Raw genomic sequence first — 70,672 nt, 5'->3', positions numbered from 1 at the left:
CGTCCTCACAACGCTGTCTTCTCCTTTAGTATCTGCTGCTGCAGCTCAGAAAAGACCCCAGACCCCAGGTGCGGGGGGACACCTTTCCCCACATGGGGAGAAGGGGTGTTCTGACGTGGGTGTCTGCAGAGCAGAGGGGGCATGGATGCTTCATGCCCTGAAAAGGCTCCAGGTGCCATGCTGGGGAGGTCACGCAGATCAGGGGTCAGGGTCAGGGCTCAGAGTCTCAGGGCGGGACCAGGGTCAGGGCTCAGAGTGGGACCAGGGTCAGGATTCAGTGTGTGACCAGCGTCAGGGCTCAGAGTCTAAGAGCAGGACCAGGGTCAGAGCTCAGAGTCTCAGAGCAGGACCAGGGTCAGGGCTCAGAGCGGGTCCGGGGTCAGGGCTCAGAGCGGGTCCGGGGTCAGGGCTCAGTGTGGGACCAGGGTCAGGGCTCAGAGTGGGACCAGGGTCAGGGGTCTGAATGTGATCAGGGTCAGGGCTCAGAGTGGGACCAGGGTCAGGGCTCAGTGTGTGACTGGGGTCAGGGCTCAATGTGGGACCAGGGTCAGGGCTCAGAGTGGGACCAGCAACAGGTTTCAGATGGGACCGGCGTCAGGGCTCAGAGTGGGACTGGGGTCAGAGCTCCGCTAGAATCAGTTCAGGGCCCACCTCCATACCCCTGTTGCTTCGTTTCCTGTGGAGCCTTTAAAGGTCAGGGTGGCTGGAGGCAGGGCCACTCTGTGCAGCTGAGCCTGGACCAGCCCCCTTGCTCCCAGGCTGTTGCTGTGTGGATGGTCATCTGTTCCGGAGACCAGCTCCCTCTAAGCCTCAGCAAACTCCCTAAGCCTGGTCTGAGCCTCTGGGGCTTGCAGGAGCTTTTGCTGGCCAGGAAGGAGCCTCCAGGAATAGCACAGACCAGTCCCCCACCCCCCGTAACTGTCCCTGGCTGGTATGGGGCAGCCAGAGGGGCTTGTCCACTGAGAGCGGCCCCCAGCCCAGATGGGATGAAGGCATTGCCACTCAGCCAGACAAGCCTCCTCGCACCGAAGATAAATATAGACTTGTCCTCCCTCCCACATCCATGCAGGTGGGGCCTGCGCTCAGGGTGAAGCCCCCAGGCACCAGGGCTCAGGGAGGAGGCCCCAAGGCCAAGAGCAGGGAGTGAAGAGCAAGGGTGGCCGCCGTGACCCGCGCAGCCAGCAGGTGGGCAGGGAGACCAGGGCAGGGTCCCCGCCTTCGCTGCTGAGCAGTGGTGCACCCAGCCCCTGCGGGCCTCACCTTCTTTATCCCCAGAGCCCACCAAGAGGCCCCCGCATGGGAGGGAGGAATGGGCCCCTGACATCACCCCACATGTCGTCTGCGTTGGAGTCTTCCTTCTTGGCTGTTTTTTATTCTGGTGGTTGGGGCAGAAATATGGCAGGAGGGGACTGTGGCTGTCTCTACCGGCCCTGAGGTCCCCCGAGGAGGGCACAGGCCTGGGGATGTGGTCAGGCCAGGTCATGGCTTCCAGTCCAATCTTGGAGTGGCTCCAGCTGACATCCCTTCCTAGGGTCCACCATGCTGGCATAGTCCCCCCACCATTCACACTAGGAGCCATCTTTTTCCCAGAACCGTCACCTGTTCTCAAGGCCCTGCATCTGGTGAAAACACCCAGCAAGTGCCCCAGGGCTGTGGGGCATGCGGAGACCAGGGGGAACAGGAAGCCCTCCTGCCAGGGCACCAGGAAGACTTCCTGGAGGACGTGGGCTTCCTGCTAGGCCTTAGGGACGGGGCAGGGAGGAATGTGGTGGACGGTCTAGAGAGAGGCACATAGGGCTGGCCAGGTAAGGTCTCAGGGTCAGGCCTCCTGGTCTACACTTGCCCCTGAGGCTGCTGAGAGGGTTCAGGGTAGCAGTGGCATGGTCAGACATGGTGCTCCAGAGTGCAGGAGAGAAGACCCCAGGTCCGGAGTTGGGTGAGAGCAGGTGCGGGGTCTAAGAGAGAGGGGTAGGGAGGCTGCCACACCACTTGGAAAGGCAGGACCCTTGTGCCCAGAGACCCAGCAAGTGAGAGGGGCAAACACCACAGTGTGTCAATTCCTGCAGTGTAACATCAGACGTCAGTCATCTGACAGCCAGTCTGGAGATTCCTGAGGTTCAGGTAGGAGCTGGTGCCACCCACGTGGGCTCATTTTCCATCACCTGCCAGAGAAGCTGAGGCTTTGGGCGACAGGGCAGGGAGTCTGCAGTCCTGTCCAGACTGACTTCTCCCCATGGTGTGGGGTCCCCAGGGTCCCCTCCCTGGAAGAACGCCTTGTTCCAGTACATCCTGGGTCTGGGTCAGCTCGGGAGGAGGCGGGTTGGGGGTGCTGTTGGGGGAGAAGCATGCCAGGACCTTCTGCGCCAACCAGGCTGGGGCCGAGCGTCCACCTCCAGGAGGACATTGCAAGGCCAGCTGGGGCTCTGCCAGGAGCCTTGGAGCAGGTGACAGCCCCTCCCCTGCATCCCGGTGGATATCAGTGATGGGCAGCTTTTGGAACTGCCAGGAGCTAATAGCCAAGGCTCCTGTTCTAATGTCAGCTCAGGATCGATGGACATGAGAGCTATCTCCAGTGAGATAGGATCACAGCCAGGGATTAGCGTCACAGATGAGCGACCTTCTTATGGGATCCCTGGGCCTCCCAGCCTGGGGAGGTGGCAGGGCCCCTCCTGCGGTGTCACTGACCTACAGCGGAGGGAAATTGCTAGGAGTTGGGAGGGGAGAAGGGGCAGCAATTCCTCCCTGGCTCCCCGCCCCCTCCCACCCCCTCCCGCCCCGTTTAATCACAGCCCTGTCATTGCCTCCACAAGCCCAGCAGCCCCTCTTCCATCATCAGCCGCCCGTTCGCTGGCGCTGGAGTGACTGTACTGCTTAGCTGTCTCCCGGGGGGTCAGCTAAAAGGTGACGCACAGTTCCCTTCCCTTCCCTCATCATCTGCATCCGTGCCCGCCCAGACTCCACGTCATCTGACGCCCAGCGGCTCACCGACAAGCTCGCAGCCAGCCCACAGCCAGGCCTCCCTGCTTCCGGCCTTGGCTAGGCTGTCCCCTCCGTCTCAGCGCCCTGGGCCTTCCTGGAGCTCCTGAACTCAGGCAGCGCCCGAGCCCAGACATCCTCAGGGTGTGTCTCCTGCCCAGCGCTGCTCCGGCCCCGGCCTCTCATCTACCCTTGGGTTCCTGGCAATGACGTCGCGAAACAGATGTTTCCTGAGGGTGGGCTCCGGGCCAGGGTGACAGTGATAAGTGGCCAGTCTGGCCCCAGGGAGCCGAGTCTGGTCAGGAAGACAGAGAGGAGGCGCCAGGGGCAGAGAGTGGTCGGGCTGAGCAGGGGAGACCCCAGACCCGGGTCGGAGTCCGGGATGACCCTTGGAGACAGGGACGCCCAGACTGAAGGGGCTCAGATGAAAGAGCAAGAGAGGCCTCAGGGGGTGGGTGCAAGGGCCAAGGTCGGCGACGGACTCACCCTCACCAGGTCTGAGCCCTGCAGTCCCGGGCACCCCCCCCGTGCGGCCCATGACATTGGATTGGATGGAAACAGAGCTGGGCTGGGACAGGGAGCCCCCTGGGTGTGGCGGGCAGCCTATGACCAGCAGGGAGCCGGGAATTTTTCCTCGACCAGGAACCATCCATCACCTAACCGCCAGGGTTTGGATATCTAAAAACAACCAATGCTTTTCCTCTATCCCCCCTAGAAGAAAAAATCAGGAGTCCACCTTTTCCAGCCACACTGAGAACAAAGTGTCGTCAGGACCGAGAAAGGAGCCGGACAGGCTCAACGGGGTCACCCGGCAGACGGGGAGAAGGGTGGCCCCTGGGTCAGGCAGGAAACAGAAAGGGGGTTTCCTCTGAACCCACATGGGGGAGGGGAGACCCCAGACCCGGGGGAGGGGAGACCCCAGACCCAGGGCTGAGCAGGCAAAAGGGAGACTGCAGCAGCATAGGGCTGAGCCCCTGGAGGAGAGACCCATGGGGCTGGGGTGGAGAGGAACAAGCACCTGTGCTATGAGCCTGGGGGTCAGCGCTGGGAGCAGAGGATTGGGGGTCTTTCATCGGACACGGCTGAGCAACTTTCACTTTCACAGGGCCCAAAACAGCGCTGCCCCTGTGGTGGGCGTGTGGCTCCTCCCATGTGGGAGGAGAAGGTGGATTCCAAGCCTGCATCACCATGCTCCAGCCTTGCAGCCGGAGGCAGGGCCCTTGCTGTGAGTGACATTGTGTCCTCCTGAGAGATACATTGAAACCCATGTATGTGTGTTTGTGCATGTTCATGTGTACGTGTGTGCACATCTGTGCATGCTTCTGTGGACCATGTCACACACACGCCTCTGCAAAGCCTCCACAGTTGAGGGGCAGAGCTGCCAGGTCCCCAGGAAGCTCCCCGCTACCCCGTCAGTGCTGACCCACCCCACCCCATCCCCCCCACCCCGGAGCCACTTCTCAGTCCTCATTCTATCATCGTGGCCCTTGGAGAAAGTTATATAAAAGGAGTCACACAGTTTGTGACCTTTGAGGTTGGCTCTCTGTTTTCACTCAGCCTAATGCCCTTGAGATCCATCCACGGTTCTCCGTGAACCCAGAGTTCCTTCCCTTTTATTCTGAGTAGTATTCTGTGGTCTGACCCTAGCATAGCGTTTTCTTAATCTCATTTTTTAAAAGAATCCCGTGGACGTGGCTTTGAAGGCAGACCAGAAGTTCAGGGTTCTGGAGGGAAGGCTGTGGACACAAGGGAGGGCCACTTGGATGGTGTGGGTGGAGGGGGGCTGGGTGGCCCATGCACAGTCAGGCCCCGGGGTTCAACCACAGCAGGGATTGGCAGTGTGACCTCACAAGCTCTGACTTAAGGATGCCGGGGATAGGGAGTAGGGGGCATGGGGGAATAGGTGGTCGGTCCACGGACCTGGCCTCACCTATTTCCAGAGAACCAAAGGCCTTCTCTGACATGGTCCACACTCCCTCCCTGGACTCTGACAGTTAACAGGAGGCCCCTGTGAGCCAGGAGAAGGTCCTGCTGTCGGGTACCTGGGGGCTCGCAGGGTAGCTAGGGAGGTGGGGACAGAGACTTGGAGGCAGGAGTCATGGGTGGACCACGGAGGGCAGGGTGAGCCTGGGCTCCACTGGGCTGAGGGGCGCTGGCCCAGAAAATAAACACCCTCGGCAGGGGGATTGGAGAAGAGCAGCTGAGGGTCCTGGGTTCGCGGACAGGTCTCTCGGTGGTGGGGAGGGCACGGCTCCTTGTCTTCTGTTGTGTTGCTGTTTGAGAACTGACATTACACAGCAGCTGGCAGAGGGAGCAGACAATGCGAATTAATTGCAGACGGGGCAGGGCAGGGGGCAGGGGCTTACAGACTTTGCAGTCGGAGCCAGTGACCCCGGCCCCTCCCCCTGCCCTGCGGGCCCCACACCCGCCTTACTGACCCTGTGCAGGAAGGGAGGGAGACTTTGCCCTCTGGTCCCCTGCTCCAGCCACAGCGGCCCCCCCAACCCTGCCCACCCAGCCAGGCTCCTGGACCTCAGTTTCCCCAACAGTAGAATGGAGAAGACAGCATCAGAAGGGTCTCTCAAAGATGCTGAGGGAGACCGATGCTGAGCCCACCCCTCCGCCAGCCCCGGAGATGCTCAGCGCTGCAGCCAGCATGCGACCTGGAGGTTCCAGGAAGGAGGAAGCAGGTTCCTGGGGTGTCCAGGCCACCGCCCCTCCCAGGAGCCCAGCCCATGTGTGCAGCCCCACCCACTGCCCCCGGCTCTGCAGACAGCCTGGCTGGGGCTACAGAGGCCCCAGCAGCCCAGAGTCCCGAGGACCAAGCTCCAGACACACACTGGCATCCGGGTCTGTTTGCTCAGCAGAGAGTCTGTCAGACACACGTTCCCCGGTTCCAGCCCTTTTCGAACCAGATTTATCTGATTTCTCATCTTTATTTTGGCAGAGGTAAAAATGTAATTTCTAATTTAAAATTTTAAAAAACCATCACCCTCATCAAAATGCACTCAGCTCAGATGGTGTTTGGGAAATTAACTCTGTCACTCTCACACACACCGGCACATGGCCCAGCAACGGAGACAGCTCTCCCCCCTCGGACGCTCCAATGCTCCCCCCTCCCAGCTTTCCACGTGAGGTGGCACTGAACCTCCCTGTGGGTTAGGGGCCTGCGGGCTGGGGGCCTGCGGGCTGGGGGCCTGCAGACTGGGGGCATGCAGACTCAGGGCCTGCAGATTGGGGCCTGTGGGCTGGGGGCCTGTGGGCTGGGGGCTGTGGACTGGGGAAGGGTCTAGACACCAGACAGTTAGGTAAAGACAGGCTGGGCTGGCAATGGGAGCAGGACTGGAGGCAGCGCCTCATCGCCCCTTACGCAGCCTGTTGTGTGACAACCAGCTGATAGACTCCCCTTTCTGGTCTGGATCTAGCTCTCGCTGAGATCCAGATGGCCTCACGGGGGAACTACTGTGACATCTGAGGTTCATGAGAGGAGTAGGGGAGGCCAGAGAAGGGCCCAAGCACAAGCTAAAGAATTAGACCAACTAACATTTACCCCTAGATAAACCACACACATGCTACGCAATGTGGGAACCACCAAGGGACCTCCCCGACCTTCAGTTTCCTCTTCTGGGAAGGGTTTGGCCTCGGTCTTATTCCAGGCATGGGATGGTGTGTGCCTGGTGCAGCGTACGGCAGGGGGCTGGTTTTCAGAGAGATCAGTTTGCTTGATGCACCCACTGTGTAATTCGAGCAGGATGAGTATCAGTTTACATAACTAGAGAAACTCCACTGAGGGGGTCAGAGGTCGACCTCATCGCACCCTGCATTTGCCGGACAGAGAGGCAGGAGCTAAGAGAGGTTCACAAGTCTCCTAATGGGCCATCCCTGCATGTGCTTTGCGGGATCCCAGACCTGTGCCTGCCCCCCACCACGTCCCACAAGAGAGCTTAACCTGGGTGGCGCTCCCCACAGCACTGTCAGTGGCTGGCATGCATCACCCTCTCTATTAGGGATCGTCCTCATCTCCCTGTTTTGCAGATAGAAAACCTGAGGCTCCGAGAGCTGGGACAGAGCCTCATTGGGAGGGCCCAGAGGCTGCAGGCACAGCAAACTTGTACCTGTGAGCAAAGGCCAGGCCACAAGTCTGGTATCCTCACTGAAGGGCCGACAGACATGCTGGCCCAACAGAGGGGAGCCTGGAGTGTGTTCCCAGCTGACCTCTCTTAGGAACAACCTGTTCTGAAATGACCTGCAATCTGAACTTCCCTAGAGGAAAAGCCATCCTCCCTCGGGGTCTAGAGAGCAGCTCTCTGGGAATGGGCCTCCCGGAAAGAACTCACCTCATGCAATTTTCTGGTGAGTCACACATCATGCAGGCTGTGGCAGTTACAGCCTGATGTGCTATCAGGCTACCCAGTACCTTGAGAACCTAGCACAGGGGGCAGCCACATTGCAGAGGAGGAAAAAGCAGTGAACAAGATAGAATGCCCCCATTGCAGGGGCTGGGGCAGGAATGAGATGGAATTTTGAGTCTAATACGATATCCCCAGATATCCCCAGGACCATCACCCAAAAGCAGCCTTGGGGTGAGAGCATCCTGACAAGTTCCAGGCAGACCCTTTTTTCTCTCCTCCTGTGGTTTTGTCCTAGCCTCTCATGAGGTGTGTGTGTTGGCGGGAGGGTGGGGGGGACGTTTACTGTCAAAAGGGCCAGCCCAGTCAGGGATGGGCAGGCAGCCACAGAACAAGGTGATGACAGAGGCAAGTTGCCATCCAACGTCCCCAGTATCATGCACGTGGCTGGAATCTTACCTTCCATTCTCCATCGCTTGAGTCAAGTGTTGCCCTTGCAGAGCCCACCGTTAGCTGTCACATCCCTTCACTCCAAGAAAAGACCTGGGAGATGTCAAAACATAGCTGCTTCTCATCCCCACACCAAGGTGCGCCTCAGCATGGTGCTTGCTAAAGACAACCTCCCCTACCAGCTTGCCAAGATGTCTGCTCCTCAGCCATCTGGCTCAGGCATTAGGAATCCCTTGGAAAGTTGATACATGCGACTTAGGGGGAAGAAGCAAACAGCTGTTGAAGCCTTGCTCTCCATCAAGCACCTGACACATACTGCCCCATTAACTCCTCATAGTCACTCAGCGTGACAGGTGGGGAAATGGGAGTCAAAGCCGTGACAAGGCAAAGACGAGGCCTTGAATCCAGTTCTGTCTGTCTCCGAAGAATCACACCCTCCCTGAGGGGACAGGTTGTTGGTCCTTCTGCAGCGCCTTTGGTCGAACTCACTGTCTGATAAATGCATCAAGCGGAGGATGAGGTAAGGGCAGGTGATGTGGACAGAGAAGGTAGAAAGGACACCTGGGTGGCTGGGTGCTGTCCACAGAGGCGAGGTGCTGAAATGCCCATTCCTCTACGTTGCTGGGAGAGGGTCAGAGAAGATGTCAATTCAGTCCCTCAGTCATGTCTGACTCTTTGCAACCCCATGGACTGCAGCAGGCCAGGCCTCCCTGTCCATCACCAACTCCCGGAGTCCACCCAAACTCATGTCCATTGAGTTGGTGATGCCATCCATCCTCTGTCATGCCCTTCTCCTCCTGCCTTCAATCTTTCCCAGCATCAGGGTCTTTTCCAATGAGTCAGTTCGTTGTATTGGGTGGCCAAGTATTGGAGCTTCAAATTCAGCATCAGTTCTTCCAATAAATATTCAGAACTGATCTCCTTTACGATGGACTGGTTGGATCTCCTTGCAGTCCAAGGGACTCTCAAGGGTCTTCTCCAACACCACAGTTCAAAAGCATCAATTCTTCAGTGCTCAGCTTTCTTTATGGTCCAGATCTCTTGACCTTTGTTGGCCAAGTAGTGTCTTTGCTTTTTAATATGCTGTCTAGGTTTGTCATAGCTTTTCTTCCAAGGAGCAAGTCTTTTAATTTCATGGGGGAGAATATTGTGGCAGTCCCTGAAAATCCCACTAATTCTACCCTGAATGTGTGCCTTCCACAGGAAAAGTCAATGTCTTCCAACTTGCTCCAACTCCTTCAATCCCTTTCTTTCTATTGCACTCATTGCATTTCTATTTAGACCTTCTTGACCTCCATCCATTGCATCCACCTCTGAGAGTACCCACTGTGCACATATGCCTCATTATAAAAGTCTTACGGCTTTCAGAGAAGCAAAGGTCACCCAGGAAGGCAAAACCACGAGAAACCACCAGAGTGGGCATCCAGAGCAGCTGAAGTCAGTGAGCCTGGAGGGATTGAAGAGTCAGTCTATGGGGGCTGAAGCTGTGGTGGCCAGGCAGACGGTCAGTTCAGTTCAGTCGCTCAGTCATGTCTGACTCTTTGCGACCCCATGGACTGCAGCACGCCAGGCCTCCCTGTCCATCACCAACTCCTGGAGCTTGCTCAAACTCATGTCCATTGAGTCAGTGATGCCATCCAACCTTCTCATCCTCTGTCGTCCCCTTCTCCTCCCACCTTCAATCTTTCCCAGCATCAGAAGAAAAGCTGAGATGCAGGTACAACAAGAAGCACGTGAAGAAACTGTGGTGTCAGCTGAAGCAAGGAAGCTACTCGGCACAAAGTCTGTGACCAAATGGTGATGGCTCTGGCCACTCTGTTGACCTGTGGGCAGGAGGGTAGTGCTCCAGGCTCAAACAAGGACGGGACCAGGTGAGGGTCATCCCTGAGAGCCAAGGAAGGCCGTGACTCAGTTATTCCCTCTTTCAGCTGTACCTATCCAGTGCTTACTATGTGCAGTCATGATGCCACCAACCCCTGGAATCTTCTCCTGACCTTCCCCACTCCCACCAAAGCTGGGGACACCCATGTGTTGCTCGCGTGACCTTCCATCTCCCCCCACACTGGGCCACAGGTGCACGGGGCTGGGAAGTGCTACCACCTCCACTTCTGCATCCCCACTGCCTAAAACAACGATCAGTTCCTGGGAATCACTCAACATTGTTGAACAAGTTCATTGACTGAATTGCTATTATTTTCTTGTGGAAACGTCAAGCTAGAGAGCTTTGCTGTCAAGTAGCCCAGGTTCAAGATCTGAGCACTTATGCTGTAAGGCCGTGGACACAGAGTTACGACTTCAGTTGTGTGCCTCTGCTTCCCCAGTCCTCCAACAGGGACTGTGACTGTGAAACACTGACGCCTTCTCTTGGGGGTGTCACAGGGAGAACAGGAAGTGACAAACTGGAGACAGCTTCACCCAAAGCAAGCAGTCATGCACATTTTTTCTCCTTCCAGTTTGTTCTCCAGAAAGGAGCCTCTTTGTCATCCCACATCAGAAGGGCAGCGCCCTGCAGGGCTCAGGTGCTAAAAAGACACGTGGAGGAAGAAATCGCAATGATTCATATGCAGGAGGACACCTAGGGACCAGCTGGGGCCCTGAGGTGAGCTGAGTCACCTTGGATCTGATTGGAAAATTGCTTGTAGTTGAATTATTGGCCAGGATTGGGTTAAAGTCCCCAAACTGGTCTGAGGCCAACTGAAATGAATTGAAAGAACTGAATTTCACCAAATCAAAGAAAGGAAATCGAATTCTAGAGAAAGAATTCAATAGAATGGAATTGAAAGGAAACTGACCCAATTTGATTTGAATCGAGTCAAGGTGAAAATTGAAGACAGTTGGATCTGAGGTCTGGGGCTGAACTGAGAGGAGGGACGGGGAAGACTTGGGGGCAGATAACATCACATGAATTGAGTTGAAGTGACATTTTCAGAACATGTGACCACAGCTTGCGTTCATTTTATCTGGAGTCGGGGGAGACCACCCCAGAGTTGCCCCAGCTGCACTTAGTATCTGGATTTGGTTGTTTGCAGGGCATTTATGGAGCACCTACTGCACACACATGCTGGGCTGAGGCCTCAGACATCAAGGGAGTCAGACGTGGCCCAGCGGATGAGGGGCTCAGGCTCAATAGCCCGTTGTGTGCTGAGGACCAGCAGTCTTCTCGAGAGAGCAGCAAACAGGACTGGCCAGGAGGAGCCCTAAGGAGGCCGGCCTCTCGAGGGTGCCTTCCTTTGGCACCAGACCTGGAGGGCTCAGTGCACCGCGGCAGGGAGCCACTGCTCGGGCCAGAGGGACAAGCACTGGGAAGGCTGCGGGGCTGTGGCTCTGACCCTCAGTTTTCTCTTCTGTAACACGTGGACAATAGCTTCCTTGGAGGAGAGTTCCAGAAGATGGGGAAGTCAGAGTTTCTCTTCCCCACTAACAGCCGCCTCACTAGCCCCAGATGACGGCTGAATCTCTCCTTCTAGTTCCCCAAAGACGCTGCGATTCTGAAGCCTGTGACAACCTTCCCATCTCCGAGAGGCCACAGGCTCAGGCAGAGGGACCACTTCCAGCCCTTGGGGTTCATTACCTCCTGCGGCTTCCCCACGGAGATCCCGAGTGCCACCAAAAGCCACTTGCCAAGTCTCTTCAGCCTGCCCTGTGTCTCATCTTGCAGGACCTGCAGCCTTCCTGCAGGCTTAGTAACATAAACACCTCCTCCAGGAAGGCCCCCAGTGCATCCAGGGCTCACACCACCCCAGGGCCAAGCTGTTTTCATCTCTGAGTCCAGGGCTGTGCATAGGGTGGGTGACGCGACCCATCTATGTGGGGTTTTACCCCCCAGTTTGTTCCCATTTTGAAGGCTTCAAGGACCGTCTTGGACGATGAGTCTCAGGGCACATTCCCCTTCTCTGCACAAGCATAACAGGAATCACCAGTGCACGTGCTGACCCAGTAAGAGGAGCTGAGCTGCTTCTGAGCTTTTTTGCTTCGTTTCTCTGTTATTTTTCCCCAAGTTGTGTCAAGTTCAAGGATTCTTAGTCAATTAGTCTAAGAATACATCGGCCTTGTTGTCAGATTTCTAATAAGCATTTTGTGCACGTGTGGAACTGCAAACGCATGCCTCCTGCCAGGGCCTCCAGAGTCCTCCCAACTCCTGGCGTTGCCTGGATTGGTTTCTATTTTACTGGGAAGGGAGTGAGACAGGCGGGTCTGGGACACACTGCCCTTCCTGGAGGACAAGAGCTCCTTCAGCCCTTCTGCACACAAGGTGGGTTTCGATCTTAGCACGGCCCTGGGGGCCAGTGGGGCCACGGAAGGGCCTCTCCACTCCCATCCCATCACTTAGCCACCCCGGGGCAACCTGGGGTCCAAGCCCCGTGTTCAGATCCACATCTCTCATTTAGCCGTCCTACCCCTGCCGGAGGCCTTAACCCCTCTGAGCCTCAGTTTTCACATCTTTAAAGTGGGGATAATAATAACTGCTTCCCAGGGGTGTTGTGTGGATTAAATGAGATGATGAGTGAAAAATGCTTCACACACACAGCAATGTACACGTCTCATACTAGCAGCTGCTTAACAAACAGTGAGTATTGCTGCTACTTCCAATAATAATAAAGAGGTTGATGATGATACTGGGATTTGGGGGTTAACACATGCAAACTCATATATATAGGATAAATGAACAAGGTCCTACTGTATAGCACAGAGAATTGTATTCAATATCCTGTAATAAGCCATAATGGAAAAGGACATATATATATATATATATATTAATATACATAACTGAGCCACTTTGCTGTATAGCAGAAATTAAGACAACATTGCAATTCAACTATACGTAAGTAAAATTTTTTAAAATAAATATTGTTAATAGTAATAATACAGCAAAGATATTCATGAATCCATCACACTTTTTGTGGGGTAAAGCATACTGTTTAAAATTTTTTTTGTAAATTCTAGGAAAATAGAAAAAATAAACATAAAAAAAGCATACCAGTGCCTAAAATTCACTCTCAACATCATGGTGCTTGCACACAGTTTTTCCTCCCCATGTAAGATTTTCGTTTGTTTTTCCCTATCATTTAAACACCTCCTTCTCTTTTAAAAAAAAGTCTGAACTTTACATCATATGCATTTCTGTGTTTTTGCAGATATTCTTATAAGCTCTTTATTTAATAAAGAAATTAAGCCTCTGTCTGTCATATTTGCTGCAAATATATTTCCCAGGCCATATTTTTTGGCCTTTTTATTTGGTGGTTTAATTTTGACATGCAGAAGATTTTCCTTTTTATGCAGTCAAATCTGTCCATATTTTCTCTCCTGATTCCTTGTATTAGTTCTAAACTTAGGAAATCTTTCCTCTCCCAAGATGTGATGAATATTAAATTCTACTTAATTCTCACTTTTCTGGGCCCTGATTTTTTTTTTAAATATACTTAACGCTAATCCAAAGGGAATTCATCTCCTGAGCGGGTCTAGATGGGGCTGAGCCTGCCTGCCACCAACCTTCACAGAGGAGGGGTCTCCTCTTGGCTCCCATGGCCCCCCAGCGCCCTCCCAGGGTCCCCTGCCTCGCCAGGTCCCCCACGCCTGGCCTCCACCGACGCTGCGCCCTCCCAGCCCACATCCCCCTGACCAATGGCTGGAATGAGCCCATGGCTGGAAATTTACTTCTAGAGGAGAAATGAGCTTGAAATGATCAAAAGTGAGTCCAAGAGAAAAATGACCTCAAAAATGGGACAAATTGCTGCTAGTGCGACACATTTGGTGAACAACATCTCCGAGCTACTCTGTCCTGCGCACCCGCCTCTGGGCTGGCTCCTGCCCACCCAAGCCTCTGCCGTCCCCCAAGGACTCCCATCCCTTCAGGGCTGCCCCCCCAGGGCCTTCAGAACTGGCTTCCCTTTAAGGCTCACAACCCTCTCGCGAGAGGAGGCAGCATTGCCCACACTGCAGATGACAAACCAAGGCCCCAGGGTACCACAGGCTCCGAGGTCACCCAGGGAGGGAGTGGAGGATGGGACCGTAGCCCAGGCCGTGTGGTCTGGAGCTCTGCTGACCTGTGATGCCCCCGACACTGTCCTTCCCTCTGTGGGCCTGAGGAGTGACAAAGGAGGAGGCGGCCGTGCCGGGCGCACCCCGGGCCAGGGCGCTGCATCACAGCCATCGCCATCTTGGGGCACAGGGAACCCGGAGCCTGAGCGGGCCCCAGGCCGCCCTGTCTGCGGCCCCCTCCCGTGAGCCCAGGACCAGTGGCTGACCCTCCACAGCCCCCCGCCCAGCCCCGCGGGGCTTCTGCTCAGAGTGCCATGGCTCACGGCTCGGCCACCTGAGACCTGCCCTCACACTGCTCAGCTCCATTCCTCCCATAGAAGCCCACGTGGGAATCACAGCCAAAGGGAACAGAAACTGCTCTTCAATGGGAGCAAGAAAGACCCGCCCAGGCTGGAGCGAGAGCTGGACTGAAAGAGAGATTCAGGTCAGTCCAGAGGGTCCCCCACCCCAAGTGTGAGGTGGCTGAGCCTGGGACAAAGCCAGTGCCATACTACCTGCTCACTCCTGGGATGGGGAGCAGGAAAGGAGGAGGAGTAAAGACCCACTAATGCCTGGAGCCCCCCAAGGGGGACACGCAGGACCAAGAGATGTGGCAGAAGCCTCCCGATCCACACCCCACCCAGAAGGACAAAGGACAGACCTCAGACTCAGGTCACCAGATCAGCGACTCCTCCAGCGGGCAGGGCGGAGGGAGGAAGCAGCAGCACCCGTCAGGACATTGTCCAGTCTGACCTTGAGGACAGGCTCACACTGGGCAGTGCCACCTCCATTGTGCAAATGGCAAAGCAGGGGCAGAGGTGACAGACTCAGAGTGGAGGGTGGGGGGCTGAGCCTGATCCTTTCCAGCCCGCAGGTGGGCAGTGACAGCAGCAGCAGGGTGGGCACTGAGACCCAGTTCCAGTTTCTGAAATGAGGCCCTGGCATGGAGAAGACGCTCTGGAAAGGACCATAAATTGCCAGGGGCTGATGGATGCCGGTGGGGTGGGGGGACGCCTCACAGCGGCATTCAGATGCCGGCATGTTTATGGGCTTCCGAGATGCTCACCAGGTGGAGAGGGAATGCTTGGCTTATCAATTTCCTAGTTAATCATGCAGGACATTTGGTAATTAGAGCACTCTCGTCCCTGATCATGCTGGCCAGCCCTGGACTGGGCCGTAAGTCACTCCCGGTGGTGGGAACAGGTGCCAGGAGCCACAGCCCCCGGACCTGACTACAAGAGGCACTGCTGAGGGGACATCTCCAACCACCAGCCTCTAGAGCCTCAGGTGTATTGTGCGGGACCCCTGGCTCATCTGAACCTGGAATCAAAACCAAGAGTCTCCACCCCCGTGAGTGAACACGTGCACCCTTTGTCTTAGCACGTGGGTCGTCTTGTGCAGCCAGCAGACCTGGACCGTTCCCGCCAGCATCAAGTTGCCCCGTCCCCAGTCACCATTCAGGGTTCCATGGGGGGCAGCATCAGGGAACACGGGCATGAGACCACTTCTAGGACTGCGTCTAGTGCTGAGGTCAGGAGAGCAGGAGGCTGGCTTGAGAGGGGAACTCAAGCGCTTGAGCCGTGATCAAGGGAAGGTAGCAGTGTGTGCAGGGACCAGGGGCAGAGGCCAGCGTGTGAAAAGGCCTGGGGGCAGAGAGGAGCTTGGGGAGGACTTTCTGATCGGGTCTGGGTGGCATGAAGTCCTACAGGGGACACCACCACTAGGACGTCACCCGAAATTGTCAGTTCTCTCTGCTGGCTGCTGCAGCCTCATCTCAGCCCCCTGGACCGCGTCCCCCTGGCCTCTCCAGCACTTCTTACAGGACAGCCAGGAGTCCATCAAATCATGACACCCCCCCTCAAATCCCCGCCAGGGCTCCCGTGTACTCCGTGGGCTGCCCACACTCTCCAGGCCTGTGGCCACAGCCAATCTCCGCAGATTCCTCCCCAGCCCCCACTCGGCCATGCTGGACACCCGCAGACGTGTCCTGCAGCCCTGGCCCCAGGGCCTCTGCCAGGTGGCATCCTCTCCCCTCCTCTTTGCCAGTCACCGTCGTCCTTCAGACCATCCCCGAGACCCTTCCTCAGGGCAGCTCCCCCAACCCTGCTGACCAGGCCGGAGGACACAGAGCACCGTGCGCCGGTTCTTCTCATGACGTGTCGCGGTCACAGTCTCCTTTTGTGCCTGTGACTGTTTGAAGCACGTTCGTCTCCACACCCCCAAGGCTGGGGGCCTCTCGAGGGAAGAGTCGCCTCTCCTCGTGATGTCCGTGGAATTTCTAGAGCCTTGCACAGCACCGGCTGTATGGTAAGCACGCTCCTGTTCACAAACTTGGGAAAGCAGGTCCTCTGTGAACGAATGATATTATTAAGCAAGCTAGGGAAGACTGATCCGGGGTACAATTTGGGGTAGAAAAGGATGGATGGATGAACACCCAGACATGCACAGAGGCTCACCTGGAAGGAGATGCTGGGGTCTTTCCAATCTCTTCTTGTGCTTTCCTGTATTTCTGACATCTGAAAAGAAAAGATCTATGATCAGAAACCCACAGCGAGGAGTGAGAGAAGAAAGGAGCTGCCCGAAGTAACATGGGGACAAGGGGTGTGTGCAGACTAAAGGCAGAAGATCCTGAGCTCTGCGCTCTGAGGGTAAACTGTCCCCATGGGGCGTGTACAGACTAAAGGCAGAGGGGCCTGGGTTCTGCGCTCCAGGGGGTAAACTATCCCCACGGGGCACCGGCCTGGAGTTCCGATCCCACTGCACATGCAGACCCGGCTGGACAATCACGTGAGTGAGTGGCGGGCAGTGGGAGCGGGGTTCTCCCTGTTGGAGGGGAGGCTGTGGGTAAGCAAGGGGAGGGGGCTGGGATGTTCCCCATGGGGATGGATTAGCACTGGAGACATCAGGATGAGCACCCATCTAGTAAATAGTGATACAGGTGGGCACACCTAGAAATGTCTACACATACATGTGCACCGGATTGGTGACACACACACATGTGTCCTGTTCTATCAGCTGAGAGCCTGGAGCGGTGACACCTGGTAGCAGCAGGCACCCCCAGCACCCAGACATTGGCTTCCAACCCCGTTCTCCAGTCGGGACTCCTTGGAGGAACAGCTGACTCTAGGAAGGAGCAGCCACACACACGATGAGCCCCGGGCACCTGTTGTGTCAGGAAGTGAGGATCTGTTCAACCAAGAGCATCACCAGGGGGCATGTCAAGGTCGACAGGAAGAGCTCCCGGTGGCTACGGCCGGAACAACTCCAGCAACAGAAATACAGTGGCCACGGATTATACCCCAAAGGATAAACTAGTTACCCTTGAGCTCATACTGACATAAATACATGATTGGATAAATAAATAAACAAATAATGGACAAATCTCCCACGCCAAAAAGTCCTAAATGTGTGTCGGTGCTCTGCCCTCGTGGAGGGAGAGCAGGACCTCCCCCTCCCTCTCTGCAGGCACGGGCTCTGCACAGTGACTTCCTTCCAAGCCAAACAGGGTGGAAAGGAGGGTGGGGGTGACTTTCACTGGAGAACCTGACAAACCCTGCCTTCGCCTGTGACCAAGGTCAACATCCACAGTCAAGAATAGTGTTGACAGCCTGTGCTCACGATATAACGTAGTGAGAATGACATTTTTCTATGTTCTTCCTTCTCAAAACACATCACCCCTGTCTAATCATGAGAAAAACATCAGAGAAATTCTACAAAATATCTGACTCTCTCGAAATTGTCAAGGTCATCAAAAACAAAGAAAGTCTGAGAATGTGCCATGGCCAAGAAGGGCCTCAGCGTGGAGCAGGAAACTGAGATTTGAATAAAGACAGAGTTCATTTAATAATAATCTATCAATACTGATTCGTTAGTTGTAGCAAACACACCACAGTCATGTAAGATGTTATTATTAGCAGGAAACGGATGTGGGTATATGGGAACTCTCTGTACCACCTCTGAATTTTTTCTGTAAATCTAAAACTATTCCACAATGTAAAGTTTATTTTTAAAATCACAGTGAGTTGTATCAACAAAAACAAATCAGAAAAGAACTGGCATCGTTCTAAGAGAAAGAAGAGCAAGATTTGGGGACAGACAGAGACACACAGAGGAGAGGCCATGTGATGATGGAGGCAGAGATCAGTGATGCAGCAGTGAACATTGTGGGGCCCCAGAAGCTGAAGGATGTGGGAAGGACCCTTCCTTGGAGGCCTTAGAGGCAGTGCAGCCCTGCCCAAAACTTTTGGACTTTTAGCCTCCAGGACTGGAAGAGAATCCACTCCTGTTGCTTTAAGTCACCCATCTGTGGTGATTTGTTGCAGCAGCCCTTCGAGATTCATGCCATGTTTTACCATTTCATTCCTCATTTCATACTCAGAGGAATAAGAAACGGGGACGCAACTATATTCCTCGTTCATGGCTGAAGTGCCTGCAGCCAGAGAGGTTAAGACGTGTGCCCAAGAGTGCTCAGCTCACTTCCTCATCCCACCAGCCTGGGGCAGCTGTGACTGATCTAAGTTCACTAGCAGGGAGGTCATGGCACTGTGGCCAGACAAGGTAAGGCTAAGAGCCAGCATGCAGGGTGCAAACCCAGGTCAACCGATGGCTCGACCTGCCCGGGCCACTGTTGGGCTTATTCCACACAGTTGTGCAGGTTGGGGGCTGAGAGGGAGATGCCAGCAGGGTCAGGTCTGGTGAGGATTCACTCACTGGCTTGCAGACTTCTTGCCATAGTCTCTGATCATGTGTCTCTTCCTCTTTTCATAAGGACACTAATCTCATACTGGGGACCCCACCCTCATGACCCCATCTAACCTTAAATGTTTCCCAAAGGAAATGCCTGCCTCCAAACGCCATCACACTGGGGAGGAGGGCTGCTTGACTGGGGGACACAAACATTCAACTTCCTACGGGCTGTGAGGCTTCAGGCCAGTCTCTCTGCCTCTCTGGACCTCGAGTCTCCCCATCTATGAATCAGTTCCAGCAGCATTGCCTGCTTTGTGGAGATGTTAAACTGTCGATACACACTAATTACTTGGCAGAGCACCCGTGAAGATCTGTGCTCACCCTCCACTGGCCACCCTGACCACAGCTCCAGGCTCGGTGCCACAAACACCATGTGGGCGAGACACCTCCAGCCCTTCTCACAGCCTCTCCCTGGAGTGTCCCCCTTGCTCCTTTCTGAAGCCCAGGCATAGGGTCTGCAGGGCTGTTGACACACCTTCCTGCTGGAGAAACTGCCCCCAAGAATGTGGGTGACTCGTTTTCGGGGCACAGTTCACTCCCGCACCCCACTCCGCCAGGGCCAGGTCTCCACCTCCATCCCCCCCCGCCCAGGCCCAGCACTCACCCGCTTCTTCCTGCTGACACTCCTCACAGCCAGCCAGGACTCCTCTGTGGCCACATCCATTCAGCCAATCGAGAAGCTCCCCCTTAGTGGTGATGCGTCACTCATGGACTAGACCATTTCACACCCCGAGAAAGGCAACACTCCTTCTCCATGCACCTCCTCCCCATGTGGCTGGAGTCCCAGCTGTGTGACCTTGGCAGACTGCTTACCCTCTCTGAACCACCATCTTCTTTACTATGAAATGTGGGTGATGGCCATGATATCACAGAGCTGCTGCCTGGGGTCCATGAAATTATCCACGTGAATGCATCCAACTCAGCATCTTGCCTAAGAGGTGCTCAAGAAATGTCATAAATGATCTTTCCCTCCTTTATGGTGAGTCAAGGGGACCTTCTGGAGACAGGCCCTTGCCTTCACCACGCGGCACAGAAGAATCACTTAAAAACATAAAAATCACATTTTTACTGTTATTAAAGTAATAAGCATTGACTGCAAAAATCATAAAATTTAAAAAAAAAAGCTAAGACAATACCTAAAGGAATGATGAAGTGAAAGAAAATTACTGGCAATCTCATCTTGTGGAGCCATTAAAATGTTGGTAAATAGGTTTTTAAGCTTCATGTTCTACATTATTCTTAGAGCCGGAGAGCAGGAGTGATGGGGAGAGAGAGAGGATTGTGTGAAGTGGCCCCATTTGGGACACGCTGCCTGTGCTCTGCCATCACGTGCAGTGCCTCCCACTGTGGACAACTTTCCACATCAATGAACTCAAGTCCGCATCATCTCAGAGCCGCCCAGAGCCCACACTACAGACGGACCATCGTCTCTCTCACCTCCCTCGCCCCTGCCCCTTCACTTCATCTCCAGTCCTGCCCTGCATGCTGGCTGGTCATTCACAAAGCCCACTGCAAGAGCATCATCGCACTCACACCCGCAGGCTCACATCCAGTTATTTTGTTATAATCCACCCCTGGGAGGGAATCGCTGGGTTAAACAGTGTGAGCACTTCAAATCTTCCATGACACGGCCCCAAAAGGCCTTTGGCACCCTGCCCTCAGAGTGTGGGGTGCCTGGTCCCCGTACCAGCCCTGGCACCAGCTTCAAGTAGGAGAGGGCGGGGCTGCCATCTGACATGAGGTTCCTGGACCTCAAGGAGCTGCTCACCCTCTCCAAATACTCAGGGACCTATTTGTGGGTGCACTTATGCCTGTATGCACATGTGTGTGCACACATGTCCCATGTGCCCGTGTATGTGTATGCGTGTGTGCACATGCATACGTGTGCATTGTCTGCTTTCCCTCTGAGAGTGTGAACTTCAGGACAGTTACAATTCAGCATTGCTTTTCTTGGTCTCCACCCCTTTGTTCCCTCAAAAATGAGCTCCAAATATCTATTAAATAAATAAAACCCAAAAGAAAAATGGACAAAGATGCAATTCGGTAATTCCCCAGGAACAAACTAAAAACAGCCAAAAGACACTCAGACTCTGCTCCAATTCTATGTTTAATCAGCCACAGGATGTCTTTCAGGTCTCCTCTTTCCGAGTTAGAGAAAGGATTTGGAGTGAGGTGAAGGCAGGTGTCTGACCCACCAGGTGCAATGGGGGCTGTCCCCCGGTCCCCCACCTGTAGACCACGGCCGCCATCACCCCTGAGTGTCTGTCTCACAGGAGGCTCAGCTGGGTTAATGACTGATAAAGGATTCCACGAGGGGACATGCGGGACACATGTCAGCCGCTTTGTTTTCTCTTTCTGCCACCACGGATACTTAACTGTGAAGGCCTCCTTAGAACGTCCGCTGTTGACAAGAGGGGCGAGTGAGGACACGCGTCACCAAGACGAAGGATCCAGTGCAAAGCTACCTGTGGAGCCGCGCTCCTCAGGAATCTTGTGATGAAACATTCATGGGCCCCTCCGCCCGGCCTCTCCCGAGCGTTCTGCTCCCAGGAGCTGCAGGTGTGGTGGGCTGTGTAACAGTGGCCCTCACCGCAGGCACTAGAGTCTGATGCTACAAACATGGACCAGGGGTACTCGCACCTGCCCTTTGTAAGAGGCCCCAAGATGGGCAGCCTCGTGCAGTCCGGGCGTCGGAGAACATACAGCGGGACCCAGAAGGGGTGACTGTGGGTGGCAGTGCCCACTTCGGGCCAGATGCTGCTCCAAGCACCTCACGTGTGCTGGTCACCTGGCCCTCGTGATGGCCCCCGGCGTGGTCACTATTATTCTTACTTTCGAAGTGGAGAAAGTGAGGCTCCAGTGTTAAGTTCATCACTGTGTTATCATAAACCATCAGCCGGGACTTGAGTCCATGTCCGTCTGCACTGGGGGGCACGCATTCTTTCTCCATCTAGTCCAGTGGGGCTGCTGGTCATGCGACCCCTCTCCTCATTACAAGGGACCCAGGAAGGACAGCTAGTGGCCCCGTCTCTGGCACGGCAGGCAAGTCACACGGCCCAACCCGAGGCCATGAGACGTCTTCACTGGGATGTCTCCCGTGCACGTGCAGGAGAGGGCCTCACTTCCTTCCAGCATGGACGTGAGCTGAGAACCTGTCTCCTGACCGGGCAGCTCCAGTGCTCCTCAGACAGCTGTGTCTGTGCCATGGATGTGTTAGTCACTCAGTCATGTCCAACTCTTTGTGACCCCATGGAATGTAGCCTGCCAGGCTCCTCTGTCCATGGGATTCTCCAGCAAGAACACTGGAGTGGGTTGCCATTTCCTTCTCCACAGAATCTTCCCAACTCAGGGATCGAACCCAGGTGTCATGCATTGTAGGTAGATTCCCTACCATCTGAGCCACCTGGCCAATATCATAGCATGTATGGGGAGAGGGAATTCTGATGTTCATGACATCCTGAAAATGTGAGGCGTTTAATGTGGTGAAATAAATGGAAGAAAAGGAGCTGGAGGAAGGAGAACCAGCTCCCAGTGTGTGTGGCTACACGGTGTCCAGGGAAGTAAAGGAGCAATCGTGTGCACGGGCAGCCATGGGGGCAGGAATGCAGGACAGCCAGGCTGGTGGGGGATCTGACTAGTCTTCCTTGGAACAGCTGGCTCCTCACCTTCTCACTGTGCATGAGTGTGTGCGGTCAGGGGCCAGGACCACAACAGAGGCCACAGAGTGTGGCCCAACTGTGGGGAGCTTACAAAGGGGATAAAGCCATTACTCTCCAGCCCACTCAGGGCCTCCTTTACCAGCTCTGGGTGGGCCAAGCCTTTGGCATCTGACAGATCAGAAGTTGAATCCTGGCTCTATCACTCGCTAGCTGTGTGAGGACAGGAAAGTTACTTAACCTCTCTGAGCTTGACTTTTCTTATCTGAAAAATGTAAGATAATATCTCCTCCCTCATAAGGTTGTGGCAATGAGGAAAAGAAGTGATGATACAAGTGCTCAAAAAATGCTTGCTATTATCAATGCTATTTTACTGTTGTGATGGGGGTGGTGATGACAGTAATGACTGTGGTGATGACAATGATGATGATGATGATGATAATGGTGATGGTGATGATGTGATGGTGCTGCTGATGATGATAATGATAGTGATGGTGGTGATGAAGGTAGTTTGAATGGTGGTGATGGTGATGATAGCGGTGATGGTGATGATGATAGTGGTGGTGGTGGTGATGATGGTGGTGGTGATGATGGTGGTGGTGGTGGTGATGGTGATGATGGTGGTGGTGGTGGTGATGGTGGTGGTGGTGGTGATGGTGGTGGTGGTGATGGTGGTGATGGTGGTGATGGTGTTGGTGATGATGGTAGTGGTAGTGACGGTGATGATGGTGGTGGTGACAGTGGTGATGGTGATGATGGTAGCGGTGGTGATGGTGATGATGATGATGGTGATGACAGTTATGATGGTGATGGTGGTGAGGACAACATTGATGGATGATGCTGTTAGTGTTGATGTTGGTGATGGTGTTGATAATGATGAAAATCTTCTACAATCCCTGAGGCATGGAACCCAGTTTTGAAGTTAGGAAGCAGTGAGTCTCTCTCATCATTCTACTCTTGGGTACCATCCCTCAGATCATACCGTTCCCTCAACTCATGACTCACTTCTATGTATGAGAGAGACAGCTATCCAGGAGGCTCCTAAAGATCAGTTATTTGAGTTGGGGTGGGAAGCATTCAATCAAATTCCATATCACTGCAGTAAGCTTAAGTTGCACCAGGAAAATGGTAGCCAGGACCTGTGCTCCCTTTAAAGGCCTCTGAGCCTAGAATGGGGGAAGGCCCGCAGGAGCCACCTGGCCCTACAGCTCCCCATCCTGGGCTAACCTCCCCTACTTGAGGAGACTGAGCCTGCTACTGACACCATGACTGCCAGAGGCAGGCACAGAAGAGAGATCCAGCTAAGGTCATAGATGAAAAAGCTGATGAGTAGGTGGAGGAGCGGTGATGAAGCAGGAAGGACTTGGAGAAGGACTCCAGGTTAGCTCTGAACTTGCCCTCACCAGTCAAGGCACCCTGGTAATAAGAAAGCAGTATCCCCTTTTCTTATCATAGCGTAAGAAGTCAGCTGCAACATGTTTAAGTAAGATCCAGAGTCTATAACGCAATACCCAAAGTGTCCAAAGTTTCCATTGAAAAGTACTCACCACACCAAGAGCGGGATGATCTCAAACTGAGTGATAAAAGATGATCAATAGATGCCAACAATGAACTGACAGAGAAGTTAGAATTATCTGACACAGAGTTTAAAGTAGCCTTCATGAAATGTTCTAAGAACAATTACAACTTGTAACCAAGAAATAAGAAATGACAGCAAAGAAATGGAAGATATAAAAAAACTGATTGAAAGTTTAGAACTGGAAAATACAATAGCTGAAATTTTAAAACTCAGTAGATTAACTCAACAGAAGAATGGAGGGCACAGAAGGAAGAATACGTGAACTTCAAGATAGAATAACAGAAATTAGGCTTCCCTGGCGACTCAGACGATAGAGAATCCACTTGCAATGTGGGAGACCTGGGTTCATTCCCTGGGTCAGTAAGATGCCCTGGAGAAGGAAATGGCAACCCACTCTAGTATTCTTGCCTGGAGAATTCCATGTACAGAGGAGCCTGGAGGGCCACAGTCCATGAGGTTGAAGAGTCGGACATGACTGAGCAACTAACAGACACACACACACACACACACACACCAAATCTGAGCAATATAGAGAAAATCCACCCCCTCCAAAAAAAAAGCACTAACAGAACCCCAGGTATGTGTGGGACTATAACAAAGATTCCTGTCATCAGTGTCCCAGGGAAAGAGAGAGGAGCTAGATAATGTTCCTTAAGAAAGAATGGCTGAAAATCTCCTAAATTAAATGAAACACAAGCATACAGATTCAAGAAGGCAAGAGAGCCCCATATTGGAAAACCAAGGAAATCCACACAAAGATTCATCTTTGTCAGATTTCTGAAAACCACAAAAACAGAAAATCTGGAAAGCAACCAAAGAAAAACAACACTTTACCCTGAGGAGGAAAGCAATTGAAACGACAGTGAATTTCTCATCAGGAATTATGGAGGCTGGAAGGAAGTGAGAAAACATGTTTCAAGTACTGAGATAAAAGAGCTGTCAACCCAGAATCATATATCCAATGAAAACATCCTTCAAGAGTGAGGGGGAAATCAAGACATTCTCAGGTAAAGGAAAACGGAGAATTTGTCTTGTGAGCAGAACTACCCTTAGAGATGGCTAAAGGTGGTTCTCTAGACAGAAAGGAAACAATAAGGCAAAGAACTGTGGAACATCTAAACCCCCACAACCGGAAAGGAAGGATGAACAACAGAAAGAATAAAAATACAGCTAAATGCAATACCTTTTATGGTTATGTTTGACAGTTGATGCAAATATTGTAGCATTGTCTGAGGTTCTAAGTTTGTGTACAGAAAATACTTTATTATATTACAAAGAAAGGATGGTAATGAGACATAAAGGGAGGTAAGTTTTCTGCTCTTTACTTGAATTGGTGATGTGACAACACCAGTGGGCTCTGATGAACTGCATATGTGTAGTGTAACAACTAGAGCAGCCCCTAAAATAGCTGCAAAAAGAGATGCACTCAACAACACTGCAGACAGATCAAAACAGAGGCCTCCAAAAAACTTTTCAAGTGACCCACAGGAAGGCAAGAAAAAGAAAAATGGTCAACAAAAATCAGAGAAAACGAATGGAAAACAAAAAATAAAACGGCATCCCATTATTAAGACTTAACATTATCAATAATTACATTATATATGAATGACCTAAATATGCCAATTAAAATACAGAGATTGTCAGAGTAGATTAACCAACATAACTGAACTATATGAAGCCTACAAGAGACTTACTTCAGATGTCAAGATATAGGTGGATTGAAAGAAAAAGACGGGAAAAGTTATATCACGCAAACATCAATCAAAATCAAGAGCGCTTGTGTTAGTGCCAATACATCAACAATACCTAACAGTCCTAAATGAATGGGAACAACATCTGAGCTGCGAAGTATATGAAGAAAAAGACTGAGAGAACCTAAGGGAGAAAAAGACACGTCCACAAGTACGGTTGGAGACCTCAACACTGCTCTCCCAACAACAGCACAACAACTCAACAGAAAATGAGTGAGGACAGAGAAGAATGTAACAACATCCTCAGTAATGGGGTCAAACCAACATCCACTGAACCCTTCACCCAACCACAACAGACACGCTTTCTTCTCAAGTGCTGACAGAACATCATACAAGATAGACCATCTCTTGGCCCATAAAACAAACCTCAAAAACTTAAAAATAATTGGAAGTGTAGTGTAGTCTCCAGCACAACGGAATCCAATGAGAAATAAATAGCAGAAAGACAACAGGAAAATCTCCAAACACTTAATCCACGCGTGAGAGTGGAAGTCTCAAGGGAACTAAAAATACATTGAACCAGATAAAAATGAAAGTGCAACATACTAAACTCTGTGGGACACAGCTAAAGCAGCGCTGAGAGGGAATTTTATAGCACTAAGTGTTTACATTAGAAAAGATGAAAAGTTTTGAGTCAATAATCAAGCTTCCACCTTGAGAACCTAGAAAAAAGAGAGTGAATAAAGTGAAAGCAAGCAGAAGGAAGGACATAATAAAAATAAAAGCAGGAGTCAATAAAACCAAACACAGAAAAACAACAGAGAAAATCAATGAAACGAAAAGCTAGTTCCTTGAATCGGTCAATAAAATTGACAAACCTCTAAAGTGCTCATTGAAGACTCACCTCCTCCTCTTGCCCTCTCAGAGGTAAGCTGGTCCCTGGGCAGCTTCTCACAGTCTTCAGGACACCTCTGTGTCTATCATCTCTTTGAAACATCGGGACAGCTCTGGACCATGGACAAGGCACCGATGTCCATCTTAGCAGTGAGGAAATCAAGGAGTGTGCTTCGCTCAAGGTCTCCCAGGGGCAAGGAGCAGGGCAGGCTCAGGACAGGGCTGGCTGGTCCTATCCCCACCCTTGCTCAGTAGACATGACTGAGGCTGGAGTAGGGCTCCAGGAGGCTGTGTTTCCTCCATAGAGGAGCCCTTCCTCTGTTCAGGTTGCTGCAGGATTAGCTGAGTGCTTAAGTTTCTTCATCTGTAAAGTGAAAATAATGGTCCTTGGATATTGTGAGAGTCAATTGAGTTAAGCATTTTTTGTTGCTGTTCAGTCGCTAAGTCGGATCCGACTCTTTGTGACCCCATGGATTGCAACACACCAGGCTTCCTTGTCCTTCACTATCTACTGGAGTTTGCTCAAACTCACGTCCATTGATTCAGTGATGCCACCCAACCATCTCGTCCTCTGTCATCCCCTTCTCCTCCTGCCCTCAGTCTTTCCCAGCATCAGGGTCTTTTCCAATGAGTCAGTTCTTCTCATCAGGTGGCCAAAGTATTGGAGTTTCAGCTTCAGTCCTTTCAATGAATATTCAAGGTTAATTTCCTTTAGGAGTGATATACATAAAGCACTAAAGTATGCCTGAGTTATGGTGAGCTCTGTACACACATTCAGTTACCATTACAGTCATTTCCCCATTTATCCAAGGGGGACACATCCTAAGACCCCTTGAAATGAATGCCTGAAAGCCTGGACAGTACATAACCCTATATATGTGTACTTTCTTTCTTCCTGTATGAATGGGCGGGTCATGTATACGGTGTGGATACGCTGGCAAAGGGATGACTCACGACCCAGGCTAGATGGAGAGAGACAGCATGAGATTTCATCACACTACTCAGAACAGCACACAATGTAAAATTTACAAATTGTTTGTTTCTCGAACTTTCCTTTTAATATTTTAGCCTGCAGTTGACCACAGGTAATTGAAATAGAAAGTGAAACACAGATAAGGGGAGACTACTGTTCTCAGGAACGTCTGGTCCTGGGCCTTCTGGAGACTAAGCACCCTGGGGAAACTGAGACAGAAAGCTGCCTGTACACAAGGAGGTCCTTCCGATTCTGCCCAGGTTTAGCCAGAAGGAGGCGTTCTGACCCAACTCCAGGACGGTCCCACCCACCACAAGCTTCACTTCTGTTCCTTCCAGCTTTTGCATTTTCCTTTGATTAACAGTTTTAATAAAGAGGCATAATGTGAGCTTCACAGCAAATATCTGAAGAAGTGAGGGGAGAACATGCAAATAGAAGCTCCTGAAGGAACTTGCTAAGGCATCTTGCTAAGCTCCCAGCTGCCCCCGAGGCAGATCTAGAGCCCAGAACCAAGGCCCAAGTGCAGAAGCTGAGACCTGTGAGCTTCCTAGATTCTAGGAGGGGATCATTGCTCTGGATCCCACTTACGGGCAGCCCTCCTCCCACCCGCCCAGCTCCACCCCAAGACCGTGAGCTGAGCAGCCGGAGGGGCAGTAAGTGGCCGAGAGGAAGTCACTCTGCAGACACACTTGTTCGCTCAGCTGATGCTGAGGAACCTCGCAGGCCTCTTCTCTCCCAGAGCCGCCTGTGCTGCGGGGAGCTGAGGACGAGTCAGCTTCAGGGACAGACTCAGCCCAGAGGCTAGAGGGACCCCAAGGTGGATGCACACTCTGTTCCCCAGCCTCACATGACGCCTGGCCCAGCCCTCCCACCCCTGCAAGTCCTACTGAGCCCTGATGGCGGTCAGAGGATAAGCCCTGGCTCTGATCACCGGCTGAGCCCTGGCCACAGCCATGAATATACATTCTAAGGCCCGGCCATCTGAGGAATGTGAAGAACCTGCCCAGGGCAGTGAAAGGGGCCGTGGATGGCCAGACACAGTCCCCTACCTGTCAGCTACAGTGTGGGGCGCTGCAACTGTGTGACAGGGCCTTGGAGCCCTCCGGAGGCCGTCGTGTCCGCCATGGAGGTTCAGGGCTCATCTGGCGGTAGCCCTCCTGGGACCTGGGGAGGGGGGCTGCTCTCTCTGCCCTGCTCCCTACAGCCCAGCCGGTGTAAAAAGTTCAGGAAAAGCTCTTAAAGGAAAATGCCTTTCTAATGTTGGGCCTGAAGTAGCACTCCCTTCCCCCCAGTTAATAAGCAGTTGTCCAGATAGTTCTATTTTAGAAATAAACGTCTGTCGGCACTCTTCACCTTGCAGCCCGACTCAAGGTCAGCCCTTTGCCTCTGCTCCCCCGTGAGGCGGTGTCTGGATTTTGGGGTTGGGGATGGTAAAGCCCCAGGAGTCCCGGGCAGGTCGGTAGGCTCTGGCTCCGCCTGGGGCTCAAGAGGGAAGCAAGCAGCCAGTGGACAGACCTGGGGGTCAAGTTCAGCCCCTTCTCTGGGCCCAGGACACATGCATCCACAGTTGCAGCTCAGGATGCCATGCATAGTGATAGTGATGACCACACAGGAGACAGCCTGGTGCAGGGCTGTTCACAAAGCGTGTCGCCAACAGGCCCTCTCAGTGCTGCTAGGAGGGAGGTCATGGCCAGAGGGACACAGCCACCAAAAACCGAGCACACACAGTCAGCAGGCCCCTGGAGCTGGTGCACCCTGGAGACAGGGGTGTAATTAGTCCTGAGCAACAAGCTCGGGCTCACAGGGCCAGGGGCAGGTCTGAACCCAGAGCCTGGGTCTAACCATCATCCTGCTACAAGCCTCCAGAGAAACCTGATTAATGGGACCAGCTTTATAACTTGCAGGGCCCAGTGGAAAATGAAAATACGCTTAAAAATGAAAATGTCAACACGGCCAAAGCAGAGCACTAAACCAAGTGCCTATAGAGGACTGATGGTCTAGTGGGGGTGATAAAAAATGATGCTTTATTTTGTCAAGTTGAGGATACCATGGATTCTAAGACACCATGGTTTTTGTGCGACATTAAGAAAAAACACTGCCAGTTACAACACAGTGCCCCTCCACAGTCCTGCATGGCCATGGCCCAGCCGTGCCAATCTAGCCCAGTAATCACCATCATCTCTTCGGAGGGGTTTGGCGGTCTCTCCTGCCTTCAACCCCACTGCTCAGCCTGTGTGAGACATACATCTTAGTACAAAACAGAGCTGTTTCCTCTCTCCAGGCCATAAAGCACCCATGTGTTGCTCTGTATGAAAGTGTGGAACTGAGGTCATTTCTTCAAGAATGGACGTTGGCTTTGCTAACGTAGAGGGAACCCTGCCACTCTGCTGCTGGTGTAAGTGACGACTCCCATTGCTTGCAGAATCAGAGTGTAAATGTTTCGAAGTGATTTGAAATAACAATTAGACTCAACACAAGCAATATATCAACAGTACACACACCTCAACTAGAGGGAAAGCAATATGAACAGCTGTGTATCAGCCAGCTGCTGCTTTGTAACAGACCTCTCCAAAAACAAAGAATTGCTTAAACAATACCATTAAATCAAGGCAGTTGCTTAAAAACAATAGAATTTCACGACAAGCTTGTGAGTCCGTAGAGTGACATTCGGTTCTTCTGGCTCCAGGAGGTTCACCCATACATGTGAGGTGAGCTTTGACTCAGGTGGGCAGCTCTATGGGCCTTGGCTGAGTCCTCTCCTGTGCTTGGGAGTGAGCTGGCTATGGGCTGGTCTGGAAGGATCATGGCTGGGACCACCTGCCCCTCTATGTGGTCTCACCCTCCACGGGCCAGCCAGGGTTGTGCACAGGGCAGTCCTACGGAGACAGCAGCGCTCACGGACCCTCAAGGCTGTGTGACACACACCGGGCTCTACCACACCCTGGGGACAAGCTGGAGAGCGGCCGTGCACCCCTCTTCCTGACTCCATGTTCAGTGACGTCATGCTGGCAGCTTGAAATCAGCCATGGTAGGAGAATTGACACCAAGGAAGTTGGCAAATGTCGCAGATCCTGGGGCATGGGGTATCTGGGGGGAATCTGTTATGCCAGCATCCCACTGGCCACATCCTATCGGCCAAAACGAGGTCAAGCCCGATTCAAGGGATGGGAAACAAATGGGTGACCAGCTCTCCGCATTACGCCTGGAATTTTCCCAGCTGCAGCACAGAAGGTCCCTTGTCCCCAGAGCTGCAGCCCCCGGCCAACCACGAGGACTGGTCACCATAGGAACAGACACACTCTCGGGGGAGAAGCAGTGAAGTCACATTGCCAGGTGCAGGCAAGGGAGATGGGCAGGAAGTCCTTGCATAGTTTCAAGCCATCTCGAGCCGTGGCCAAGTTCAAGTCTGCACGTGAGCAGCCGCATCCCAGGTGACAGCAGCTGTGAGACCCCCGCACCCAAAAGGCACGACCCCAATTTGGGGGAGTGGAAGTTTGGGGCACATGCTCACGAGAGTCCAGAGCGGAAAGCTGGTGTTGCATGCACACGGGGAGGAGCAGCCGCAGACCCCGTGGGCAGGCGGGCAGGAGGACGCCTCCAGCCGGGCTCTGAAGAACCGCGCGCTCACTCCCGACTCCCAGAACAAACAGCCCGAGGCCTCTTCTCTCTCTCCTGGTCAAGTGCACAGCTCAGATGGCCCTTTTAAGTCCAGCAGGCTGGTGCTGTGCTCAACGTGGAGGGTCAGGGGAGCGCCGTGTGGGATCTCTCTGACTCAGGCACCCCTGGGGGGTACAGGGCCAGAGGTAACAGAGCATCTGGGCTTCAAAGGCTGCTGCCGGCCAGGAGGAAAGAGCACCGGGGTGGGAGCAGGCAGAGGGGCGGCCTTGGCGCTGACGAGGCAACACTGCAACCAAAGCAGCATAGCAGCAGGACGATGCGGCCGAGTGCCAAAGCAAGGTCCAGGCCATGGGGACAATTGACAAAGGCAGGGGACAGTGTTGGAACGTAGACCTGGCGGAGGAGGTGCTGTTGGCATCTAATGGGTGCTGCTAAACACACCCTACAGAGCACGGGGTGGCCCCCAGAGCTAAGGGTCACCTGGCACCAAACAGCAGCAGGGCGAAGGTGAGGGCCCTGAGAGGGACAGCGTTCCTGGGGAAGGACCACATCCATCAGGTGACCTGGCCTGAGCCAACCCAGCCCTCCTCCCATCCCCGCTCCAGGAGGCACAGAGCAGCCCCTGACCCAGGGACACTCTGCAGCCCCGGCTCCCCGGCCCAAGAGAACAGGGTTCCTGGAGCTCCGAGAGCCGGCCAAGCAGGCACCGCCTCTGTGGGAAGCTGTTTGCTATTCTATCCTGGCCCCCAGCACAGCTGGTTCCAGGCCGGCACATGGGAGAGGGGCTAACTTAATTGCACTAATGGTTTGTAATCAGATGTAAATGGGGTGTTTGTACACACAAGCCGTGGAGCTGCAGGTGTGGAAGGCAAGTCCCCAGGGGCTCCCAAAGGCTCGTCCCGCCTGCCAGCTAAGAAGCTAGGGCCGCCCCGAAGTGCCTCTGTCTTGCTAAGTGGCTTAAACCTCCCTGGCCTCCATGCTGGCCAGAGAGGACAGGTGTCAGCAGACCACACAGCAGACTTCCAGATTTCCTGGTGCCACCCAACCCTGTCTGCCCATGACTTGCAGGCCCTTGGGTGGGTGACTGAGAGAGAGCAAAGCATGCTAGAGCCTGCAGACCTGGACTTGGCTACCCTGAAGTCTCCAGCGCCTGTGGACACAGCAAGAAACAGGGAGCAGCACCGTCCCCAAGATGCCCGAGGGTGCTCGGGGCTCTAAGCCATGTTGCTGTTACTATAACCAACACTCCTTGAGTGCTCACCACTCCCAACACCACATAATCCTCTTATGTCCATGACAATTCATGTGGGCTGTGTTGTACTATCACTCCCATTTTACCAATGAGGGCACTGGGGCTCAAGGAGTTTCCCATGACCACACAGCTTCTAAGAGGTATAGGCTTCTTCTAGTCTGTGTCCGAGCCTGTGCTCAGGGGAGCGTGATTCATCTTGCTGAGGCAGGCACAGGTCAAGGGAAGCGCGACGAGGTAGTGTTGATTGAGTAAGGCTTTGCAGGATGTGTAGGAGTGGCAGACAAGGCTCCAGAGGGTGTTGCCCTTGCAAAGAAACAGGAGGGGCCTGGTATCTCCTGGGACCATTGATGAACACCGGGTTCTGGATGGTAAGAGAGGAAGGGTGATGTAGGTGAGTCTGGAAAGGCAGGTGGGGGCCAGGTTGGGGATCCACTGTCAGGATCAAGTTACTATGATGGGAATTTGTGGCTTGGATAAGAAGGAACGCAGGCCAGGAGGGCTGCATGCAAGAGGCCGTGCGTGTCCGAGCCGAGTGGAGTGGAGAAAGGAGACGGAGACAGGAAGAAGCCTCCTTGGGGCCTCAGGAGGCAGTGTGGCCCTCCCCACCCCTTGACTTCAGACTCGCAGCCCAACCAGAAGAGAATGAATGCCCGTGGTTTAAGCCGCCTGGTGTGAGGCAGCTCTGGGAAACCAACATGACAGACTCCCACGTGGGAATGCTCACCACCCCTAACCCCACACTCCTCCCCTCCCTGGGGCCACCCCACGCCCGGCCATCCCATCTCACTCCAGGGCCCCACGCACGCCTTGGCCAAACGCAACTGACCCAGCCTTTTGGGACTTGATGCAGACAACCTGGGGGCAGGGGGTGTGCTGGTACAGGGGGGTGGTCCGCCCTGCCCATGTGAAGGGAAAGAGCCCCCCCCCCATGGACCCCAGGTCCCCACACCAACTCTCTAAGGAGCTCAACACCTACCGAACCCATTAGCCAGATGGACACAGTGGCAGAGACCATACCTGAACCCAGGTCTGGGTTTCCAAGAAGCACTCCTTTCTCTGCTCAGCCACACTAGCGGCTGGGCAGTGCAGGGGTACTGGACATTTGGGGCATGCCATTTGAGCAGAGAGCAGATGCCTCCCCTACCGACTGCACTCTAAGATATATTTTAGGGGTGGGGCAGCAGGCTGTTGAAGCACAGAGGAAGGGGGGCCCTCTGCCACCTCCACCCACAAGGGTGACCAAGTCACCAGCAAAGCCTGGGTTCTGAGTGGCACACAAGTCCTGTATCCCAACTGCCATGCTCTGCCTCCCCACCTTTGCCAAAAACCAACTGAGGAGCTGCACTCTGCACAGATTCCCAAGCTCTGCCCCTGAGTGGAGACCCTGCTCACTCCACCCCTCCCCCAAGCCCTCTAGTCCCTGGCATCCCCCTTTGCCTTCTCTTGGAGGCTCCGGGTAGCCCTTCCCAGGCTTGGCTGCAGCTCTATGGTAACCTCCATCCATCCTCTGACAGATGCGTAGCCCCCCCAGGATGCCTCACACCCCACCAGGCACTGGGGACTGAGATATGGGGCCACACCCGCTCTTGGGGATGTGGGGGGACCACAGAGATCTGCTGTTAGAAAACAAGGTGAAGAGCGTGTGCAGAGAAGAACGCAAGGATAGGAATCTGTCCATGACACGCACATATTTAAGAAATGATGGAAGTTCAGAGCAAACGCTTGAAGAGGAAAAAGTCTGTACCCTGAGAAGGAAACAGGATGGAGGAGCTGGGAGCCGGGGGAGGAAGCGAGACTCTCCTGAATGTGCCAACGCTCTGTGTAATTACACAAGACTGAATTTTCAAAAAACAATCTCTAAAAGCTAAAAGCAAAACAAAACCAATGAATCTAGCAGGGTATTGGATTGGTAGCATAACAACATGGAAAGGACTCATCTGAAGTGAGTTTAAACAGTCATTTTACCATCTATTCCCAAGGGTTATACCATGAGGACAGAAATAATTTCAAAAAGAAAAGTCTGCAATGATTCTCAGTAATTACATTGTTAATAATAATATTAGCGGTGATAGTCTGAAGCTATATTTGTATAAAGATGAAATGAATACATAATTATTTTAATGTCACTAGGAACCAAGTCTGTCAATGTGAGGAAAAGGAGAGACAAAGTCGGGAAATTAAATAAAACTCTGTAAGCCTAAATTTGGCTTTTTCTGATCTTAAAGAAGAAAACTTCATAGCCAAATGAAAGGCTCAGAAACAAAGACTAAACCAGGGATCAAAGTGCCAGAAAACAGCCTCTCGATGTCATCTGTCATTCAAAGGACCTGGAACTCCTTGGAGAAGTGGTTGACCCCAGGAGCTGGGAGACCGTAGGCAGAAGAGTGAGATGCGGTCAGAGAAGCCCTGGGTCATGCAGAAGGACTCGGGGTCAAGTCGAAAAGGTCTCCACAAGCTGAAGATGGGACAACTTAAGGATCAATGCAGATTATAGAGGCAACAGATTGAAACACATCAGGTCCAAATCATGAGTTCAAAATGACTGGGGGGAACCTCACAATTGCTAAGGATGCAAGAAACCCAGATCATTGTTTTGAAAACTAGTAAATAAAGGGAGAGAATCAAATTTGTCCCCTGACCATACATCTTCTCTAACTGCACGCCCCAGTAACCAAAAGCTAGGGAGCAGACGTGCCTCCTCAGCGGGGTTGGGGGATGTATTCCAGCCAAGAGAGGCAGAGGAATGATGGGTCTCTGTCAGCACCGTTCTGAGATTCCCCTGTGAACTGATGGATGTAGGCAGTGGTTGTCACTGGCTGAGGCGTCATAGAGATGGATGAGTGCCATGCACCCTTGGATGGACGGACACCCTACACTGACGCCAGTTTACAAGAGACAAAGGTCAGCTCAGAGGAACAGGAAAAGCGACACAGGGTGTCCAGGCTGGAAGGCTCTGCAAGAAGGAAGACCCAGGGTCCTTGGCAGATAAATTACAGAGAAAAAAGAGAGAGAGATAGGGGCAGGACATCTGTAAACTAAGCAGTCTGAGCAATCTCTCCACTGCATTCGTGGACCTTCCTTTGAAAATAATTTTAATAAAAATCATGTAACAAAACGTGTATAATTTAATCTGAGGAAATCGAACTCTGAGTAGACATTGGATAAAACTGAGGAAATATCCGACTTTCCTTTGGGTGGGAGAATGGCATTGTGGTTGGGCTGTTTTAAGAGCCCTCATCTTTCAGAGACACACTCTGAAATGTTTATGGATAAAAATGAGTAGCTTTCTGGGTGGTGACATGGAAATGTTCGTAATTTATGACTCTAAGTGAATGTGGCTACAGATCAATGCGTCGAATGTGATCTGATTTGTTTTGTAAAGGAAAGAGCAGAGTTGGATGTCCATGTGGCATGGTGTGTGCTTCTTTGGAGAGAAAGACCTGGAAGGACCGCACAGGATGCTGGCCCTGGGCACCTCTGGGAAGCAGGTAAGTGCCAGAAGTTGAAGGAGGAGGAGCTAGGCTTTCACCCTTGACTTCCAGCAGCATTTTGTGTGTGTGCAGAGCAGCGGAGTCACCACCTGGCCGCCTCCGTGAGTTAACGGGTGTGGGTACCGATCTGGCCGTCAGCACCGCAGAAAAGACCACGTCCAACGTGTCACCTGCAACCTAGTCCTGACAAACCCAGACCCAGATCCAACCAGCTCCAGAGCCAGCCACCTTCCCAGAGCCACAACCAAGGAATCCGACCCACAAAATCCAGAAGGCAGACACGCGCAGACAGACAGAAAAGTTTCTTCAGCAGCTTCATGGTAGGAGAGACAAAAGAGAGAGGAAAGGAAATCTATAGATTAAAAAAGAACTTACTGCCAGAAATTTTGACGTTTAAACCTTATTTGGATCTGGAATCCAATACGCTGTTTTAAAAAATGTGAGACAATAAGGAAATGTGAACACTTGGATATTTGATACTAAGAAATCACTGCTATTTTAGGGGTGATGGTGACATCATGACTGTTTTTTAAAAGAAGCTTAGGTTTTACAGGCACATATTGAAAGAGGTGGAGATAAAATGAGATGAAGCCTTGGGTTTGCCTCAAAGCAGTCAAGCAGTGAGTGGGTGGCAAGGCCAGCCCAGGAGACTCAGGACGGGCCCCTGGGGTGATGGCAGGGGTGGAGTTCATTACCTTAGTCTGGGTTGGGGACTTTTCCATCATGACCAGTTATTATAACATAGTTTACAACAATTAAAAAGAGGAGAGGCTTTAAAGAGTGACGTGGTGTGAGATATTTCCAACACCTTCCCAGAGTCCCAGTCCTCCCACGCCTGGTCCATGAAGAGTAGATTGTGAACAAGGTTTCCCTGTACTTCTTGGGCAGCGGCTGCAGCCCTGTCCACCCCCACCCCAACCCCAACCTCTCACACCAGGCAAAAAGTACAGCCAGATAGAGTTGAAGTGACTCTGCTGGTCTTTTGGGCCCATGGTCCACCCAGAGAAGGAATCACCTCTCAAGTCCACCTGGCAGGTGGCCCTCTGGCTCCCATGGAGGAGGAAGAGGGCCCAGAGGAGACACCCCAGCTGCTGGGAGCTCGCCTCCTTGAGAGAGCTCCCCGTTTTCTGAGCCCAGCCCCTCTGTCGGTGTCCCGTGGGTCCCTGCCTCTCCCCACCCCCTCATCACTCCACGTCGCACTGTCCACCTGTCCTCCTCCTGCTGGCCTGAAATGGGTCTGGGAGCTGGGCGGTGCCTAGTGCACCACCAGGAAGTCATCTCTGGCTGTACTGACAAGTGGTGCTGGGGGCAGGCAGAGGGTCTTCCAGATGTGGCGGCCTGGCCACTGTCCTTGGTGCTGACCCCTTCTGTCCCCAGAACAAAATGCCCTGGCCCTGCAGAGGCCCAGCTTCCTTCCCCGGGGTTCCTACCCTGCACTGCATGGAGCCCACACAGGCAGGTTGTGCAGGCCCCCACCTGCAGGGCCCACCGCCCCAGAGGCAGAGCACCACCCCTCCACCCTCTCAAGAGCTCCCAGTCTCCAGCTAAATCTCTCTCCATCACTCTCATCTTTGTGCTAAATCTCGCACCTTACAGACCATCCTCACAGGAATCTTTCAATCTGGGGTCCGCTCCTGTGAGGCCCCTCCAGCCCCTCTCGAGTCCCCCGCATTCCACTTCCAGTCCAGACCCTCCAGCTCCGATAACGGCCCAGCTAGTGGAGAACAGCGCAGAGGACCACTTCATGAGCTTCAACACCGAAAGCAATCTCCCGGAGTGAGAGCAAGTTGGGCTCGCGGGGATTTCACTTTTAATTGACTGTACTCCCAGGAGCGGAGTAAAGGATGACCCTCCAGTCCCCGAGTGCTGTGCACCCAGCCTGTTAACCCTGCAGAAGTCACACGAAGGTCCATCCCCTGGGGTCACTGGCCCCACTTTACAGATGAGAAAGGTGAGGCTCAGGGAGATGCGGCAGCTAGCCAGGTGGGAGACAAGTGAGAAAATGCTCATCGAACATGTGTAGAGGTGTGTTCTGCAGGGTGGCCCAGCAGGCACCCCACCCAGCCTCCATCCAAAGCCATACCGTCCACGGCACTTCCTCGAAATGCCCCAACTGATGCCCTGACTTCCTTCTCTGTGCACTCACACCAGGGCCCTCTGAATCTTGGAGACCATCGGAGCCTACCTGGTTATCACACACACGGGGAAACTGAGTCTGGAGAAAAGTGAAGGCCTGGTGCAGGCTCTCTGCTCTGGGTTTCCATCCTCAACAGACCTTGGGCCTCACTTGGGATACCCCCACCTCTTGCCTGAGTTTCAATTTCCCCATCTGTAAAATGGGTCTGTTAGGCCCACCACACAGAGCAGGGGGAGACCAATGTGGACCGTGCACGTTTGGGGCCCAGAGCAAAGCTGGGAACCCAGTGGCCATCAGTAAACAAGGTCCCTCCAGCCCCGCTCCCAGGTCGGGCCTGCTTCCTTGGTTCCAAGGATAAAGCCTAAGAAGATGGGGGAGGCCTCGCAGGAGAAAAGTCCCGCCGTGTAGGGCTTTCGGCCTGAAAGCCTGTCATGTTCTCTTGCGGAGGACAAGATCTGCTGGGTTATTAAGCACACAGAGACCCACAGACTGCAGCTGGGAGATAAGAAAATCTTCCGTCAGGACAACTGTGGGATGGAGTTTTCATCCCTTTTTTCTTTTCTTTTTTTTTTCCGCCTTTTTCTTCTTCCCTCAACTTGGGTATTTTCAAGCTTAGAAGTGACTGCTCTAATCGAACCAAGAGACCAGCAGCAGGAGGCAGATTTGCTCATGGAAAATGGAAAGTTAAAAAAAAAGGAGGCAGGGAAGGCGGACGGGATGCTTGTTCTAGAAGCAGCATCTCATGTCCCATCTCCGGTAGGATAGAGATAATGGGCTGGGACTCCAGCCCCCACGTAGCCAAAAATTTAGAGTAGAGGCGTAGCCCTGCCTCCTGACACCTGTAATCTGACAGGGAGACAGGCCCACGCCTTCAGGACAGCCCCAACCTGACAGCAGAGACAAGACACGCTCCGCAGATTCCAGTCTGATAAAGGCATCACAGCAGGGCCCTGGGGTGCCATGGAAGCTCCAACACGCCCTTGCAGACCTCAGGCACTCCTGGCCGTGCGGATGAGCCCGCTAGGGAAGTGAAGTGTGGCTGGGTGTCCAGGGCCTGCTCCCACAAGCCCTCAGAGTGGGACCCTCGAGGGCAGGCTAGCTCCCTCATCCGTGCCCTTCCTGGCCCTCACCCAAGGGTGCCCACGGAGCACATCCACAGCCTGAGTCACCTTCTGCAGTGCAAGTGCAGGCAAGGGTGGGGACAGGACCTGGGCGGCCTCCGGCTGGCTCCAGCCCCAAAGCAGTCCTCTCTGCCTCCAGCCCGGGGGCCACAGGGAAGGCCCAACCGGAGCTCCTGCCAGAGCATCACCCCTGTCTCCTGGGGTTACAGCACCCCCTTACACAGGGGAGCAGCAAGCTTTTCCCACCTCAGGTGGAAGCCCAGACAAGGCCATGTCTCCCAGAGAAACAGGCAGCTTGCTTTTAACCTCAATTCTCTGTGCAGACTCCTGTGCATATAAGCGTGCTTTGGAAACATTTTCAAATGTGCCCAGTGATCTTTGAGCAGTGGTTCCCCCAAATCTCACAAGGATCTCACATCTCAGAATCCCCCCACATGCTGTTCCCCAGCCCAGAATGCTTTTCCCTGCTCTCCTCACAGGGCTGCTGGCCCTCTATTCACTTTGAAGTCACTGCATGTCCTTGTCTCCTCTTCCAGGCAGCCCTCCAGGATGACTCCCTCTAGTGCTCCTGTCTCAGACCCTGCTGCTCTCCCTCACCCCTTGAACACTCAGAATCATACCCTTGGGTCTATATGCTTCTTACCACCAACCACACCAAACAGCAGTTGAAGGAGTGCAGGGGTTGTCTCTGATTCCACATGTTCTAGCCCACAGAAGGAGACTCATAAATATGAATGAATGAATGAATGAATGAGAATGTCTCTGACCTCTCTCTGCCCCAGCCCTCTCCCTAACCACACCCCCAAGGCATGAGCCCATCAGATGTCTTCTTCCTGACACCCCGCCGCTCCCGTGTTGGGGTGGCTTCTTATGTGACAGTGGACACATCAAGGAACACTTGCCATCCCTGCACAGCCCTCAGCCAAATCACCAGATTTGATGCCCTAACTGTGACACCTTCTTTAAACAGCAGCGTTTTCCTCCTAAATCCTCTCTCCAGGTGGCTGACCTCTCCCCACCTCTTCATAAGACCCCTGAGAGGCAGAAGGTCAAGGTGCTGTCAGCTACAAGTGGCACGAACACAGCTCAATCCCACTTAAGAAAAAGGTGGGTATCAGATGGGCTTCCGTCTGAATGCAGAGAACACTCCAGGGCCCTCAGAGGGGCCATGACGCCCAGAGGTGTTCACACAGGATAAAAGAGCTGAGACGCCAGCCAGGGACCTAGAGTCTGCCCAGAGGCCAGCGGCCACAGGAAAGGGCCACCACGCTGAGCAGGGGGAGCAAGAGGGGATGGAGCTTCCAGAGCAGGGGGTGCAGGCCACGCCCGTGGGGGGACGCCTGTGAGAACTGGGCCTCAGGGCAGGGCGGGGCAAGCACTGGAGTCGGAGGAGCCCCCAGCGGTGACAGCAGAGGGACAGTTAGGAGAAACAGCCCAGCATCTCCCTCCTCGCCAGCCAGTCTCCCTGCCGGTCCCCAGGCCAAGCCCTCGGTGCACTCAAGGGGCCAGAAGTGTCCACTGCAACCAGTTGTGGGCAGGGCAGATCCCCACGGCAAAGGGGCGCTGTGAGATCCAGTAGCGCCTGAGCCCCCAGGGGTCTCCGCATCCTCAGGATAAAGCTCAAACCCCGATCACACCCCCAGGGCCCCGAGCCCTCCGCTCACGAGCTCAGAGTTCCAGCCACGATGGGTGGCTTTCAGCTCATCTCCCTCTGCCCCAGGGCCTTCGCCCAAGCTGCTCCAGGCCCCTGAGCCGTCCCCCTGATCCACGTGTCACCCAAGGGCTCCTCCCCTCTGGGGCCACTGTCCCGAGGCCATCCCTGAGCTCCAGATGGAAAGGCCGCCTTTCCCGACCCCGCACACTGCGCTCCCCAGGAGGCCCAGCTCTCAACTTTCTCTCTCTCTGGCTGTACGTGTGTATGTGGATGAGGGTCTCCCCTTGCCAGCCATGAGCCCTGCTGGGCCAGGAGGGTCACCGTTCACAAACCCCTGAAGGGCTGGTGCCAGAAGAGAGGCAGGGCCTGCTGGGGTGCCCTTGGTTTGGTCTTAGGAAAAGTCCTTACAACAGAAAGAAAGCAGAGAGAAAGGGAGAGAGTGTGTGCCCAGCACCCGTCACAGCCTGCCTCTTCCATCCTGTCACATGGGGGGACCAGCAGGCATGATTGTCTGTAGCCCTTTGTTCAGTAATCAGGCTAGACTGTCCCTGTATGGAGCGGTGAGGTCCCCATCGTGGGACAGGCAGTGAGCTCCCCATCATGGGAGGCATCCAAACTGTGGCCACAGGCATACCTGCCATGAATGTCCTGGAATATTCTCTAAGACTCTCTGGCTCTCGAAGGACCTCTGAGGTGCCGATGGCGCAGCTTGGTTACCAGGGACAAGAGGGAGCACAGGGAGAGGAAGTACAGCTGCTCGGTCAGCTCCAGGGGGCCAAGGGCAGAGTCCTCGGGGACAGAGGGTCTGGGACAGACCACGCGGAACTTCAGGTGGGCAGCACAGACCTGCCAGGGACCCCAGTAGATGGAGAGGTTGGCTGCAGCCACACCTCCCTGTCCACCCAGGCCCGCCTCCCGCTTCCCCTGGAGGCGGGGCAGCCCCAGAAATGCCCCATGGTGGCCACTGGCAGGCAGGGCCTTGACAGCAGCAGGCTGAGGCCATGAGGGGCCGCAGGGAGGTAGCTGGGTCTCCACTGCCACCCAGAGGCTGGCCGTGAGCCAGGCTGCCCAGCACAGGGACAGCCCTAGATCCTGTCCGACCGGTCCAGCCTGGGCCCTCAGCTGAGGGACAGGTGCTCGGAGAGACCCAGCAGTTACCTCCGCAGGCTCGGGGGCTTCAGGTCAGAACCTGGGGCCAGGGAAGGGTACAGAGTCACCCCAGGCCCAGAGCGCCAGCGAAGGGCAGCTACAGTCTCAGGACCCTCTGCCCACTCACCCCAAGCAACTGGGCAGCTTCTCTACCACATGAGGAGACAGCTGGGATGAGGGGGGTCCCCCCGGGCGAGTCGTGCTCCCCTGGGCCCCAGCAGATTTGCCTGGACAGGGCCCTGAGCCTGAGATCCTCTCTACGCTGCCAAAGCCCTGCTCTCCCTCCATCCGCCTCCAGTCTGTCATTCACTCCTGCTGGCGACCTGGGCTCAGAGCAGACCCAGCGCTCGGGCCACAGCAGCTCCTGCCCCAACCCCGACCTGCTCCAGGGCCAGCCCCTGCCTGCTTGTCCCAGTTCCCAGTTTTTTAAAAAAGTCATAAAAGCAAAGCCAAAAAAACCCTGTCCTCCAAGTAAGGGCTGGTGGGGCTGGTCTTCCGAGGACAGGTGGGCGGGAAGGAGAGGACGCGACCCCTCTGTGATGCTTGGCCCCTAAGAATGCCCCAGTGTGGCCTCTCTAGGCCTCCGCGCCCACAGACCTCTAAACTTGCACATCCCAGCTCTGCCTGCCACTCAGGACCTCAACTCACCCACATACCACCTGGGGGCGAGCCCCCAGTGCCCGAGGGGGTGGGCCTCCCTGCCCCGACCAGCACCAGTTTACAGATGAGGACACGGAGGCCCACGGAGGAAAGCGGGTTTGCAGTGGCCGAGTCAGAGTCACCAAGAGCAGCAGCCAGCGTGGGGGACAGGAGGGGAGAGATCCCTGGGACCCCTCACTCCAGGCTCAGCTATGGGGCCATGGGGCTTGGCAGCACCAGCCACTGCCCATTGGAGGAAACTCCTGCCTAGAGGGGGCTTCGCCTGGCCTCTGCCATCTCCAGGCCAACCCCAGGGCTTCAGAGTCACCCTCCCCTCCGGCAGCACTGACCCTGGCTTCCCAGTTCACTGCCCAGGACTGGCCCCCAGGAATCCTCACGTCCCACCACGGGCCTCAGCTGTGCCCCAGACCCTTGGAGCCCTGCCCTGACTGTGTAACGATGAAAGTGTCCACTTCCAGGAGTCGCTGGGGCCGCCACCTCGCATGCCTCCACGGGGCTGCTCCAGGTTGCCACTGCACCCACATTGCATGTCTGGAGCACCAAGGATGCATACAATGTGACATACGACGTGATCCTTCCTCCTTCCCATCTTAGTCTCACAAACACAGGGGCTGAGAGGAATCTAAGAAACATCATTAATGCAAACCCTACACCCAGAGCTGGACATGGTAGCTCTTCACCTGGTCCCCAACCCTTCCCATCAAGCACATTGGTCTCCAGCCTATGATGGTCCACTCTGTGCTCTGAGCCCCAGGAAGGCCTAGGAACTTGGTTCAAGGCCCAGAAAGAGGACCAGGGCCATAGGATGCAGCATCCACAGACGAGAAGGAAGGGGCAACAGTCTTATTGTGTTCAAGACCGTGGCTGGCGCTGCACTGACCCTCAGTGGACACTCCTTTCTATCCTCACCACTACCGCCTTGGGAGGGGTCATATTCTCCCCAAAGAATACAGGAGGAGACTGAGGCTCAGGGTCACCGGGACACCCGAGTACACGTGCAGAGCCATGTGGCCGGCTCCCAGTCACGGCGCTAATGCTGTTGTTATTACTGTTACTCCAGGATCATCAGGCAGGAAATGTCAGCTTTCTTCCTTTTCCTAACTTGTCCTGTTGACACTCCCCAGCTCGGGCAGCCTCCTGTGGTTGACGAGATGATTGCAGGCTGGTGGAAGGACAGGCAAAGGTCCAGAGGGGCCAATGTGTCCCACACATGTGTCCCCCCAGGTGAGGGCTGACACTTCAGTTCTCTGAAAATAAGAATAATCACAATATTATGTGAGCCACCACAGACCACCCCTGCCAGATGGTGGCTGTCTGGGGCCCTGGAGGGGGCTGTGTCCACAGCCAGGGAGGTTATGCAGACAGACGGCCTCCCGTAGCACTTAAATGACAAGCTCAAAACCGGGCCGGGCACCAGTCCAGATCCGGCCGGGGAGCTGGCATCGGTGGGCCCTGCTCCAGAAGGCATCACAGCAGGGCCCCTGCTGGGCCTGCACCACCAGCCAGCTGAGCCACCGCCCCGGGAGGGCCCTGAGCCTGAGCCTTGAAGAAAGAAGGCAGCAGGCCTCGCCCCAGGAGGGAGGGCGAGAGAAGGGGCAGAGGGCAGAGCGAGCAGGACACTCCCAGAACTTGACCAAACAAAGGAGACTTATGAGCCAATGACTCCAGCCCCTTCGTTTTGATCAGAGAGGGCGAGCAACTTGCCCAAAGTCAGAGTGATATGGTGAAAATTTAGCCCAGGGTTTTTTGCTGTGCACTTAATCTATCAAATATCCAATTGCTAATAGCAGAGGGAACATAAAGTTTAAGCACTAGAAAGGTCACAGACTTCATCCATCCACCCACCCATCTATCCATCCATCCACATACCCTTCCCTGCATTCATCCACTCCCATCCATCCACACATCATCCACATCCATCTACCCATACATCCTCCCACTGAGTCATCCATCCCTCATCCAAAACCCATGTATCCATCCATCTACCACCTGCCCACTAGCTCACCCACCCACCCATCATCCTACAGATATATCCATCCCTCCCTCCTCCAACCAACTAATCCATCCGTCTATCCTCCTACCATGTGTGCTTCCACCTGCCTACTCATCTATCCATCCATCCATTCATCCATCCACCCACCCACCCATTCATCCACTTACCTTCCCACTCATTCATTCATTCATATCCTACCTATCTATGTCCATTCATCCACTATCCATCCATCCATCCATCCATCATCCATCCTCCCAACCATCTACCCATCTAGCCACCTGCACATCTCATCTGTCCATGTATCCTCCCGCCCTTCTCCCATCCACGTATTCAGCCGCATATCCATCTATGCATCTCCATGCATCCACCCAACCACTCATCCTCTCCCAGATCCATCCATCCAAGGTCATTTGTGAGCACATACCTGCTTGTTCCCGGCTCTGACTCAACTAGAGTCATACGCAACTGGAACAGGAAAAGACCTCAAAACACAGCATGTTCGATTCCGCCCATTATGCCCAGGGGGAAGCAAGGTTGGGCAGGTGGAGACAAGAAGAAACAGAATCACTCTTAAAAGTGGTGAAGCCCCCGCCAGCTGCCCCTGCCCCAATGGAACTCCTCACCATGTCCCTGCCCCAGGGCCCTCAGCAGCACTTTGTGAATTCCACACCACCCTCTCACCCACCAGGGCAGGGGCCCTGGACTTTTTCTTCCTCCCCTACCTGCCCTGGACTCTGCTCCACCCCAACAAGACTGTAAGCGGCAGACAGGTCGGGTTCCATGACCTGTCCCAGCACACCGCTTCCTGGTGTGGCGCAGGCGGGTGACCCACATGTGCGTTCTGGGTCCTCATCCTGTCCCCGCTGTGATCCCTCTCTGGACCTCAGTCCACCCATCTGTGAAATGGGATGCCAAGACCAGCAATCTCCCCGCTCGGGGTTCCTAGAGCAGCCCAGGGGGCAGGGCTTGCAGGCAGGGGCGACGAGCACATGCGCTGGGTCCAGGAGCCAGGGACCGGCGGTCAGGATGTGCTGTCAGTCAGCCTTGCTCCAGGCCCACATCCCAGAGCCTGGAAATGACTCCTCGCCTCCCCGATGACTCAGCCTGTCAACGCCTGATGAGTCACGGCCGCTGGCAAGTAGGGGGCACGCTCCAGCCACCCCCACACGGAGGACTCAGCCCGCCCCAGGCACAGCCTGAGTGAGCACCTCACAGCCGGGAAACGAGGCCCGGAGGAGGATACGTCCTGCCCGTGGGTGGGATTCAATGTCAAGCGCTCTGGAGCCCAAGCCCGACCCCACAAGAAGCTCAGCCCCCGGGGTGCCTTGAGAAGTGAGGCCACTGAGGTCCAGGGAGGTGGACTGACTGTCCCAAAGCCACACAGCTCACAAGGGGCCCATCGAAGAGCAGAGCTCACCAGCGCCACCAGGAGAGCTTGTCCACTGGCCCCTGTGTTGTCTTAACCATCACTGGGGTGTGACTCCAGATGGGACTCCCGGGCTGGGCAAAGGCTTTCCCCACCACTCCTCCCTCCTGACACCCCACCCCACATTCACCTCATCCAGAGACAGGCGACTGTGACCCCAGAAGTCTCAGGGCCGGACACACCCCACAGGCAGCATCCTGGCTCAGGCAGAGGAAACGCAGCCAACGCTTAGTCCCCAGGAGGCGAGAGGTGCCGGTGTGGACCGCTTCAGCCCAGCTCATGGTCGCAGGGAGGGGTGGCGCCGTCTCCCTCCCCCTGGCCCTTCGTCCATCCTGACTGGAGGCATCGTGGGCAGAGCCTCCTCCCCCCACCTCCCCTGGCTCCCTCAATCTGTCGTATTATCTGATTTGCAATATCAGTGTTTTAATACTTAAGGAGGATTTGAATTAGCGTAACTGGCCCAAAGTGGAAATAAATTAATGTGAGTGCATAAGAAGTTTCTCCAGACAATTAGAACCTGGAGTAAATTAAATTAATATCTAATCTTTCCTCTTCTCACTTTGGAGCCGGACTTACAGATGGTGCCAGGGGGATGGGTGGGTAACGGGTTTCAAATGGACGTGGGCAGCGCTGGGCAGTCTGTGTGGCAAAGGTGCACCTAGTTGTAAAAATGGCTCTCTAGTACCACCCTGTCCTCAGCCTCTCAGAGCCCAGTATTCCAGGATCCCAAAAGACAGAGGGGAAACAGATGAGGTGGGAGGCTCAGCCCTGGCTGGGAAAGGCAGCTAAGCAGCTGGTCATGGTGTCCAAGTGATGTGGACACCAAACAGGACAGCCACAGGGGCCCCGCCGCAAGCCCTCATCCCCTCCCGGGGGTGGAGCTGGGGGACTGGGCAAGCTGCTGCCTTGGACACTGAGGGCGGTTTCTCTGCAGCAGCCCCCAGCCCAATATTCGAGTCCACCTCTGATTCAGCCTCCTCCACAATCCCTAATGGAAGATGGCCACGCCCATCTCACACCTGGACAAAATTGAGGGCCTCCTCAAGGCCACCGAGGGGTAAGTGGCTGGCAGGGACCCCCCCAGGGGCTCAGCCGGGAGGAGGCAGAGCCCCCTGCATTCCCTGCGGGGATGTTCCCAGGGCCCTCAGATGCCGGATGGAGGGCTGGGACCCCACTCGGCCCCTCACCCCGTGGGTGGCCTCAGCTCCCCGCACGCCAAGTGAGGACCAACACGGGCCTCTGGGCTGGGCTGCAAGGGCCCACGTCAGCATGGATGAAGCACTGTGAGCCCAGAAGTCTCTCAGGAATGGCCGAGTCCCTCCCTGGGGGGGAGCAGGGCATGTCCCTTTGTCTCTGGTGCCCAGCTTGCAGGCCCTGTTTTTGTGTTCTGTCCCTTAAAATCACTGCTAAATGCCCACCACGTGCTGGCCTAACCCTGGGGATAGGGAGATGGCAAGACCTGTCCCTGGCCTCGGTGAGCTGGCGGGTGGGGGAGGGAAGGCACTGGCATCCACTGGGGAAAGTACCACATGGGGAACGCCCACAGGAGTGAGTGTGAGGAATCGTGAGGATCCCTGGCAGACACCCTGGAGGAGGCGATTCCTGAACTGGGTTTTGACGTTGGAGAAAATGAGATCAGATACCAGCAAACAAGGCAGTTGGAGGTGGGGGTGGGTGAAGGGCATCCAGCACAGGTCACCGTGAGAGGACACGCAGTGAGCCCTCCACACGGATGGTCGGAAGGCATGAACAAAGCAAACTCAGGGTCATGTGTAACTTTAACAGCTCGGAATGCATCGAATCTTCTTCGTAGAAATTGTCTCCATCCTCCGCCCGGCATCGGCATCCAGGGGTGGGAGGCGCAGCTCAGCAGTCAGATGTCTCGCTCACAGTCATCAGCCACATGGCAGAGCCAGGCTTGAAGCCTCACCACCCCTCCCAGGGCTGCCTGGTGTTTAATTTGCTTGCAAGAGACAGAGCCCAACTCCAAAAGGACCCATCAAACAACCTAGTTTAAAAAAAAAAAAAAAAAATGGGCCTAAAGACCTGAACAGACACCTCAGCAAAGAAGACATTGAGATGGCAGATGAGCACATGAAAAGATGCTCCACATCACCTGTCATCAAGGAAATGCAAATTCAAACAGCACTGAGACACCATGACACCCCGATTAGAACGGTCCAAGCCCAGAGCACTGACAACACCAAATGCAGGCAGGAGTGTGGAGAAACAGGAGCCCCCATCAACTGCTGGTGGGGACGCAGAGGCTGCAGCTCTGCTCCTCGGGATTTACCCAAAGGAGCTGAAAACGTCTGTCCACACAAAAGCCTATACATGGATGTTTGCAGCAGCTTTATTCATAATTGCCAAAAATTGGAAGCAGCCAACATGTTCTCTAATAGGTGAGTACATAAAGAAACCGTGAATATCTTTCCAGACAATAGAAATTATTCAGCATTAAAAAGAAATGAGCTATCAAGCCATGAAGACATAGAGGACATTGAAACGCATATTATGAAGCGAAAGAATCCAATCTGAAAAGGCTACGTACTATCTGATTCCAACTCTATGACATTCTGGAAAAGTCAAAACCATGGAGACAGTAAAAAGATCAGTGGTTGCCAGGGGTTAGAGGAGAGAAATGAATTGGCAGAAAGCAGAGAAATTTTAGGGCAGTGGGACTAATCGGGATGATAGTAGGATGGCAGATACATGTCATTATATATTTGTCCAACCCTTAGAAAGCACAACACCAAGAGTGAACCCCAAAGTAAACCATGGACCTTGGGTGATAATGCCGTGTCAGCGTAGGTCCGTGGTTAGAATAGCTGCATCACCGGGGGGGTGTTGACGTGGGGGAGGTTATGGGAGCAGGGCTGTGTGTGTCATCTCTCCGCCTTCCCCTGAGTTTTGTTGTGAACCTGAAACTGCTCCAAAAGTTCAAGTCTGGTTTTTTTGTTTTGTTTTGTTTTGCCGCTCTGGGTGTTGGTTGCACTGCGAGGGCTTTCTCCAGGTGCCACGAACGGGGGCTCCTTTCTAGCTGGGGTGCTCGGGCTCCTCACTTGCAGTGACTTCTCACGTTGCAGGGCATAGACTCTAGGTGTGCAGGCTTCTTCTGTAACTGTGGCTCGTGGGCTTAGATGCCCTGCGGCAAGTGGGGTCTTCCCGGACCAGGAATCAAACTTGTGTCCCCTGCATTGGCAGGCGGATTCTTAACTACTGGAGCACGAGCTCTTGTTGTTCAGTCGCTCAGTCATGTCCGACTCTTTGCAACCCCATGGAGAGCAGCACAGCAGGCTTCCCTGTCCTCCACTCTCCCAGAGCTTGCTCAAACTCCCGTCCATTGAGTCGATGATGCCATCCAACCATCTCGTCCTCTGTTGCCCCCTTCTCCCACTGCCCTCAGTCTCTCCCAAAAGTGTCCAATGTGCTACTGGAGAAGAGCAGAGTGTCAGGGAAGCCTTCAAGTCTGTTTTTTTTTAAATAAATACCCCAGGGCTGCCAACCTGGGTGTGGGATGTAGGCATGGCTGGATCTCAGAAGTTGTCTTCTTGCTGTCTCTCTGTGCCCACGGAGGTTGATGGGGTGGACGGGGCACCTTTTCACTTGATCACCCAGGACTCAGGCTTACAGTGCACCACCTGCTGGAGTCCCTCCTCTGGGGCTAGGAAGACGGGGTGGGGGTAGGTGTAGCCGTGCTTGGGAGACCCAGGGCTTCCCGGAGAGGATGCCTCGTGGCAGTCCTCGTGAGCAGAACAGCAGCCCTCACCTCAGAGAGCAAGGGGTCTTCCCAAGCCCCCATCACTCCCAGGCTGGCCGAGACCCGACTCGGCAGGAGCCACCCACCCCGTCTGCCTGGGACTCTGCTATAACTGGAGCACCTTTGGGGGCTCTCCCATCAAATATTTATTTCCAAACGTCTGAAGATTTTCTTGTAACTCAGGGCCTGGTCATAACACAAAAAAAGTAAGTATTGAGGACTATTCAATCCATCAGGGGATGAATGAACAACATAATTTTTAAAAGTTATTAATCATTCGTGCAAAGGATTGACTCCAAAATAGAGAGGTGGAGAATCTAACCCCTCATCATGATGGAACTGTTGAAATCCACAAACTCCTCCTAGCTACCCACAGCCCCGTCTCTGAGCTGCGGGCCGGGCCGGCCTGCTGGACATGCGAGGCCTGAGACAGCACAGCATAGGGCGGGGAGCTCTCTTTCATCTCAGCCTCCCTGACCCTCAGCCTCTACAGCAGCTTTTAGATCTCAGCGAAGACGGGGCGCCTTTAGCCGGTCTGATTAAAATATAACCGCCCCTCCGAGAGGCAGGCCTGAGACCTCCAGCTCCATAAAGCAAACCATCCTTGGCAGCCCGTCAGATGCAGAGCGTGGCTGGTGACTGCAGCATCCCTGAGCAGGGAAGTCCCTGTAGCCAGCCAAGCCAGCCCACAGACCCAGACACCAGGCCTGGAGAGGAGCAGACCCTCACCCACGTCACACGGATAGCACGACTCCATCACAATAACCACACACCTCCCTCCTGGGCTGCCCAAGGAGCAGGACGGGGTGACCGAGAGACACACGGGGGAGTGAAGGTCCCCTGGGCCCTGACGCCAAAGCAGCATGTCCACTCCGTCCAGTGGACAAAGGGTGAGACCACATTCAATTAGGCCAGTGAACAAAGCAGTGAAAAAACACACTCAGAATCACTTGATTCCCAGAAGAATATGTGAGAAGAACCTTGGCCAAAACACTTGGGCCACCAAGATTTGAGGTCCATCCCTATGGGGAGACGTGTGTGACATACAGGCCAGACCTCCCCCCAGGAACCACAGACTAGTTCAGGACAAGGCTCACCAGGGCCACCCACCAAGCTCCAAGCATGCTAAGCGGGGCTCAACACCCCCCTGCCTGCCCCTCTCCTTCCTGCAGCCCTGGCGGGGAAGGGGGACAAGGAGCCCCTCTCCAGAGTCTCCTCCTGGTTTTCCCAAAGATGGAGCCAGTTTTGGCAGATTTATCCAATAAAGTGATAAGAACTTTAAATTTTGAGTTTCAGATAGTCAGTGAATATTTTTATTATATCCCCATTGCAGAGAAACCAGAGATCAAATTGCCAACATCCTCTGGGTCATCAAAAAAGCAAGAGAGTTCCAGAAAAATATCTATTTCTACTTTATTGACTAAGCCAAAGCCTTTGACTGTGTGGATCACAATAAACTGTGGAAAATTCTGAAAGAGATGGGCATACCAGACCACCTGACCTGCCTCTTGAGAAATCTGTATGCAGGTCAGAAAGCAACAGTTAGAACTGGACATGGAACAACAGACTGGTTCCAAATAGGAAAAGGGGTATGTCAAGACTGTATATTGTCACCCTGCTTATTTAACTTATATGCATAGTACATCATGAGAAATGCTGGGCTGGAGGAAACACAAGCTGGAATCAAGATTTCCAGGAGAAATATCAATAACCTCAGATATGCAGATGACACCAGCCTTATGGCAGAAAGTGAAGAAGAACTAAAGAGCCTCTGGATGAAAGTGAAAGAGGAGCGTGAAAAACTTGGCTTAAATTACCTCAACATTCAGAAAACTAAGATTGTGGCATCTGGTCCCATCACTTCATGGGAAATAGATGGGGAAACAGTGGGAACAGTGGCTGACTTTATCTTTTCGGGCTCCAAAATCACTGCAGATGTTGACTGCAGCCGTGAAATGAAAAGACGCTTACTCCTTGGAAGGAAAGTTATAACCAACCTAGACAGCACATTAAAAAACAGAGACATTACTTTGCCAACAAAGGTCCATCTAGTCAAGGCTATGGTTTTTCCAGTGGTCATGTATGGATGTGAGAGTTGGACGGTGAAGAAAGCTGAGCGCCAAAGAATTGATGCTTTTGAACTGTGGTGTTGAAGAAGACTCTTGAGAGTCCCTTGGACTGCAAGGAGATCCAACCAGTCCATCCTAAAGGAGATCAGTCCTGGGTGTTCATTGGAAGGACTGATGTTGAAGCTGAAATTCCAATACTTGGCCACCTCATGCGAAGAGTTGACTCATTGGAAAAGACCCTGATGCTGGGAAGGATTGGGGGCAGGAGGAGAAGGGATGACAGAAGAAGAGATGGTTGGATGGCATCACCGACTCAATGGACATGAGTTTGGGTAAACTCCGGGAATTGGTGATGGACAGGGAAGCCTGGCGTGCTACAGTCCATGGGGTCTCAAAGAGTCGGACACAACTGAGTGACTGGACTGAACTGAATGTTACATGGGCTCTCACTTCAGTTCAGTCACTCAGTTATTTCCGACTCTTTGCGACCCCATGAACTGCAGCACACCAGGCTTTCTTGTCCATCACCAACTCCCGGAGCTTACTCAAACTCATGTCCATAGAGTCAGTGATGCCATCCAACCATTTCATCCTCTGTCGTCCCCTTCTCCTGCCTTCACTCTTTCCCAGCATCAGGGTCTCTTCCAATGAATCAGTTCTTTGCATCAGGTGGCCAAAGTATTGAACCTTCAGCTTCAGCATCAGTCCTTCCAATGAATATTCAGGACTGATTTCCTTTAGGATTGACTGGTTTGATCTCCCTGCAGTCCAAGGGGCTCTCAAGAGTCTTCTCCAACACCATAGTTCAAAAGCATCAATTCTTCATCACTCAGCCTTCTTTATGGTCCAACTCACATCCATACATGACTACTGGAAAAACCATAGCTTTTACTATTCGCAAATCTGTTGGCAAAGTAATGTCTCTGCTTTTTCATATGCTGTCTAGGTTGGTCACAGTTTTTCTTCCAAGGAGCAAGCGTCTTGTAGTTTCATGGCTGCAGTCACCATCTGCAGTAATTTTGGAGCCCAAGAAAATATGGGCTATACTTATACTGAAAATGATTTCTTGACTATCTGAAACTCAAATTTAACTGAGCATCCTACATGTTATCTGGTGACCCTCGTGGGAGCCCTAGGCTGCTGTGGCTCATGCCAGGTCGAGAACCAGGCCGTGCCCCCGAGGCCCCATCCATGGGGAGAATGACGATCCGCCTCCTCCACCGCCCTACCCCCACTCCTTGATGCTGACAGCGGAGGCCGCCTCCTACTCCTCCTCAGAGTGCGGATGTTTCCTTTCGTTCACAGGTACACATAGTAGATGCACGGTTATCATCTGTGGGGTTGGATGGATGAGAGTCAGATGCTGGAGGCCAGCTGGCCATGGGGCTGAGATCTGGCCTGGGGGAAATCAGACCTGGGGCTTAGTCCCCTAACCTTCTTCCTCCCTGCCCTGATTTGGCCACCGGCCCCACCGGTCACCGGGGGCCTGACCTCTCCTTACTCCCTGTTCCCAGTGGACACGAGCCAGGAGGAGCCCAGCAAGGAAGACAGGGCTCAGGCACCTCTGTCTCCAGGCCAGCTCCCATCCCCACAGCTCCCCTCCCCGAGATCCCCCTCCTCCAGACCCCTCCCCCCAGACCCCCAGACACCCCGCCCTCCCCCCACCTCTCAACGGTCCTCTGACTCCAAGGCCTGGAAATGTGGATACACTGTAGCTCTCCCCCTCTCTCAGGCCGGGGGAGAGAACCCTAGCAGGAGGAACCTGGGGCAGCAGCCAGACTACTCGGGACCCAGGCTCCCATCAGGGTGGTTGGGCTCCTCTCCTGCCCTGACAGCTGAACCAGGGGGGCCTCGGGCTCCAGCGAGGACCCGATGCTGGCCTCCCTGCTCGCCACCCTCTGGCAGGTAGACGTCCAGAAGCACCCCTGAAATGTCACTCCTGTCCACGAAGCCCAAGGGCTGCCCCCCAGTAGCCACAGAGCCCGCAGCCCTTCCCATGAGGCTGAGGGCCTGTTGAGGGGGAGGCTGGTGCCTGACCAGAAGCACAGCTCTCCTGGCATCTGCCCCCACGTCCCAGCGACAGCATTTGCTCCGTCTCTAACACGATGTCAGGCCTCCTGCTGCCGGGGAGAAGTCTCCCATTCTGAGCACCAGGGCTCCGGTCTATTTTGCGGCAGAGTTGAATGCAGCTCTGAAAAGGAGGCAGAAATGACAGGGAGGAGAAGTGGGAGAGGAGAGGCAGGGCAAGCCCGTGGGATTGGGGAGCTGGGCTGGATGCCGGCAAGACGCTGGCTTCCGTCAGCAGAAACTGCCTTTAGGTGCAAAGCAACTGACTGGGAAACTCTGCTGAGGACGGTCCAGGGAGACAGTCCCTTTCTGCTGCCTGGGCATCGGGGGAGGACAGATGGGGCAAAGGCCTAAGCAGCCGCTGTGAGTGGAGCCTCCAGCACCTCCGCCCAGAGGAAGAGAGAGGCATTGCCGGACCCCTCGACAATCCCCCAAGGGAGCAGTGGGAGCCCTGCTCCAGAGCTAGACTGCTGGCGGAGGGCGGGGCAGGCAGCGACCACCACCGGCTCACACTCACCACGGCGCTCCGGGCTAGAGGGGACCACGGCCGATTCTCTGACTCCAGGTCGTCAGGCGGTGGAGGGTTCTAGTGGCAAGCTGGTTCTTCCAACAGCACCCTCTCAGCCCCTCTAGGACCCCTCTGAGTTCAGGGTCCATGGGCCATTCCCCAGGCGTGGATGCCCTGCCCGGGTGGCCAACAAGCTCCCCAAGCTTGGCACGTCCAGTCCCGCAGCCCTGTCTTCACCCTTGTGGGCCATGTGTTGGTTCTACGGCTGCCCACCAAGTCATCCACTGATTAGATCTTGGTTCCCTCTGAAGGTCAGATGCCTCAGACAGGAGCCAGACTTGTCCTGGGGTCTCAGTCGTCGAAATCCCAGTGAAGACTGGGCTCTGAGAAGACTTCGGAGCGAGGGGTCAGGACCTGCTGTGACCAGGACACCTCACGGTTAAACATTAGTGGTCATGACTCAGTCCCCAGCCCAGGGGAATTGCTCAGGGAGGCCAGCGGGCCCCCTGTAGGCCTCACAGGCTGCTGGGGGGGGGGGGTCACTCGGGCAGACCCGCCACTCCCACGGAGCCCCGTGGTCCTGCTGGGGCCCTTCGCGGGGCTTGCCTTGACCCCAGCCCCTCGGCCGCAGGGTGGGAAGGGACCTTAGGTCGGCCTTACCATCGCCGCCCCCTCATCAACAGCTGGAAGAAAGGAGTCAGGGAAGAGGAGGAAGCTGGGACGGCGTACGTTTTTTAGAAAGAATCTGCACGTCTGCAACTCCAGCTCCGGAACAACTAACTTCTTGCTGGTATCTGCTCAGAAACTGTGGTCCCAGCTGACAGGCTAATTACCCTGTTCAATGCACTGAGAGCTGGAGAAACAAGGTGGCTGATGAGAGGGCAGTGAGGAGGGGCCCAGGGCCGGCTCCCCTGTGGAGGCCACATGTGCCCTGAAGGAGCCCGATGGGGGCCCCCAAGGAGGGCTCAGCTTCCACTCAGGCCCTGCTCACCCCCCAGAGATGGGCCTCCAGCAGAAGTATGGCCTGGGAGGGTGTTCAGCCCAGGCTAGGGGCCAGGAAGGGAGTGGTTCCTGAGCCCCTAGACAAAGGAGGAGGATCCCCAGGCCTGACATTGCTCTGCACAGAACCTTGCAAAAGGCAGGGCTCAGGAGGGAGTCATGCTCACCATCAGGCGCCCCAGCCCTCCGGCCTCCACCCAAGCCCTGACCACCTCCATGGCTATGCGGCGTGTGACTGAGATGCTGCCCAGCCTCTGCCTTCCTCTCAGGATGCCTTCCAGCAGCAACAGCAGCAGGTAAGGGCCCTGGGACAGGAAGCTGCCCTGGGGACCTGGATTCTGCACGGGGACCTGGATTCTGCACGGGAACCTCCCCTTCCTGGATTGTCTTCCCCAAGGCTGGGGGAGCTTCATGAGGGCTGCCCTGCCTCCCCAGGTCTCCCTCTGCCTGGAAGCAGGCGCTGCTCAGTGGCAGGTGGGACAGAGAGAGGAGGGAGGGAGGCCACGGTGATTGCCCAGCACTGGACACCCGGGCAGAGGGGCCTCCAGGTGAGGGAGGCAGCGAGACCATGATTCCACAGGCAGCTCCAGGTGCTTGACCCGGGGCGTTGCTCTCTCTCCCACCACAGCCAGCAACAGAGAACAGAGGAAGTCATCCACAGCAGAATGATGAAACCGGGATGAGCAATTATTCCAGTGACTTTTTTAGAGCGAAAGCAGAGACGAGGGTTACGAAGGAAGTAGAGGGTGAAGAGAGGCCTGAGCCTCGGAGTGTCTTGTTTTGATGGTGATTTTATGAAGAGCCATGTCAATTTCCACTTAAATCCCCAGCCTGGGATCCCTTCGCCAAGGATTCTATTTTAAAATGTTGAGAGCACTATTTCAGGGCAGAAATCAATAAAATGCACCCAAAAAATAGAAAAAGGAGCCTACAGAGCAAAGCGTCTTCCTGCCTCTTACTAAGTGCTATCTTTTTTAACACATCAAGAGCTGCAGCTTTTAGCTTAATTCTGGGGTCTGCAGTCAGTCTACTTAGGTATTTTTACCGCCAGGGAGTGTGCACCATCTTATCCCAACCTCCATGACAAGGTAGACAAACCACAGTCATTCAGGGTTACATAGCCAGAGTTCCAGCCTCGGGGCTCCCAGTCACCGTTCACAGATCCAGGCCCTGGAATCTGGGTGCACAGCAGCTTAAAATCCACCAGGAAGCCACGCGCAGCTTGAGGAAATGAACAACCAAACCCCACCCCCCCAAGCTGGGTGACTCCCAAACTGCAGGGAGAAGAAACATCACGGAGCTCTGGTGCCTCTGAGGCAGGACATGGGAACCACGGGAGGTGGACAGATGGCAAGACGGAGGGGCGGGGGGGTGGGGGACCACCCTGACCCCTGCCAGCTCCCAGGTGACCCCCTCCCATCAGGATATGCGCCCTCCTTCCCACCCCACCTCTGGATGCTGTCTCTAACCCCACTTTGGAATTTTGTCTTTATCTTTCCCGTGGACCTAGTGTCCTCAGAAGGTTTCCCTGACCCCCCAGGGCCTATCCTGAGTTGGAGGAGAGGCAGCCCAAGGAGAGGAAGGGAGACAGCAGAGCAGACAGGATACCTGGACCATCTTGGGTGAAGGGACCACCAAGAGGGGGAAGTAACCCAGCTAGGTAGATTCCACAGGCGGCCCCGGGAGAGAGCAGGGCCCTGCAGGCTGAGACCCAGGGGAATCTGGGCAGGTGTGCTGGCAGTAGCCTCCCCCACCCCAAGCCACAGTCTCCTTGGCAGAAATGGAGGTTGGGCCGGACCAGCACAAGCACTTCCTATGCTGTGGGATGCCGTCATGGACTGTGTTGGGCGAGGGGCTGGAGACCTGGCGGATGCCGGACCAGAGTTCAGCAGGCCTCCCTGCCTCTCTGCCCCAGCTTCCCCTGGGAGTCCATCACCCAAACCCAGACCGGGCCTCAGAGCTTCTTCAACCTGGAACTCACCCGGGCCTGAACGTGAGGGTCCGTGAGGTCTGCTGCCCTTGTAGAGACAAGCCAGGGGCCCCTCCAGGAGCTCCGAAGCCTCAGCTGAGGTCACCACCTGCCAAATCCTTGTCCTGATGCCAAAGACATCGCCCCCACCACAACCCCATCTCTGCCGGCAGGAAGTAGTGAAAGCTGGAATTCAGAAGCATCCAGAAACCATCATGTGCACCTTTGCTGGCAGGCCTCCATCACCCTGCAGGGCAGGTGGAAAGGAAGCTGAAGCACGGGGTGGCCAGGGCGGGGCTGTGGAGGAGCTGGCCGTGGAGGAGCTGGCCGTGGAGGAGCTGGCGCTCGGCCAGGCAGGAAATGCGTGAGCTTCCCGTGTGGGGCTGGTGTCAGGAGGAGGGTCGTGAGCAGCAAAAACAGAAGCCTGGAGCTTCCGAACATCTCAGATGTCTGCCTTGAAGCCGCAACCAAAGAGGCTGCCAGGGTTACAATTATCACAGAAAAGGACAAAGGGAAGCAAACCTTCACCGGAGCTTGCAAGGTGCTGTTGCTCTGCTCCCTGCTTCTGAATCAGCTCCAGGGAAGACACGCCTCTGAGGACCCATCTCACAGATGACAACTCCAAGGCCAGGCAGGAAACATCACAAGCCATGGATGAGCAGGATTTGAACCCAAAGCCCCACCCAACACACACAGCTTCACTTGGGACCAGCCCTTCATCACCTCCTTTTTCCATTCCCACCTAGGTCACCCCTCATCAGAGACCCTCATCCCCAATTGGTTCAAGGTCCTCATAACAGGGAGGCCTTTCCTGACCACCTCCTAGAAACCATTCCCACGCCCTTCACCTGACCTTGCCATGAGCACTTGCTTCTTAACTGTATAACTATCCCCACTAGAATGTAATTCTATAAAAGCAGGGACCACATAGCTATTGCTCATCTTTGCATTTCATCCCAGGGCTCAGACTTGTACCAGGCACATAGGAAAATTTCCATAAATGTTTGTGGAATGATGCCGGATTTCATTCATTAATTCAACAATGACTATCGAGTACCCACTGAGTGCCTGGCACTAAACTAGCCCTGGGGATAGAGCATCAAACATAGCAGAGCCCTTGCCCCCAGGAGGTCACATTCAGGTAGGGAAGACAGATGAACACACACAAGACAAGACATCTCAGGTGGAGCTAGTGAGGTCACGGATGGGAATTAACATGGTCTCAAGGAGACAGATGCCATCTGGGCACGGAAGTCCTCAGAGTTGCTGTGACATAACTCAGAGGAGGAGGGAGGCCAGGGGGGATCTGAGGAAGGGTGCTCAAGCCAGAAACAGCAGGTGCAAAGGCCCTGGGGCAGAAGAAAGCTCAGTGTCCAAGGAAACTTGCAAACCAATGTCGGCCCTGCAGAGAGCAGAGCTTCCTATGGTGACTGATTATCCCACCAGGGACAGCCCAGCTCACACAGACAGCCAGAATCCACGAGGCTCTGGCCCATCTCTCATTTTTACCCCAGTTGGCCCTCCACGGCAGAGGGGTCCACCTTGGCCCACCCATGCCTAATCCCCTCCTCTGCCCATCCTTATAAACGTCTTCATCCTAACTAAACACTCAGTTCAGTTCAGTTCAGTCTCTCAGTCGTGTCCGACTCTTTGTGACCCCATGAATTGCAGCACGCCAGGCCTCTCTGTCCATCATCAGCTCCCGGAGTCTACCCAAACCCATGTCCATCGAGTCAGTGATGCCATCCAGCCTTCTCATCCTCTGTCGTCCCCTTCTCCTCCCACCCCCAATCCTACCCAGCATTAGGATCTTTTCCGATGAGTCAACCCTTCGCGTGAGGTGGCCAAAGTATTGGAGTTTCAGCTTCAACATCAGTCCTTCCAATGAACACCCAGGATTGATCTCTTTTAGGATGGATTGATTGGATCTCCTTGCAGTCCAAGGGACTCTCAAGAGTCTTCTCCAACACCACAGTTCAAAAGCATCAATTCTTTGGCGCTCAGCTTTCTTCACCGTCCAACTCTCACATCCATACATGACCACTGGAAAAACCATAGCCTTGACTAGACGGACTTTTGTTGGCAAAGTAATGTCTCTGCTTTTAAATATGCTATCTAGATTGGCCATAACCTTCCTTCCAAGAAGTAAGCGTCTTTTAATTTCATGGCTGCAATCACCATCAGCAGTGATTCTGGAGCCCAAAAAAATAAAGTCTGACACTGTTTCCACTGTCTCCCCATCTATTTCCCATGAAGTGATGGGACCAGATGCCATGATCTTCGTTTTCTGAATGTTGAGCTTTAAGCCAACTTTTTCACTCTCCTCTTTCACTTTCATCAAGAGGCTCTTTAGTTCTTCTTCATTTTCTGCCATAAGGGTGGTGTCATCCGCATATCTGAGGTTATTGATATTTCTCCCGGCAATCTTGATTCCAGCTTGTGTTTCTTCCAGCCCAGCATTTCTCATGATGTACTCTGCATATAAGTTAAATGAGCAGGGTGACAAAATACAGCCTTGACGTACTCCTTTTCCTATTTGGAACCAGTCTGTTGTTCCATGTCCGTTCTAACTGTTGCTTCCTGACCTGCATACAGGTTTCTCAAGAGACAGGTCAGATGGTCTGGTATTCCCATCTCTTTCAGAATTTTCCACAGTTTATTGTGATCCACACAGTCAAAGGCTTTGGCATAGTCAATAAAGCAGAAATAGATGTTTTTCTGGAACTCTCTTGCTTTTTCGATGATCCAGCGGATATTGGCAATTTGATCTCTGGTTCCTCTGCCTTTTCTAAAACCAGCTTGAACATCTGGAAGTTCCTGGTTCACGTATTGCTGAAGCCTGGCTTGGAGAATTTTGAGCATTACTTTACTAGCATGTGAGATGAGTGCAATTGTGCGGTAGTTCGAGCATTCTTTGGCATTGCCTTTCTTTGGGATTGGAACAAAGACTGACCTCTTCCAGTCCTGTGGCCACTGCTGAGTTTTCCAAATTTGCTGGCATATTGAGTGCAGCACTTTCACAGCATCACCTTTGAGGATTTGAAATAGCTCAACTGGAATTCCATCACCTCCACTAGCTTTGTTCGTAGTGATGCTTTCTAAGGTCCACTTGACTTCACATTCCAGGATGTCTGGCTCTAGGTGAGTGATCACACCATTGTGATTATCTGGGTCATGAAGATCTTTTTTGTACAGTTCTTCTGTGTATTCTTGCCACCTCTTCTTAATATCTTCTGCTTCTGTTAGGTCCATACCATTTCTGTCCTTTATCGAGCCTATCTTTGCATGAAATGTTCCTTTGGTATCTCTAATTATCTTGAAGAGATCTCTAGTCTTTCCCAATCTGTTGTTTTCCTCTATTTGTTTGCACTGATCGCTGAGGAAGGCTTTCTTATCTCTCCTTGCTATTCTTTGGAACTCTGCATTCAGATGGGAATATCTTTCCTTTTCTCCTTTTGTTTTTCGCTTCTCTTCTCTTCCCAGCTATCTGTAAGGCCTCCTCAGACAGCCATTTTGCTTTTTTGCATTTCTTTTCCATGGGGATTTTCTTGATCCCTGTCTCCTGTACAATGTCACGAACCTCTGTCCATAGTTCATCAAGCGAGGCGGCTGCGATGGCTCGGCGCAGAAGCGTGGCCGAGAGGAGCTAGGCCTGGCCGGGGGCCGGGATCCGGGGGCTGTGGCCAAGAGGGGCTAGGCCGGGCCGGGGACCGGGGGCCAGCGGCGGCGGCCAAGAGGGGCTAGGCTGGGCTGGGGGCCGGCGGCGGTGGTGGCAAGAGGAATTACCCAAGGCCCAAGGTAAGAGAAACCCAAGTAAGACGGTAAGTGTTGCGAGAGGGCATCAGAGGGCAGACACACTGAAACTAAAATTACAGAAAACTAGCTAATCTGATCACACGGACCACACCCTTGTCTATCTCAGTGAAACTAAGCCATGCCGTGTGGGGCCAACCAAGACGGATGGGTCATGGTGGAGAGGTCTGACAGAATGTGGTCCACTGGAGAAGGGCATGGCAAACCACTTCAGTATTCTTGCCTTGAGAACCCCATGAACAGTATGAAAAGGCAAAAAGATAGGACACTGAAAGATGAACTCCCCAGGTCAGTAGGTGCCCAATATGCTAATGGAGATCAGTGGAGAAATAACTCCAGAAAGAATGGTGGGATGGAGTCAAAGCAAAAACGATACCCAACTGTGGATGTGACTGGTGATAGACGCAAAGTCCGATGCTGTAAAGAGCAATATTGCATAGGAACCTGGAATGTTAGGTCCATGAATCAAGGCAAATTGGAAATGGTCAAACAGGAGATGGCAAGAGTGAACGTCGACATTCTAGGAATCAGCAAACTAAGATAGACTGGAATGGGTGAATTTAACTCAGATGACCATTATATCTACTACTGTGGGCAAGAATCCCTTAGAAGAAATGGAGTAGCCATCATGGTCAACAAAAGAATCCAAAATGCAGTACTTGGATGCAATCTCAAAAACGACAGAATGATCTCTGTTCATTTCCAAGGCAAACCATTCAATATCACGGTAATCCAAGTCTATGCCCCAACCAGTAACGCCGAAGAAGCTGAAGTTGAACGGTTCTATGAAGACCTACAAGACCTTCTAGAACTAACACCCAAAAAAGATGTCCTTTTCATTATAGGGGACTGGAATGCAAAAGTAGGAAGTCAAGAAACACCTGGCGTAACAGGCAAGTTTGGCCTTGGAGTACAGAATGAAGCAGGGCAAAGGCTAATAGAGTTTTGCCACGAGAACGCACTGGTAATAGCAAACACCCTCTTCCAACAACACAAGAGAAGACTCTACACATGGACATCACCAGATGGTCAACAGCGAAATCTGATTGATTATATTCTTTGCAGCCAAAGATGGAGAAGCTCTATACAGTCAGCAAAAACAAGACCAGGAGCAGACTGTGGCTCAGATCATGAACTGCTTATTGCCAAATTCAGACTTAAATTGAAGAAAGTAGGGAAAACCACTAGATCATTCAGGTATGACCTAGATCAAATCCCTTATGAGTATACAGTGGAAGTGACAAATAGATTTAAGGGACTAGACCTGATAGACAGAGTGCCTGATGAACTAAACACTAGCTGATTCCAAAGCCATCCAAACTATGACTTCAGCCCAGCCAGGCTGGGTCTTGTTTGCATCATGCAGGCTCTTTGCTGCAGCGTACAGACTTTCTAACTATGGCATAGCAGCTCAGTAGTTGCAGCACACAGGCTCTATAGTTTGGCATGTGGGCTTGGTTGCTCTGCAGCCTGTGGGATCTTAGTTCCCAGACCAGGGATCAACCTGCATTTGCAAGGCAGGTTCTTAATCACTGGGCCACCAGAGAAGTCGTCATACAATGGAATATTGCACGCATACGTGCTCAGTCACTTCAGTTGTGTTTGACTCTTTGTGACGCTATGGACCATAGTCCACCAGGCTCCTCTGTCCATGGGTTTCTCCAGGCAAGAATACTGGAGTGGGTTGCTGTTTCCTGCTCCAGGGGAAATTCCCAACCCAGGGATTGAACCCAGATCTCCCACAATGCAGGCAGATGCTTTACCAACTGAGTTATGTGGGAAGCCCAGCCTGCCTGCAATGCAGGAGACGTAAGAGACGCGGGTTCAATCCCTGGGATGGGAAGATCCCCTGGAGGAGAGCATGGCAATCCACTCCAGTATTCTTGCCTGGAGAATCCCATGGACAGAGGATCCGGACAGGCCATAGTCCATGCGGTCGCAAAGAGTCAGACACTACTGAGTGACTTAGCAGGCAGCACGCACACATATTTTATATTATACGTATTCTGATGGTCAGGGACTCCAAGACCAGAGAGGGTGAACAAGCTGCCCAGAGCCACACAACCTGAAAGGAGTAGAGCCAGAACTTGGAGCACTCCTGTCACTGGTATAGGGCTTATCTGGCTGCAGCTTGGACCAGGATCAAGTCCCCACCTCCGGCATCTGCCAGGCCCGGCTGCCCACCTGTCTCTTATCCACCTCCAGCCAGGCCCCCCAGGTCAGCCTGGGTTTTCTCATCTGAGCCATAGGGCTTTGCCTGGAGCCAGGCCCCTTCTATCACCAACCCCAAGAAAAAGACCAGCATCCCGCTCAGCTGGGTGCGTCATCAGCTGCCCTGCCTGCGTTTATAGGGTGTTAACCGCCCGTTCCCGCAGCCCGCATGAGACGCTCTCATGGGCTCTGCCAACTTCCCAGGGAATTACCGGTGGGCGGAGAACAAGATAAGATATGTAAGGCCTAACTGGCTGTGACCTTTCTTTTTGTCCGAAAACCACTTGCTTAAGAAAAATCTCAGCCATCATAAATCACCCTCGCTGGGGATTGCGTGAGCCAGCCTTCGGGCTCAGGCACATTCATCATGGTTTCAGGACGGTGACAGCTGCTCGCACTTGAATTTGCAAATGGAGCCCCTCCCCCTCTGCGACCTCCCTTCCTTTACCTGGAATCCCCATCTCCCCAGGCCGCAGCAGAGCTTGTCTGATTTCAAGTGGCTCAGACATCACCTCCTCCAGGAAGCCCGCTCTCCATCTCCCATCAGGGCTTCCCATGGGCCAAAAGCCCCGCAGCTCCAACCTGGCCAGCCCACTCCGGTTCTACTTGTTGGTGTGGTCCAGGCCGCAGTGCAGTAACAGCATTACTGGGTCCAATAGCGTCCGGACAGGATTCCTTCACACGGGGGCTGGCCCTACTGTGTGCTCAGCTCGGCTCTGCCCTGTGGGGCATGCCAGGAGGGGTGACGCAGCTCCGGTGTCGGGGAGTCTGTGTCTGCAGTGTCGTCCGACACAAAGGTGGGAACCATGTGTCTAATCACTCATACGTCCATTTACTTGTCCAGTGAGCACCCACTACGTGCCGACACGGGGAGCGAGGGGCAGGCCTGGTCCATGCACCGTGGGGCTCGCCGCACAAAGTCGAGTGTCAAAGCACAGCCATGAGGTGAGAACCTGGTGCAGAGAGCAGGCTCCCTCCCGCGGCTCTGCTGGGAAAGAGGCACGGAGATAGCCTTGCGGGCAGCAGGAACTGCACAGACAGATGCCCCACGAAGGGGGAAGCGGGGTGGGCCAGGGGGTGAGGAGGAGACTGGCTTGCCGCGAGGCGGCAGAAGCAGGAAGGAGCCTTGCGCAGACCAGTGTGAGAGCATTTTGTCTCTATTCCAAGAGCAGGGAAGAAACTGCTGGAGTATCTGGTTTTTATTGTTTTGTTTCGTGAGGTTTGAGGGAGAGGGTGTGATCAGCTTCATGACGTGAAATGTGAAAGTCATTTAGGGGTAAAATGGACAAGAAAAGGGGGTGGGTCAGGAGAGCTTCCAGACTCCAGGCTCAGAAGAAGAGCTGCCCTTCCCAAGATGGGGAGAGGGGAGAACAGGGCAGGGGGGCAGCTGTGGCTTGAATTAAATGGCCCATCTTTCTCCCTTCTGGAATTCTGCAGGGAAAAGAGTGTCTGGGGGACTCCTCGGGGAGTTCTAACCTCAGGACCCAAGAACCTACCCAAATCCACCCCCACCCTGACTGCTGGGAACCCTGGCAGTCCTGAGGGTGGTCTGGAGCCTGGCGGCTTGAGCCAAGCCAGGGGACCCTAACACTCCATCCTGACCCCTCCCAACACTCGGACCAGGGGCCTAGGTGACAAAACGCAGGGGACCCAGCATGCAGGACACCCTGGAGGAACAGTCCTCAGTGAAGCTGCCTTCAGGGCCCAGGACAATTCCAGGCATTTTACCTGGATCTGTTTGTTGGAATTGTCTTAAATGCCTGCAGCTAGGGCCTTTATGAAATCAGCATGCATATTCATGCAAATCATATGCAAATCACACCACCCCCAGATCAGCTGGAGGAAAATGTCGCTGCCTCATCCTTCTCCCCTCGAGGGTGGGAGGAGGGTCAGCCCCACTGGAGCAGCTGTGAAGACAGAAGTCCAGGAGGGACCTCCCCGTCTGCCCTCACAACCCACAGATGGGGAGACCCAGGCCCGAAGGAGGGGTGGACTCAGCATGTCCAGGTGAAGCAATGTAGCATCTCCCAAGCCGGGGCTTCCTCCTTCCCTGAGAGAGTGAGCAAGGCAGGACTGCCAAGCGGCAAGGTCTAGAATTTTCAACAGGAGGGAGGGGCCTTGGCAGAGGCTCCGAGATGCCTCTGATAAGAAACGGTAATATTTGCTTCTTAAATCAACTCCCTGGGGCCAAAGCCAACAATACCCTCCCCAAATAAAAAGCCAGCTCCAAAAATAAAGCATCAGCCAGCCCCTGAATGGATTAAATGTCACCGCAAAGAAGCGGAGGCATAAGGAATCTTCCTCCATGGCACCTGAGCGCGGGGTGCTGACCGGCCGCACCCCTGCTGTAGGCACCCCCTGGAGATTCCCTGGGCCCCATGCCTGCTCCAGGCGGGGTCTGTGCAGGTGCTTAATGGCCTTGAGTCTCTTCCCCACAGGCAGGCAGCCAGATCCCAGCACCCCCACTGCCCAGACGAGGCAACCGAGGCTCGGGGACATGAAGGGTTCATGGAGAGCAGGACCAGGGCTGAGACTGGAACCCGGGTCCCACGGAGGGTGTGTGGACCCCTGGGTCTGCCCCTCTGAGTTCCAGGAAGTGTGTGTGCTATGGGCAGGTCCATGGCCCCTCCAGTGAGGACCCTGGGGGTCCCACAATACACTGACACAGCCCTGTAGATGGAACTCCAGCTCCTCCATGTGCTGGCCACACGCAGGCCCCCAAAGACGCTCTCCAGGGCAGGGAGCCAAGCACGGGACTCGCAGCCTCATGCAGGCTCCCGTCTGCAAAATGGGGTGGGAGCAGGACTTCCCACACTGGGTGAACACATGGTTGTGGTGAGTCCATACCTGGAACATTGGTGCTAGAAAGAACCAACCAGGAAGAAGGGCTTGGAAAATTCCGGCGACTGTGGCTGCCAGCTCCTCTGTGGGTGAGAACAGGAGGCCAGCCAAGCCACCAGCTCTGGCCTCTGAGGCTCCCCTTCCAGGTCCTCCAGGGCCCACGTGGAAGCTTACCCACATACCACCCCCAAACACACACACCACCACCCCCACCCCACCCCCCACACACACTGGTTCCCAGCTGGCCCCCAGGCACTTCTGGGGACAAAGAGAGACTGAGGCGGGCGGTCCAGGTCAGGCCAGGCTGAGCCCTGACCGTAAGCTGGTCTCCTGCAGGCTCCTCCCTCCGGCCCCCAACCCCCACTCCTCTCCCGCAGCTGCCAGTGGACCACACTGAAACCACGGTCACGTCTGCCCTGCCCGGCAGCTCCTCCCTCACTGAGGTCCACCCAGAGGGGCAAGCCTTCCTGCTGCCACTCACTAATGCCCCTGGGGCTGTCCTTCAGCATCTGCTGCTTCGCATCCAAGGATGGACGCGCTGTGTCCAGCAGCCCCCATCCTTGCTTTTGCTCACACTGGTCCCTTAGCCTGCAGTGCCCTCTCCCCATTGAGAGAGCAAACCCCTATGGTGCTGAATCCCTGCTGGGCACCTGGGATGGGGTGCTGCCCCCCATATGCTCCCACACCCTGGCCTTCCCTCCCTGCATGAGCTGTCTGGGGATGAGCTGAGGTCTCCTGGAGGACCGGGCCTGGCACCCGGGAGCAGCAATGCCCATGTGGCCCCGGGCACAGGCTTTGACCGTCACAGCCCATCCCCCATGAGCTCACGGGTGTGGCCATCTGGTGTGCTCACTTCAGAACCTGCATGCTCCCAGTGGACAACGTGATGGCACCGCCCCAGTCCTGATGATTAATGATGTGCTGGGTCCCCAGGGTTCTGAGAGAGGAGGTCGCCATGGAGGCAGCGAGGCTGTCTGGGAGGAGGGAGAGAATCAGATTTATGAAACGGTGAGAAGACATCAGAGCAGTGGGTCCCCGGAAGGTGTGAGCCCGTAAGTCTGGCCGCCAGGACTGGTGTGAAAGGAAACACATGCTATCTCCACGGGGAGGCAGCACGGCCAAACCCAGAGCCTCCCAGGGCAGAGAGAAGACAGAGCTGGCAGGTGGACGCGTGGGAACAGGGACAGCAGACCCCTGGGACTCAGACACACACCTGGGGGCGGGCACTGTCCCCAGACGCACGCTCAGCTGAGCCAAGCAGCACACACACACGCGTCCGGGGTGCAGAGCTCGGGCTCCGAGTGGGAGGTGGGGAAGGAGGAGGAGGAACAGGTGGGGGCCGGACTCACCCCAACCCCCCAAAAGGCCAAGTCATCTCTGTGCCAGTGGCCAGCCAGGGGTGAAGGGCCACCTCCATGGGATCCTGTGAAGATTCTAGTCTTGCCGAGATGGGGTGATGGGAAAGTGGGGTGAACCCCTGGGAGGAGGGGATAGGAGTACCCACGTCTTCATTGGTCTGGGAGGGAGCTGAGCTACCCTCAAAGGAGAGGCAGCCAGGGTGCTCCAAAGTGGGAAGGGGCTGGGGCACCTTCAGAGAGAGGCTGAGGTACCCCCAAAGGAGAGGGAGCCAGGGTACCCCCAGAGTGGGGAGGGGCTGGGGCACCCCAGAGGAAAGGGACCTGGGGTGTCCCTAAAGGAGAGGGAGCCAGGGTACCCCCAGAGTGGGGAGGGGCTGGGCATCCCAGAGGAGAGGGAGCTGGGGTGCCCCTGGGAGGAGGTGGGCTGCACATGGACAAAAGGACTGGACCCCCAGTGGTCCACTCCTGACCCCACAGATCTCAGAGACAAGGCTGTGGGCACCAGCCGGGCAGCTCTAGCTGGGTCCCTGGGAGAGGCAGCCCCCGGGACAGGAAGTGGATGAGGGAAGGGCCCGCCAGGTTGACAGAGAGGACTCGGGAAAGAGGGTGGTCACAGAGATGGAGCCAGTCTACCCCTCGACCGCACCAGCCCAGCCAGCCCCCAGCAGCCCCACTGCCTGTGGAGAACAACTGTTGTTTCACATCCGTGGTCCCTGGGAGGCAGACCCCAAAACGCACTGTGACAGAGAGAGGTGGGTCCCCCCACAGCCCCAGGCAGGGCACAAGGCAGAGTAGACTCAGAGGGGCCATCCAGCAGGGGTTTCAGGGGGTGGGCAGAGGGAAGGCAGAAGGTGGGTGCTGGCTCTGTGGGGACCAACCTCACGCTCTACTGACCGCCAAGTATACTTCTTGCGGTCCAAACTCAGAAAGCAAAGAAGCGACCACTGGGCAGGCAGGTGTGGGCACCCAGGGTAGAACAGACGTAAGGTGAGGGTGACACCACGTGCTCCTTCTCAACAGGGGTCAGGACGGGGCCTCGGAAACCCGGGCATCAGCATTGTCTGACCTCGCCTTAACGCCCTCCAACTCCTGTGCCGCCCTTAGCAAGGGGCTTCCTGGCTGAGTCTGGCCAGCAGAAGCGTGTCTGCATGTGTGTGCGTGTGAGCGAGCATGTGCAAGCCCTCAGGGAAGGGTGGGCACCCCACATAGACATCAGCGGTGCGTGACACTGTCCACCGCAGGGGACCCACCGCTCTTACAGGAGCGGGCTTCGAGTCTTCTCCCGGGCAGTCCCAGTCAGTGTGGGGAGGCACCCACGGGCTTCCAGGCCTCTGCCACGAACCCCCCAGCCTGCCCACATCCCCAGGCCTCACGACCCCTCCCTCCTGGTTCACCATGGCGGCTCTGGCACCTCCAGCTCATTTAGCCGGAAGCTCCCAAGAGCCATGCAGGAACACGGGAGTCTGGTCTGGCCAGGGGGCTGAATTCGATGTCATGGAAGCCTGGCCCCCTCATCCAGTTCATGCCCGCCTCTCCATTCCCCAGCCCTGCAGCTGCCTGACCGGTCCTGAGGCTCCTGGTGTGTCACCACCTCCCACCCCCAGCAGGCCCACGCACCCAGGCTGGCTCCTCTGAGACGTGACCCAGCCGTGGGTCTAGTGGGCAGATTCGAGGAGCGGCCCTCGGCGCCTCTGAGTAACCTGCTGGCAGGGGCAGGCCTGGGGCTCAGGTCCCCAGTGCACGGAGCGGAAACCCCCATGGCAGGGCCGCCCCCAACCCCGTCATGTCCCCCAGGACGCGCGACCCACGGCCTGAGAATTCTGCCATCAGCATTCCTCCACCTCCTAGGAAGCCTCCAAACTCACTCTGCCCCCGACCGCAGGAAATGAGTTTCTCTTCAAGTGCTTCCAAGGAGGCCTCTGACCCTCACCACTAGCCTGAAATTGGTGATTAACAGACCCCAGCCTGTCATTTTCTCTCTTCGGTGAGTCAGAGGCTCTTAGCAACAGCTGCCCGCCTGCTCCCTGCTCGTCCTCTTCGCAGCTACGACTCCGCCTGGCTCCCCGGCCAGGGGCTTGCCTCGCTCCTGCCCCCTCCCCCTCCCGCAGCCACAGCCCATGCTGGCTGTCCACACCCCCGCCCCACCGAGGGGCCCCCACAGCTGCCAGGAGGCCGGGCATCATGCCTGGAACCCCCCTCCCTCCCAGCCAGTTCCTCAGCCTTTCCTGGTCCCCGTGTCACGAGACTGGTTCCCTGGCATGGGGATTCCCGCGGAGAGCGCTCAGAGGAGGAGCGCTGGGGGGTAGGGCAAGGAAGCGCCAGACACAGACACTTGGGTGTCTTGAGCCCTCGGAGCTGGGATGCACGTGGCTCCCATGTGGATCCCTCTTGGCCAGGAGGCCAGCCTTCTGTGCGTCTGCCCACCTGTTGGCTGAGGGGAAGCAATGGGGACAGTATCCATGCCAGGGGAGCCTGGCCTCCCAGATGAGGAAGGGATCTTGTCGGGCGAGAGGAGGGGAGCCTGTAGGCAGCAGGGCTCTCCACCAGCTGGGAGTTCTGTGAGGGGTGTGGAGGCGTGAGGCAAGTCTGTACTGCAGCCCCCAAGGAGCCAGGACAGAGGAGGTCGTGCAAAGGCATAAAGAGCCAAGCCCAAGACCTGCAAGAAAAGGGTTCTGGGGCCACTGACAGAAGGCTCCTGCAGACCCCGCAAGACATAGAGCCTGTAGCCCCCCTGGACTGGCCAGGAGGCTGCCTCGGCAGATGGAAGGACGGGGGGCCCTTGCCGGGCTGCAGAGGGGGGGACCATTCCCCTGGGGATGGGGAGTGAGACACCTGCTGAACCTGGAAGCCAGACCCAGCCTTCCTAAGCCCCAGGGGAAGCTCCTGCTGGGGGGTCTGCACCCTCCTCGCCTCGGCTCCCTGGAACAGCCCACCCTGCACCCCAGATTCCACCAGTGTCCTGACACCTCTGTGAGAGCCAAGGAGGGCAAGTAGCCCAGCCCCTCCCTCACCTAGTCAGAAAGATGACCTGAAGTTTTTAATCTCTTCTGAGCGGGAGGAGCCTGCAAGGCCGGAGCCCAAAGGGCAGGGTAGTGACGCTGGAAAGTGACAGAGGAGGGGGTGTGGACCCCACAGATGTGCACCACCTCAGGGTGCAGATCTCCACTGCTGCCACCAGAGAGGCTTCAACTGCCCCCACTGGGTGGGACAGTGGCAGGACCACCGGCTGCCCCAGGAGCCATCC

At 54.6% G+C, this 70,672-nt stretch overlaps 1 protein-coding gene across 2 annotated transcripts; it reads left to right on the top strand.

Annotated features, from left to right (window-relative positions):
• Window positions 1-53,343: 53,343 nt before the first annotated feature.
• Window positions 53,344-56,159, top strand: LOC145511681 (uncharacterized). Of its 2 annotated transcripts, none has more exons than XR_014058049.1 (5): window positions 53,344-53,567; window positions 54,549-54,675; window positions 54,921-55,103; window positions 55,363-55,532; window positions 55,865-56,159. XR_014058049.1 is itself a non-coding variant. In XM_081505329.1 (5 exons), the coding sequence occupies exons 1-5, from the start codon at window positions 53,535-53,537 to the stop codon at window positions 55,917-55,919; spliced, it is 492 nt and encodes a 163-aa protein (XP_081361455.1). In that variant the 5' UTR covers window positions 53,344-53,534; the 3' UTR covers window positions 55,920-56,159. The 2 variants fall into 2 exon arrangements, 1 of the variants encoding a protein (XP_081361455.1); XM_081505329.1 differs by having other exon boundaries at window positions 54,921-55,027.
• Window positions 56,160-70,672: the final 14,513 nt, after the last annotated feature.

Source organism: Giraffa tippelskirchi, chromosome 6 (assembly GCF_054371585.1).
Source record: "Giraffa tippelskirchi isolate mGirTip1 chromosome 6, T2T-mGirTip1v1.2.pri, whole genome shotgun sequence".
Taxonomy (NCBI): domain Eukaryota; kingdom Metazoa; phylum Chordata; class Mammalia; order Artiodactyla; family Giraffidae; genus Giraffa; species Giraffa tippelskirchi.
Note: the sequence above shows the minus strand (reverse complement) of the source record. Positions and strands in the feature narration are given on the sequence as shown.

Coding starts and splice junctions, on each gene's coding strand:
- LOC145511681 (XM_081505329.1), top strand. CDS start 53,535: ATGCTGGCCTCCCTGCTCGCCACCCTCTGGCAG. Junction 54,676..54,920: donor TGTGACCAGGACACCTCACG/GTTAAACATTAG, acceptor CCTCATCAACAG/CTGGAAGAAAGGAGTCAGGG. Junction 55,028..55,362: donor GAACAACTAACTTCTTGCTG/GTATCTGCTCAG, acceptor TGCTCTGCACAG/AACCTTGCAAAAGGCAGGGC.